The following is a 60,948-nucleotide window of genomic DNA, read 5'->3' as shown; positions in this document are numbered from 1 at the left end:
GAGTGACTGCCCTTGACATCAAGGCAGCATTTGACCAAGTATGGCATCAAGGAGCCCTAGCAAAACTGGAGTCAATGGGAATCAGGGGGAAAACTCTCTGCTGGTTGGAGTCATACCTAACACAAAGGAAGATGGTTATGGTTGTTGAAGGTCAATCATCTCAGCTCCAGGACATCACCGCAGGAGTTCCTCAGGGTAGTGTCCTAGGCCCAACCATCTGCAGCTGCTTAATCAATGACCTTCCTTCAATCATAAGGTTAGAAGTTGGGATGTGCGCTGATGATTGCACAATGTTCAGCACCATTCGAGACTCCTCAAATACTGAAGTAGTCTGTGTAGAAATGCAGCAAGACCTGGACAATATCCAGGCTGGGGCTGATAAGAAGCAAGTAACACTCGCGCCACACAGGTGCCAGGCAATGACTATCTCCAACAAGAGTGAATCTAACCATCTCCCCTTGACATTCAATGGCATTATGTTCGCTGAAACCCCACTGTCAACATCCTAGGCGTTACCATTGACCAGAAACTGAACTGGAGTAGCCATATAAATACCGTGGCTACAAGAGCAGGTCAGAGGCTAGGAATCCTGCAGAGAGTAACTCACCTCCTGACTCCCCAAAACCTGTCCACCATCTACAAGGCAGAAGTCGGGAGTGTGATGGAATACTCTCCACTTGCCTGGATGTGTGCAGCTCCAATAACACTCAAGAAGCTCGACGCCATCCAAGACAAAGCAGCCCGCTTGATTGGCATCCCATCCACAAACATTCACTCCCTCTACCACCGACGCACAGTGGCAGTAATGTGTACCATCTACAAGATGCACTGCACAATGCACCAAGGCTCCTTAGACAGCACCATGCAAACCCGTGACCTCTACCACCTAGAAGGACAAGGGCAACAAATGAATGGGAGCACCACCACCTGCAAGTTCCCATCCAAGTCACACACCATCCTGACATGGAACTATATCGCCATTCCTTCACAGTTGCTGGGTCAAAATCCTGGAACTCCCTTCCTAACAGCACTGTGGGTGTACCTACCTCACATGGACTGCAGCGGTTCAAGAAGGCATCTCACCACCACCTTCTCAAGGGCAATTAGGGATGGGCAATAAATGCTGGCCTAGCCAGCGATGCCCACATCCCATGATGGAATAAATTTTTTAAAAATTATGTTTTTAGGATTTCACCAAAAATCTCTTTTATGAAGTGTCTTGCCTTGTTCAGCATTAGCGCTCTTGTCTCTGCCCTAGAGACTCTCCCGACTTCTGCCTTGTAGATGGTGGACAGATGGTGGACAGACCCCTGGAGTCAGTTCCCTGGGGCATCAGCCAAATATGGAGACCTCCAAGTAAAAAAGGTATTTGTTTGAATGGAATTGGGGGTGTGTGAAGAGGCTTTGAATCTTCTTAGTACTCAGGGCCCAAAAGATTTTCAATCCACCTCTGGTTGGAGCTGCCACCTGGTGCATGTACAGCAAGCAATTAGGCAAATGTTGGCCTTTATTGCAAGGAGGATTGGAGTACAGGAATAAGAAAATATTGCTACAATGGTACAGGGTTTTGGTGAGACCACATCTGGAGTACTGTGTGCAGTTTTGGTCGCCACATTTAAGAAAGGATATACTTGTATTGTTGCACTGCAGCGAAGGTTCACTAGATTGGTCCCTGGGATGAGGGGGTTGTCCTATGATGAGAGGATAAATAAATTGAGTCTGTACTCTCTGGAGTTTAGAAGAATGAGAGGTGATCTCATTGAAACATACAAGATTCTGAAGGGACTGGATATGGTAGACACTGAGAGATTATTTCCGCCGGTCGGAGAATCTAAAACATGGGGGCACAGTCTCAGGATAAGGGGTTGACCATTTAGTACTGAGATGAGGAGAAATTACTTCCCTCAAAGGGTTGTGAATCTTTGGAATTCTCTACCCCAGAGGGTTGTAGATGCTCCATCATTGAATGCATTTAAGGCTGGGATAGATAGATTTTTGGTCTCTCAGGGAATCAAGGGATATGGCGAGTGGGCGGGTAAGTGAAGTTGAATCCTAAGATCAGCCATGATTGTTTTGAGTGGCGGATCTGGCTGGAGGGGCCGTATGGTCTACTCCTGCTCCTATTTCTTGTGCCCTTGTGTCCTTGAAATGTTAAACTGAAGCCCCTCCTGTTCTCTCAGGTGGAGGTAAAATATCCCATGGCATTTTCTGAAGAAAAGCAAGTTCTCGTGGTGTCCTAACCAATATTTACCTCTCAACAAGCAACACAAAAATAGATTAACCAGTCATTTATTTTAGTGCTGTTTGTGGAACCTCACTGTGTGCAAATTGACTCTGTGTTTGTCTACAAAACAAGTGACTGCACTTCAAAAGTATTTCATTGGCATAAAGCAGATTGTGATGTCTTGAAAATGTGAAGAGTGCTATATAAATGGAGTTCTTTTTCTTATGGTCAGCGTAGAGGCTTATCTCCATAAGCAAGTGCATCCTACAAACCATAGCATGACCTTATACACACAACACATGGTAATGTAGCATTTCCCAAGGGTCAGACAGATAACCTTGTCACTATAATTATCTCAGCCAGAGTACCATATACAGTTTTGGTCTCCATAACCTAAGGAAGGTTATACTTTCCTTCAAGGCGACACAACAAAGGTTCAGTCAATTGGTTCCTGGAATGAGAGGTTGTCCTATAATGACAGACTGAGTAAATTGGGTCTTGAATGAATGAAAGGTGATCTGATGGAAACGTACAAGATTCAGAAGGGGCTTGACAGGGTAGACACTGAGAGGTTGTTTCCCCAGGCTGGGGAATCTAAAACACGGAGGCATAGTCTCAGGATAAAAGGTTGATCATTTAGGACTGAGATAAGGAGAAATTTCTTCACAGAAGTTTGTGCATCTTCAGAATTGTCTACCCCAGAGGATTGTGGATATTCTATCGTTGAGTATATTCAAGATTGAGATAGACAGATCTTTGATCTCTCAGGGAATAAAGGGAAATAATAGGGAGCAAGCAGGAAAGTGGAGTTGAGGCAGATCAGCCATGATCATATTGAATGACAGAGCAGGCACGAGGGGCCGAATGGTCTACTCCTGTTCCTATTTCTTAATGTTTTTATGTTCTCACTGGAATTGAAAAAGCCCTCCAGTGTTCTCCCCACTTCAATATAACAGGAGAATAAACATTCTATTAGACCATGTGACTCAGGCTATAAAATATAAAACATTTGTATTGAAGCAAAAATCAATAGCAGAAAGCCAGTCAAGCAGATTTCACTTATTACAAAACAGTTAACTGAGTACAAAAATAACAAAAGGCTGTGATACTTCACTGACTTTCCTAATAATATCGAACACTTGTATATGAAGCTCCATTCCACCATGAAATTTCCACATGTCTATCTCTACAAGTCAGGAAACACAAAGAGTGGTAGCACATTTGGGTGAGCCATACCTTAGTGGTCTCGATTGTCATGCTAGACCCCCACCTGCCAAGAACGAGGCATACTAAATTTGCCATATGGACATTAAATTTCAAACTGTTGCTGAAGTGAAGAAAGGACTTATTTTTAAAAATCGCCAGAAACTTGGCTGGTAAAACATTTTTTGCATACTAAAGCCAGTGCTTGAAAGGGCAAAGGGGCTATTCCCTGCTCCAATTTAACCCACGATGGACTTTGAGCACCAGGCATTGTGTGTAAGAAGAGACATTCCAGACTAAGACCAGAGAATCCACAAACAGATGTAGTCAGACCAGCTAGTCACATGACTAACCTGTTTGGCAACCTGGGTTTTTCTGAATTGTACAAACAGTTTGAACTCTGAGACTGCAGTATGCTCCTGGACTGAAGAAGATCTCTCCTGTCTGGCTCTCCCTGTCTTTCTCACGGAACTTCAAATCCACTGAAGACACATGAACCCCAAGAGAGACAAGTCTCCTACATCAAACAAGGTTTAAGAAGAATACTGGGCCCCAACGAAAAGCAAGATCTACCTACAATCAAGAACTCTGCAGTGAACTCGAGGAACAGTAACAAAAAAACCATCTTAAGAGATTGGATCAAACTTTTCCACTTTATTTTGCTCCTCTTTTCTGTCTCTATCTGCATGTATGTATCACGTATGCATGCTAGTCTGGGTGCGTCATGTATTTGTAGGCGTTAACCGAATTAGAGTTTAAGTTTAATAAATTTCAACCTTTCTTCTTTAAACCTAGGAAAACCTGTTTGTGTTGGTTTCTTTTCCTTATAATTGGAAAGCAGTGAACAAGGATTCACCAAGGGGGAGCTAAAAACAGTGTGTTTAAAATTAAAATCCTGTTACAGTAAGACCAGGTGAAGGCTAAGAGGGAACCCTAGACCCCTTTCTCACCTGGTCGTAACACGATGTACAAACTGAGACAGAGGAAGTACATATGTCTCGCAATTGAATAAAATTATCTCTCATCCATAGGATCTAACACTCAGAGGTGGGCAAGAGATATGGGGATAGTGCAGTAAAATGGCGTTGAGGTAGAAGATGAGCCATGATCTAGTTGAATGGCGGAGCAGGCTCAAGAGGCTGAAAGGCCCACTCCTGCTCTTGTTTCCTATGTTACTGCCATGGAATTGCCTCCTGCCCTTCATGGGCCAACAGTTTCACTTGGTTCCAACACCCCATTGACTCGGTTGACTTTCCAGTGAATAAAGTAGGCAGTTGTGTCAAGTGATTACTTTATTGAATTTTATCGCATATTAGCAAGTTTGCAATTGCAACGTAGTCATGTAAAAAGAATGAAACGTTTCTGAATATTTTCCTAATAATGGCAATTTTCTAGCCCTGCAAAAGGAACTCTGTCACACTTAACCTTTCCACAAAATTCAACATCGCTTTCATTATCTATCATCTGGTTGTCACTTTATTAAGATGGAGTCTATCCACATGCCTTCTAATCTCAATTCCAGGAGAAGATAGTGAGAGAAGCAGGAAATATACCCATTTTTACTCGGTTATAAGTGTGTATACTGTGATACCCTATCTCTTACGTCAACACTCATCAGCATTTGCATCTAGACTTTCACCCTAGTACAAAGGTAAGTCCACAGTTGCACGTTTAAAAAAATCTGCATGTGCATAAATACCTGTTTTTGAAAAGGAAATTGCATAGACACACAGCAAGATGAAGACTTTCAGCTTTCTAGTGAATGCTGTAATACTAACTACATTGGTGTGTGGATCCAGTGCTGTTATCCCAGGTAAAAACATAAAGTAACCTTGATGCAGTTTAGTGTATTAATTTCTTCTCAAAAAATATATTTATTTTCATTGCTTCCATTGTATTTCTGTAATTTTTTTTTTACTTTTTAACCTGTTGGAATCTGTCTGTTGTAAAATTATAAACGCAGTTAGTTAATGACAGAGAGGGTGGCTTTGCAGTCATTTATTTCAGAAGTTCCAGTGCTGCCTTACACTAATTCACGAGCATTTTCAAAGTTCTCTGTCGAATATTTAGATGTGACTTCTTAAGCCAGTGAAGATTTTGGTTTTGGCTGGGGTGAGGGGTAGGCAGCACTGAATAGAGTTGCCATTTGTCTGTAAGTGCATTTATATTTCAACTTTAATTGTCACTGCAAAATTATTTGCATTTTGCATGTGACACTGAAGCTGTGCTACAAATCCAGAATCTGTCCCTATCCTAAGTGTAACTTCAATTCATTGTTAAATGTTCGGTGAATTCCCTCCTGTCCACTTGGAGTTGATTTAAATGATTAGAGAGTGCAAATACTTCCAATTTCTAAACGTATACGTTTTAAATGCTGGGAGAAGAATTTTGCCCCATGCTGAGACAAGTAGCTGCAGTATAAAAATAATATAGCTCATTCTACAAGAACTGCATATGTAGGAGGTTGAGCAAAATCAGCATTGGTGTGGAAGTCATGCAATGGCCCAGTTTTCTCCTCTTCAACTAATTTTTAATTTCTTTTTTCTCATGTCAGCTTCAAACTCATCTCTGACACCTTACAGAATTCTCGGAATATTGAAGGTCTTGTCAGCATGCCGCATCGAAAATATCATTTGTAGTTGGAGTCATAATGGTTCAATACCTTGCTGTTTTATTTTTTTATTTAGAGATACAGCACTGAAACAGGCCCTTCGGCCCACTGAGTCTGTGCCGACCAAGAACCACCCATTTATACTAACCCTACAGTAATCCCATATTCCCTACCACCTACCTACACTAGGGGCAATTTACAATGGCCAATTTACCTATCACCTGCAAGTCTTTGGCGGTGGGAGGAAACCGGAGCACCCGGCGAAAACCCACGTGGTCACAGGGAGAACTTGCAAACTCCGCACAGACAGTACCCAGAATTGAACCTGGGTCCCTGGAGCTGTGAGGCTGCGGTGCTAACCACTGTGTCACTGTGCCACTATGAAAATAGTACAATATCTACAAGTTAAATTTTACATGAAAAATTAATATGACCTTTGTGAATTAGAGACTATAGAGTTAAGCTACTTGAGACCCCTTGTGATAAAAAAATAAGTATTTTATTCATAGTTTATTTTTTCCCTTCTTTCCTTCATGGTATTTCAGTGTAAAATGGGTTATTTTAAAATAAATTCAGTCTGAATAACTTCCAGTCTTGCAGGAGCCACAATTTCCTCCAGCTAAACCTCAGGAAGACTGAAGGCATTATCATTCGATCCCATCACAAAATCTCCCCATTGATCCCTCACCATTGTTTCCACTCTTCATCTCACACCCACCCCGCAGTGTAAATGTATTTGCCTTTACTAAGCCTTAATCAAATTCTAGCAGCTTTTGATTAAAATGATTAGTCTTTCACTAACTGAAAATCAGGAAATGACACAAACTTGTGCTACCAGCATTTGTGAAGCAAAACTGATCTTAGTGTTCAATCAAATGCAATCATTCCTTATTGAAAACCAGGTAAACTGCCTGTTTAGTTTATTGCTCTTTAAAATAAGACCGATAAAATGGAAAATTTCCTTTGCTAACATTAGTATCTGACAGGGAAATGAGTTTGAAAAGCATAAATCCAGTTCCTAATGAGCACTAAACTCATCTCAAATTACCCAAAAATGACAATGTCACTCAGAGAAGTTAATGGATGGTTGAAACATGTTATAATGATGCAGTGAGACACTGCTTTTGAGGATGATCACTGTACCACATTGATATGTAAAGTAGAGGAAGCTTTCATGTGCATCTGTATGTAACCATCTTATCGCTGACCTTGGAAATGCTTAAATCTGAGACTTGGGGCTGAATTTTATGAGTGCGCTATAGTTCGTGGTGGTGCACTCTGCTGGCGATGTGCATCCCGTGCAGATGCGCTGTCCCTGAGCCCACGCAAAAATACGCACGGGGGCTCATTTAAATAGAGGGGGTGGAGCCGCCACCCTGATGACATAGAGGGGGTGGCCACCGTGTCCCCAGCAACAGCGCCACTGCACAGGCACCGGCGCTATTTTTAAAGGGCTTTAAGCCCTTAACACAGATTTAAATTTATAAAGGAACATTAGTGCCAATTTTTATTAAATAAACACTTATGTTATGAGGCCCATCCCCAACCCCTGCAATGGTCTTTTAATTGGCCCTGATTGACAAAAAATACTTTATTCCCTACCTGAACTTCCCCCCCCTCAACCTTCAATCATTTGCCCTTCAAACCCTTCCCACAATTCACACAACCAATAAAAATTGATTTCCCCGCTCCCCGACCCCTCCCACCCTGAGAATTTCCCACCACCCCGCCCGGTTCTTGCCTTGGAACTCTGTATGGATTTCCGAAGGTGCGCAAGGGATGAACGGCCGCTGTAAAATTGGCATGGGATGGCTGCCGCCTGCAGGTAAGTTTATTAGCATCTCATTTAGGTTCATTTGAATATGCAGATGAAGGGCCCGCCACCAGACGGTAATATGCGGCAGGCCCTTCTCGACGTCGCGGGTCAAGGCGGGCCTCTCCCCGCAGAATTTTACCGGCCCCCACGCCGCGACCCGCAGCATCGAGGGGCCGGTAAAATTCAGCCCTTGGTATCTAACATGTTTGTTTACCTGCGTACTTTAATGAACACAAAATTACCAAATTAGGTTTTAGGTGCATCATAACATTAAGGAAAAATATTAGAATGCAAAATCCAGGCTACACTCATGTACTTCTAACCACCCCCATCTCCACCCTCACCCTCCACTCTACACCTTTCCCCTTCCCCTCACAAGCAACTCCAGAAAGAATTCATAAAGGGCCAGTATTAGGAGATTGAGAGAGGAGAAAGTATAAAATTAATTGCAAAAAGACAGCACTAAACTACAGTGTTATAGAGTTCAAGTTCAAACACTACCCTGTGGAGTTTCTGATATTAGTTGTCAGATGCTGAGTGGAAAATCAGATGGGGAGCCATCTCAGGGCTGGTTAGCACATTAGTATTGTGAAAGCCTGTGAAAAGTTTGTCCATCTGTTCATTTTCTTGATTGCAGTCAGTGCTTGCCTCTATGAGGCCAGGAGGACTGGGAAAGGATTTATACCCAAAGAAAAACTTTTTGAAAAGTGTGAGCCATTTTACCTATTCCATTTGTGAATCTTATCTGGTTCACTTTGCATTAAAAACCCTTCAAGATCTGAGCCAGTTGTCAGATGATCTCTGCAGTGTCAATCCAGAAATGCAGTTCAGTTTAATCCTGTTAGTAAATATTCCTAGTTCTCTACCTACAGACTTTGCTGCTTAATTACAAAAGTTGCAAATTGCAAGAACGCCATTTGCTGACAGATAAACTGTACTATACAAACACACATACCCAGTCTGACATACCATCAGCAACAGATGGTAACAATTTGGAAAGGTTTGTGCTGCTTTTGGCTGATATGAGAGAACTTCAGCATACTGGGAATATTATTAAATTAGGACGCAGTTGGAGCAGAAAATAAACATTTTACCAGAACCAAGTGCACAGATCATTTCTGTATATTTGCTAGTGCAATCAGTAATTGACTTGGGACAATGACCATTTGAGACATGGAAACTTGTTAAAAGGAGAACTATTCACTTTCTATATATATTTTATATAGTCTTTAACACAGGAAATAAAATGATACAAGTAAGTTATTTTTAATGAAATGATTAACAAAAATAATAAAATAAGCTATTGTCCTGCTGCAGAAAGTTTTTTAGTAAAACTTTAAAAGAACAAAATAGATGCGGAGAGATGTAGCCTCTTATGCTTTTCAAAGTTGAAATCTTTTTGAAAATCAAAGATATATGTTCAATTTGGTTTCCCAAAGGGAGAATTCCTGTAAATTTCTCCTTTTTGGAAAGGGGCAGACTTCTTGAAGGGCACCAATTGCCTCCAGTACCTTGCCCAAGCCATTCTTCATTTCCGAGCTTCGACAGCCAGCTCTGAGGGGCATCACAACTTAACCTTCACTGAACCTCCTCACGTGTGGAACCATTAGGAGCCACTGGATAGCAGGAATGAACCCTGGCTGATTTTCTAAGCACACACGCACACATATGTGCAATCACACACACACCTTTTCCCTCCCCTCTAACCTAAGCCTTGGGTGTTGATTCAGCACAGACTGGGGATTCAACCTCGGACCTTCCAGGTTTGCATAGCTCAGTTCCACCGAGAAACTAAACCATTGGACAACTTTATAGCTAAAATACCTTGAGCTGTTTGTGCAAAGCTTTGATAATCAGATCTGCTTCACATAGCCATGCAAGGTGTGAGAGGGAATTGGCAGGTAAGCCACTACAGGTTCCTGTGGTGCACCTTCCAGCAGCCAGTATGTTTTGGTGAGGCTGTAGTACAGACACTCAGAAGAGAAAGAAAATAGGTAAGTGGGTTGGGTGGCTTGGAGTGGTTAATAGTAAATATAAGGAAATAGTTGGTATGACATTACAAGGTTGTTTGTGCTCTTTAACAGAACACTTAAGTGATGTTCCCAACTATTACTGATTCAATGGGTGTCTCTCAGTATAACAGCTCTCTCTACAGGTCTTGAAGCTTCCTGCACTATTTTTGGTTCAAGCAGCTATTACAATGCAGGAGACAGATTTCAATATACAGCAGTTTTGTATCTTTTATATCACTGCTACCGAGATATCTGATGCCTGATATTTTTCTCCTGGGTTGAATTATGTTTCAAATTGTGAATATTTACAATTCGCTTGTACTTGGTAAATAGAGCAGAAAGTCACTATTTGATTTTCATTTTATTTTTACAAATGATCTTGAGGACCCAGCAAAGTTAGAAATGTAGTAAAAAGATATTTTCAAAACAAATTATTAATTTCTTTACAAATTAAACACTTATTTTTCATAGTTTAATTATAATGCAAATCAAAATTGAAATTTCAAAGCAAATATTTTTAAATATTGTAGCAGAAGAAGAGGACCCAATGTTCTGGAATACGAAGGCTCAAGAAACATTGAAAAATTCTTTGGAAATCCAACCGTTAAAACATAGAGCAAAAAATGTTATATTGTTTCTTGGCGATGGTGAGTATTTCTTCTTTCCCCTCATTATCATGTCTTTTTTCTTATTTTATATTTGCTCCATCACAGCATCGTGCCTCCACCGATCCTTTAAGCTGGTTGAACACCTAAGTTTTCCGATACTTGCACTGTTATTATTAAACCAGCACATACTGCACAATCTTGATAGTAAGAAGATTCATATTCTAATGGTGGACAAGTTGACAATTAATAAATCTTTCACATTGTTAGATTTGAGTTTACAAATTATAATTGCACAGTACCAAAAAGGTTTTACCAAGAAATTGTCAGTAAAGCTGAGGAAGGGCCATGGAGGAGTGATAAAAATGATAACTCCATTGACAGGTGGAATTAATTACAGTGTGGTAAGTTTACATTTCCAGAAAATTATAACAGAAAAAGTTGACAGGAAATACAAGCAAACGTATGATTTTAAATATATTGTCCATAATTAATCAATATTAAATTAAAATAAGAACACAATGTAATTTTAAAATAGGGACTGAATGATGTATGTGTGCTCTGGTCAAAATATCCTTTGCCCTTTAACCTCACTTCTACAGGAGACTACACTTGATCTTGAATCCACATGTGGAACACCATTGGAGATTGACTAGTAATATGGTGTTAACAATGTTATGTATGTGTGCATTTTATGTCAACTTACTATTATAAATTGGAAGATCCACATTTAAACTGGATCAGTCTATTCAAACTTATCACATTGTAATTACACTCTCTGACCCTGGTAGGAGGGTGAGACAAGTTTACACAAGCAGTTTGCACCTTAAATATGGACGTAGAAATTTATAATGCAAATGTAAACATAAGGACAAAATGTATTACCTTAAAATGGGGAATAAATTCTGACGGCGCCACTCCAGTTCAATTGTTCCCTGCCCTCTATTCCCAATGCACCTGAAGAGTACACTTGGTCTTGACTCCCATGTACAATGCCATAGGGATCATCCACAGTGTGTATTTATATATATGGGTATCTAATCATATGTGACCAATTCTATTATCTTAACTTTAATCTCAAAACTTTGGGGGTGCAATTTCCACATGGGTTCTTGTGTTGCTTCACTGTAACTTTGACAGAAGGACCACAGAAATCCTGTAAAAACAGCAAGAATGATGTTTCAAACTTTTCTCACCTTGCTGCGCAGATGAGCGGGAAAGCCACCATGACATTTTACCCTGCTTTTGTTGCTAGCAGAGAAAATTGAAGATGGTCGCAGAATCATTAACATATAACCATATCCATAATTTGTTTTAGGAATGGGAGTGCCCACAGTGACTGCTACTCGAATATTGAAAGGACAACTTCAAGGAGCAACTGGAGAAGAAACTGTCCTAACAATGGAGTCTTTCCCACATCTTGGTCTCTCCAAGGTCAGGCATAAAAGATATAATATTCTAACATTCTGTGAAATTATAACTCCTTTTATGTTTTCAATGATGGTTAGAAAAAATGTTTTGAACAAATATATACATCCAAGCATCCCATGATTAAGCATTTTCATAATATTCTCCCAGCCAAGAATTTTCAGCAGCTGGCTCTTGACACTAAAGTGACAATTATTAATGTTGTTGCATTTGTCGACAATGAACAAGAAGGGTGTATTTATTTTGCATTTCAGTGCACTGCCTGCTGTTTAGATGCAAGGTTTAAATGTGTCCTGCTATGCTGAAGTGGAGAGGAACACACATCTTTGATTTCAGCATTGCTGTCACATTAAGGGTAGTTTTGTATATTTTTCCTATTTTCATATGCTGCCTGTGCTTATTGTGACTTGATAGCAACAGCTGTGACCCCTATATGGTAATAATTTTACTTTGCAGTGTGATCTGAAAATGCAGAAATTCTTTGAACTTAAATTCTCAACTATCCTAAATATTGGGCAGTTTGGTGCAATAAAAAAATAAAGAAAAGTCAAAAAGCAGAAAAGATTATTCAGTCCCTCAAAGTTGCTCCCTGTAGCACTCTGACTTTCCCAATCACTTTGAAGAGCTTTAATGTTTTTACTACACAGTCAAGCAGATTGTTCCCAACCTGTATCAGTCTGAGTGAAGGAACTTTTTCCTATTATCTTCTGTGCTACATTTACTTTTTACTAATTCATGGTTTAATTTTTCTGGCTTAATTCAAAGTAATATTTTGGTTTACCTTACCCAGTAAATTTGATATTTGAATGAAATCAGATCCTCTAGTAATTATTTTCTTTCCAGACTGTAGAGTTTGAAACTCCAAAGCTTGAACCTTTTACATTAAGTGTGATTCTGTTTTTGACTTTGTACATTCAGTGACTGGCTCTATTTCAGTAACAATTGTAGTAACACATTTTGTAGTCTAACAAATCCCTGCACCAAAAAGTTCCTTCTAGCCTGTCTCTTTATAATATAATTATGAGTGGATGTCTTGTGGTTGGAAATAGGCAATGTTGAACTTCCACAGGTCTCAGAGAAGCATTCTGAGTCCTGGGATACACGAAGATAGACAGCCCAGGGAAATAGGGGAGAGAATGGGCTGAATTTTTGTTCCAGGGTCAGGACCCCAAGGTCAGGTGAATTTCAACAACCCAACCCCTTGCTGTGTTGGTGTCAGATGCCTGACGCGATCTTTAAAAGGATGGCCGATTAGTGGCCAGGTACACGCTCATTGTTAAGGATGGCTGGTGTGTTCCCGAGGCTGGAAGGCCATAGAAGGCCCTCCAGCGCTGATACATCTTTCACCCCACCATCAGAAGTGGTGTTGTTGGTAGGTGAAAGTGATGGAGGGACCCTCTGAAGACTTTTAAAAAACTTTAAGAGGCCACAGCTGCTAGGCCATTATAGTGGAGGGGCTCCCCCTCCACAGGCCACCTGTGGCTGCAGCTATGACCATTTCAAATTGTGGCATGGTGGGGAAATGGGGTTAAAACTAGTTAATAGAGCCCCCTGGTGTGGCGCTGGGAGGCCGCCTCCATTCACTGGCTGGGATTTGGCCTCAGCAGGGGATGGGGGAGTGGGGGTGGGCTCGCATGCTGACTGGAAAATTCCAGTCGGCATCTGCACAGTGGCTTTAATAGGCCCATTAAGGGGTTGAATTGTCTACCCGGCCCTTGCCATCCTCCACCTCAACCAATCTCTTCGAAAATGACGCTGAGGCAGGACCATGCCAGCAAACTGACATGCCAGCTGGTGGCAGGTATTTGTGGGCCCATCCACCTCTGGTCTTATCTCCGTGGCTATATGGTGATAATTACTAAAGACCAAATCAAGCACCTGGTTATCCCTAGATGCATTTAACATACAGTATCAGAAAACAGTTATTTATGAGGTCTACAAATCTTTCAGCTGACCAGCCCTCAATTCTAAATGGCTCACTATTGGATTGTTGAATGCTTGGGAAGTTAAAATCCACCATTATGCAATAGTTACTCAACTCAGATGCTTTAGTAAATTTGTGTCCAAAGTGTCTCATTAGATAATCACAAAAGAAATTAAAGGTATGTTTAGAAAATATTTTTTTACACAGAGGGTGGTTAGAGTATGCAATCTGTTGTACAAACCACTAGTGCAGAAATACTTTTACAAGGAAATTAGTTGCTTGAACAGTGGAATAATATACGAAATGGAGAGTAAGTAGGAGAATGTGATTGAGCAAGATGGCTCATCTGGAGAAAGAGTTGGCCGGGTCTTTGTGCGCCAAATGGCTTGTTTCTTTGTTGCCCTGCTCTGTGATTCTTTAGGAGTATAGTGGAAACTGCTTGAAAGTATTGCCAAGGGATGTCAGCTGTAAGACTGAAAAAATTACAAAAAAATTGCAAAGTGATGCAAGCAGATGGAATATGTCACATCAGTTGGTGTTTAATGATAATAATGGTCCAGAGTTTGTGGTAGGAAGAATAGTGAGGCTAACAGTACTCAGCAATATTAAGCAGCAAAACAGACAACAACGTCCGGCATCCGCAGATGCACAGTTAATAGTGGAAATCAGGAAATTGCTGTCTGATTTGCACTGCTCCTTCACAAGCTTGCTACATAAGTATCTCACCAAGGGACTCAGCATTCAAATACTTGAAGGGTATAAAGTTGCAGTATTTACCCACTAGATACCTACTAAACACACCAGAAAAGGTTAGGGCTTGTCCATTCAAATGTAATTGAATTTTTAACAGGATGATAAGTCTTAATTACTTCCAAACAACCTCTGTGGCACTGAAAATTTATTTTTACAAGTTTGGAGTCTCATCCTTTCAGGTTTCAATTATTGGTGTTGATGTTTCAAAAGTTAAAAATTAAAATTTAAAAAAATTTGCATTTTCTTTCAGTCCCTTGTATCTCTCTCTCAATCCCATCCTGCTTTCCCTCTCTTTATTTTGCTTTCAGTACATGATTTTATATTGAATTAAATATTCTAATTTACACTTTGTTTAGACTCTGCATGCCTCAGTAAGGATTCTTCAATCTGATTGGTTGACGAGACATGCTGTTGCTTACCCTGTTCACACAGAACCCAGATTCTCTGCAGAGGGCACCGCACTGTTTCAGACACCGTTTGCTGTTAACACTTAAACGCTCTCAAATGTCTGAGGGGAGCTGTAAATGTAATGAAAGGCAAGCTCCGCTGACTGCAAATTCTAGGCCAATACCAAAACAATAGTTTAGATGAAGTTGTAAACTAAGGGGATAAAGTTATTTGACTCTGAGTTTTGGAACAAGCCATCTAATCCAGCTGTTCATTTTCTCATCCAGGTCCTTTTTGATCCACATTGTCAAATTTCAGCACTCTGTCTTGGATCTTCTGCTAGGCACTATTGTGACTTAAACACTCAGAATGGGAACAGGAATATAATTTGAATTATTCAGTATTTTATCAGGATATTAACATTTCTTAAAGCCGATGTTAAGTTTAAAGTTGCTTGTACAGCGCAATCCTTTCATCCATAGGAACATAGGAAGATAGGAGCAGGAGTAGGACATTCAGCCCCTCGAGCCTGTCCCGCCATTCAATGAGATCACGGCTGATCTGCGCCTAACTCCATAGACCTACCTTTGGCCCACGTCCCTTAATATCTTTGCTTAACAAAAATCTATCTATCTCAGATTTAAAATTAACAACTGTTTTAGCTTCAACTGCTGTTTGTGGGAGAGAGTTCCAAACCTCTACCACCCTTTGCGTGAAGAAGTGCTTCCTAACATCTCTCCTGAACGGTCTGGTCCTAATTTTTAGACTATGCCCCCTAGTTTTAGCATCTCCAACCAGTGGAAATAGTTTATCTTTATCTAGCCTGTCTATTCCTGTTAATATTTTGAAGACTTCGATCAGATCACCCCTTAACCTTCTAAATTCTAGTGAAAATAGGCCTAATTTGTGTAATCTCTCCTCGTAACTTAACCCCTGAAGTCCAGGTACCATTCTTGTAAACCTACGTTGCATTCCCTCCAAGGCCAATATATCCTTCCTAAGGTGTAGTGCCCAGAACTGCTCACAGTATTCCAAGTGGGGTCTAACCAGGGTTTTGTACAGCTGCAGCATAACCTCTGTGTCTTTATACTCCAATCCTCGAGATATAAAGGCTAGCATTCCATTAGCCCTTTTTAAAATTATTTTCTGCACTTGCACGTGGCATTTTAAAGATCTATGCACCTGAACCCCAAGTCTCTTTGGACATCCACTGTACTTAACCTCTTCCCATTTAGAAAGTACCCTGCTCTATCCTTTTTTGGTCCAAAATGGATAATCTCACACTTGCCTGCATTGAAATCCATCTGCCACAGTTTTGCCCATTCACCTAGTCTGTCAATATCTCTTTGCAATTTTATGCTATCATCTAGACTGTCAACAATGCCGCCTAACTTTGTATCATCAGCAAATTTGGATATATGACTTACTATACCATCATCCAAGTTGTTAATGAATAATGTGAATAATTGAAGCCCCAACGCAGATCCCTGCAGGACATCACTAGTCACATCCTGCCAATCGGAGTACTTACCCATTATCCCCACTATCTGTCGCTTACCACTCAACCAACTTCCTAACCATGTCAATAATTTTCCCTCAACTCCATGGGCTTCTACCTTAGTTAACAGTCTGTTATGTGGGACTTTATCAAATGCCTTCTGGAAGTCCATATAAATAACATCCATAGACATTCCTCTGTCCAATACCTTAGTCACCTCTTCAAAAAGTTCAATGAGATTTGTCAGGCATGACCTTCCCGTCATGAATCCATGCTGGCTGTCCCTGATTACTTAAAATTTTTCTAGGTGTTCAGTCACCCTATCTTTGATTATAGACTCCAACAACTTGCCCACCACAGATGTCAAGCTAACTGGTCTGTAATTTCCTTGGTTCCCCCTTTCATCCTTCTTAAAAAGTGGAGTGACATGTGCAACTTTCCAATCCAGAGAGACCACTCCTGAATCTAGGGAACTCTGAAAGACTATAGTTAGGGCATCTACAATGTGCTCCCCTACTTCCTTTAACACCCTCAGATGGAAACCGTCAGGTCCTGGGGATTTCTCACTGTTTAGTTACATTAATTTCCTTGTTACTGATGTTTTACTTACGTTAATTGTATTAAGTCCCTGTCCCCTATCGGGTATTATTTTTTTTCGGGACTTCCGGCATGTTATCCTCCTTTTCAACTGTAAATACTGAGGCTAAATAATTGTTCAACATGTCTGCCATTTCCCCCATTATCAATGACAATATCTCCAGTTTCAGCTTTTAGTGGGCCTACATTGCTCTTGACCACCCGCTTTCCCTTTATGTAACTATAAAATTTCTTCTTATTGATATTGATGTCCCTTGCAAGCTTCCTTTCATAATCTCTTTTAGTAGCTCTTATAAGCTGCTTTGTGACCCTTTGTTCGTCTTTGTATCGATCCCATTCGGCCGGATCTGTGCTGCATTTTGCATTTTTGTAAGCCCATTCTTTTTGTTTTATGCTATTTCTAATCTCTTTAGTTGTCCATGACTGTTTTTATTGTGAAGTGGAGCTTTTTCCTCTCTGTATTTCGTTAAATGTTTCTTTAAATATTCTCCACTGTTCTTCAATCGTTTGACCCATTAACAGATCTACCCAGTTTACTGTGGACAATCTCTGTCTCATCCCGATAAAGTCAGCCTTACCCAAGTCTAAAATTCTAGTAGCTGATTCATGCTTTTCAATTTCAAATGCTACCTTGAATTCGATCATGTTGTGATCACTATTTAATAAATGTTCATGCGCAGTTAGGCTACTAATTAAATTTGGCTCATTACTCATAACTAAATCTAATATTGCCTGTCCTCTTGTTACATCTAGGACATATTGCTGTAGGAAACTATCCCGGACACATTCCAGAAATTCACTACCTTTCTGACAGGTGCTAGTCTGCCTCTCCCAATCTATGTGTAAGTTAAAATCCCCCATTAATACAACACTGTCTTTGTTACACACTTGCCTAATTTGTGCATTTATACAATCTAACACCTCAGAACTGCTACCAGGGGGTCTATACACTACACCCAGTACAGTTTTAGATCCTTTTCTGTTCCTCAATTCCACCCATAAGGTCTCAACTGGATGCTTTCCCCTCATTATCTCCTCCCTCACCAATGAGGTGACATTATTTCTAATCAGTAAGGCTACTCCAACCCCTCTGCCATTTTCCCTGTCCCTCCTGTAAACTTTATAACCAGGTATATTTAGTTCCCAGTCCCGACCATCCTGCAGCCACGTCTCCGCAATGGCCACCACTATGGTGATACCCCAGATAGTGGGCAGAACATGGTCATCCTACATTTACTTTAGAGCTCTATTACATCAAAAACAGTCACATGGACACTAAGAACTGAATGGAAGTAATTATTATAAAATTCTTCAATTTTTCATGTCATTGTATTCCTGTAGTACTTTAAAACGAACTGGGGAACACTGCAATACCAGCATTTGACCCAGTATACAAGATAGCCATTGGTTATAAAATCAGTAATTAATCCCAGTGAGCTGAAATTTAATTTGTGACCTGAGCAGATGTCAGGTTCTTGGGGGGCATTCTCAAAGTCAATACCTCTGAGCTTTCCTCACATATTCTTCTAATAGTTGTGAAGAAAAGGTTGCTCTTTTCACACTAAGATCAAATCCGCTTGCAGAGATCCACAAATAGTATCAGTGACATCTTCTTTCCAGGGTACACATGTCTGGATGTAATAAGACTACTTGGGGCCTGTGGACATCCAAAGAAATCTTGAGTATGTAAAAAAAAAATTGTTGCACAGAAATACCAATTCACTAAAACTCTGAAAAGAATGATTTTTTTTTTTGCTTTAGACATACAATGTTGATCATCAATCCGCTGATAGTGCTGGGACAGCCACTGCTTACCTTTGTGGAGTAAAAGCAAACTTTGGAACCATTGGACTGAATGCAGCTGCCAGACGCGGACAATGTCGTACAACTTTTGGCAATGAGGTCACGTCAGTACTTAAGAGGGCAAAAGATGCAGGTGTGGTACATTTTATATATACAAATCGACCTTCAATATTCATCTTATCCTCAGCAACTAAAACTTTGGGGGAAAAGATCCAAAAATCGTTGACACTGTAAAGGTAACCATCGTGATTTTCAAATTGTTGTACTTTCAATGCAGTGGCGGGAGAACTGCACTGGTGGCCCATGTATATAACTTTATAAATAGATTCAAAAACTGTTGCTACACATGGTAACCAGAACGTTCTTCTCCAAAATGATTGACCAGTCATAAAAGCCTAACCATATTTGTTTTGTAACCTTCAAGTTGTTTGACGTCCCTGTGCAACCTACTACTGCCTATGTTTACAATGAATTTTACAGCAATATAATTTACAGGGATACTTAGCACTAACAGATGGTCTACCTTTGAGGAAGAAAAACATTTTGGGAGTAATTCTGGTGAAAGGATAGAAACATCAAATGAGTTTACTGTGCTAATAAGACTGATTTTCAAAGTCTAATTTTACTACACAATTTTCATCCTAATTGCTGATCATCATAATTTGAACTTGCCTGGAGATGCTGAAGTAGATACACCTGCAGGTTTAGCACCTCATTAGACAGTATTCTCATGGAGCAGTATATGTGGGCTCTGTCCATCCACTTCCACTGGTTGCTGACTGACTGGCACATAGCAGCATATTTCAGGATGGCTCAGGGACCTAGCAAGAGGGCATACAGATTCTTGCATGCAGCACTGGAGGTCCTGGCTGGGAGGATGGGGAGGGATGTCCTGTACCCGCAGGGGAAGGAAACAGTCCACCTCAACTCCCCTGTCCTCTCCTGAAGCAGCTGCTACTGCTGCTCTGCCTGGCCTCTTGTCCTCCTCGCATTCCTTTTGTAGACCAAGGGGGGCCCTAGCAAGATGCTGATGGCCAGGCCTTCCTTTTTTCCTGGTGACTCCAATAAGTTGTTTAGTATGGTAGAGTAGTACATATTCTTTTTAGAGGAAGTCCTCAGAGAATTTCCAGAATAAATGTTGATTGAGTATTGGTGAAGTCTTGACAAAGTGTCACAAAAAGTCTCCCCATGTATCCTAAAAATCCTGTTCAAACCTCCAGAAGCAAGTGAACAGTAAAAGGTGATCTACCTCTAATATGTGCTCAAAATCCTCTGAAATGACCTGTTTACTCCGAATCAGCTGGTTGCTGTTAGGACAGGATGTTAGTTCAAGTGCTAGCCTCCAAAATATTGTTCAGCCTGCTTTTTTTTTCCAAAAATATACTTTATTCATAAAATTTGTAAAAGTACATACATAACAGTTCAAATTTGACATTACATTAAGAGCAATACAGATCAGTTTCTTTCAGTACAGTGCATGAAGAGCCTCACGACACTTGCCATTACAGGTTATACTTACAAAGTGCATTTACATTTCATGTCAAACATTCACTGATGCAGATAGCCATAGGGGTTTTACACAAGTTCCAGACCCTCGGTGTGCTATGGCAGGAGGACCTTACACAGTGGCATTCCCCATTGAGTACTTGTGGTGGCTGCTCCAAGCTTCAGTGCGTCCTCCAGCATGTAGTCCTGGACCCTGGAATGTGCCAATCTGCAACACTCGGTCATTGACAGCTCTTTGCACTGGAAGTCCAGCATGTTTCAGGCAGACTGAAGTGTGTTTCACTGAGTTGATGGTCCTCCAGCAGCAGTTGATGTTTATCTCGGTGTGCGTCCCTGGGAACAGCCTGTAGAGCACAGACTCCTGTGTTACAGAGCTGCTTGGGATGAACCTCGACAAAAACCACTGCATCTCTTTCCACATCTGCTTTGTGAAGACACATTCCAGAAGGAGGTAGACGACAGTCTCTTCCTCACCACAGCCACCTCAAGGGCAACGTGCAGAGGCGGTGCAACTGAGGTCAGGCAGGAAGGATCTGACGGGGAGGGCCCTTCTCACCACCAGCCAAATTACGTCTTGGTGCTTGTTTGAAAGTTCTGGTGATGAGGCATTGTGCCAAATGAGGTTTGAAAGTCTGCTTAGGAAACTATCCAACAGGATCCACTATCTCCTTTTCCTCCAGGGACTCGAGGACCTTACGTGCAGACCACTGCCTGATGGACTTGTGGTCAAATGTGTTTTCCTGTGCCAACTTTTCCATGAGGCACAGGTGGTACAGCATGGTCCAGTTGAGTGGATTGTTCCACAGTAATGTAGCCAGATCCATCCTTCACAACTGTAGTGTTTGCGTACCGAGTTCAACTCCTTTACCAAAATGGCATCTTGTGCTAAACATGGGCTAAACTGGCGTTGCAGCGTAAGACTTCATTTTTGGCCACCTCAGAGACTCTTTCGTGCCTAAAATATCCAGGGAAAATCGCCCCCTTGCATTTAACATTCTGTACAAAGCAGTATTGCCAAAATGTTCAACTGGGTCAGTTTCCCAAACAGAGTAGACCTTGTGAATGTAAAATCTTTGAAGGGAGAGGGACAAATAAGATTTCAAATAATTTGTGTTTTTTCTCAATTATTTGTCCAAATTAAATGGTAAAATTTAAACTCTCTTTGGATATTTACTTTTTGTGAGTTATGAAGCTGGAACAGATATAGAAAGATTTTTTAAAACATTAGGGCCAATTCTAAATGCCAAGTCTCATTTGAACAGTGCTGATCAGCCACAAGCTAATTTCCAGTAGAAAATGGCAGCTGGCCTATGGGGAGGGAAGGGTTGCGGGGGAGACAAAGATTGTCCGGCCTTGTTGCCCATTGCCAGCACCAAGAGAAAGCTATTGGCAGCAAGACAATCCTGGGGTGGGGAGCAGGTTTCAAGGATATCTCAGCTGGGGAACAGTGAGCCCCAGGCAGCTGAGGCCCAGATATTTCCTGTGTAACCCAGAGTATCACTTCTGCTCCTCCCAGTGCCACTAAGGAAAGGGCCTTGATGATTTCCAAACAGCTTTACCTGGTGGGGTGGCCATGGAGAGTGCCCCGTACAGGAGCAGCTAAAAATGCCATAAGGCTTCCATGTACATCATGAGACTTGCATTTATGAATGAAGCTCCCACAGGACTTCAACAGTAGCCTCATCCACCACCAAAACCAGCAGTTAAAATGTGGAAAGGCCAAAAATGCAGCTATTCATTTTTAAGTTCTTCCCTACCCCTTTCCTGCTGTTTGGGGAGAGTTAGAATTCACACTATTGTACTTAAGGACATTACTGAGCAATGCCTCCTCCAGTCCTTTGCTCTGCTGCCTTCTCAACTCAGCCCTCTCAGTTCCCTTACTTTGCTGTTTCTCTTCTCACCCACATCTAATGAATTTCCTCCCTGCTGCTCACTCCCTGTTCCCTTAATCTTCTTCTGACTCAGCTTCTTGGACCAACACTGTTTAACTTTCCCTAACCACTTGCACCATTTCCTTTTAAAACTGCAATCATTCCTCCCCCTTCTAAAAGAAACATAGCCCACCTTCCCTTTCTCTCCAAGATCTTTGAATGCGTCACTGTTATTTTGTTTTCAAATTCCTCCACCAATCTTATTTGAGTGATCTTCTCTGTATATCCCAGTCTGAAGCCTCTACTTTTCTGACTCTGGGGGCTGCATTTTACAAGTTCATCGCTGATGTTGGCAGCGAGCGTCAAAGGTGGCGGCCCACATGCGTGGACTTTACTCCGCGGAGCCGCCGCAATAATAAACGTGGAGGCTCATTTACATGGTCAGGGCGGACCACATCCCCCCTGCCCCTCAATGACATGCCATTTTTAAAGGGCTTCGAACCCTTCAATTTAATTTACATATTTAAAGTTTTAGACCTTTTACATTTTATTAAAAATATTACCGGAATGTTTCACGCCCCTCTCCCACGCAACCCCCCCCATGACCATACAGTTCATTCTTTTCTCTACCGCCACCGCACCACCCCCCCCAACAAATACCTACCTTCCGTGCCTGATCTTCTTCCCCCCCACCCCCACAAAGTTCATGAACTTTTCCTTCAACCCCTTCCCACCATCCTCGAGACCAATCGCTTTTTCCGCTCCCCCTGCCACCGCACTGAAATACTTACCTGCTTCCTGCTCCCCACCAGTTTCCCACATCAGACCTCAGGATGGAGATCCAAAGGTGCAAGAGTGCCGGCCAATGGCACAAATATTGCAGTGGGACAAATGGCGGGAGTGGGTAAGTATTTAATTTAATACTTTAAATAAATTAATATATTTAAATTTTGAGTCCACCACCTAGCCGTGGGAGGGGCGGGGGCATGACGAGGCCTTGCTGCCTCCACCGCCAATATGGAGCCGGGCCTTCCTGGCTTCGAGGCCCATGGCGGGCCTCTCCTGGAGGCATTTTCCTGTCCCCCTGCCATGACCCCCAACGTCAGGGGGTCTGTAAAATTTGCCCCTGGATTTCTGCTCCACCATTATTGGCCAATATTTCAGTCACTATACCTTCCACTTTGAAATTCCTAAAACCTCTCATTTTTCTCTTTTCCTTCAAAATCCTCTCAAAAAAGTCTCTCTTCAAAATGTCCTTGTGCTTTAGGTTCTCCACATTAACCCTTTAATATTTCCATCCCATGTAACCTTTTTTCCCCTTTCCAGTGACATCACTGCACCTCCTTCTGCATATTTAAAGAGGACCCTGCTGGATTTGGGTGAGCCACCTATCCAGAAGTACAGATAAAAATTGGCAACAGGGATCCTGACGGGACATTGGTGGGTTAATCATCCGATGGATTTTAACTGCTTTCTCACCTACTTACTGCCAGGTAGATAAGGTTATAATCTCCTCCCCAGCTCTTTCCTTTCATTCTCGGGTTCTGAAATACTGGGTTTGCCCTGGCTTTTTCATTTTTTATAGCTTCTCTTTTTTCGTTTGTTGTTTATTGTTTCCCCCTTGACTCAGCTCCTTGTTTCTCAACTGGTCTCATGCTCTATATCTAGGGCTATTGGTTAAAGTTCAACCATAAAACACTGTATTCAAAATGTTGACAGGCCTAACCCAAATTGCTTAATGTAGTTGTTACACCTGCTATAAAAATTGATAAGATTTGGAACATCAAATACTTAGAGCTGTTTCTTGGTCTTATGATCGAACTGTAGCAGACTGGAATTCTCTGACTTGAGCAACATGTCTGTCGTATTCGGTGCTTGCTCAATCATTTAGCTCATGATTCACATTCACTTTCTCAATCTCTTTGCCCTTTTTTAAATTAGAATTAGAACATTACAGCACAGTACAGGCCCTTCGGCCCTCGATGTTGCGCCGACCATCTGACCTACACTATTCCAGTTTCATCCATATGTCTATCCAATGACCACTTAAATGCCCTTAAAGTTGGCGAGTCTACTACTGTTGCAGGCAGGGCGTTCCACGCCCCTACTACTCTCTGAGTAAAGAAACTACCTCTGACATCTGTCCTATATCTATCACCCCTCAACTTAAAGCTATGTCCCCTCGTGTTTGCCATCATCATCCGAGGAAAAAGACTCTCACTATCCACCCTATCTAACCCTCTGATTATCTTGTATGTCTCTATTAAGTCACCTCTCCTCCTCCTTCTCTCTAACGAAAACAACCCCAAGTCCCTCAGCCTTTCCTCGTAAGACCTTCCTTCCATACCAGGCAACATCCTAGTAAATCTCCTCTGCACCCTTTCCAAAGCTTCCACATCCTTCCTATAATGCGGTGACCAGAACTGCACGCAATACTCAAGGTGCGGCCTCACCGGAGTTTTGTACAGCTGCATCATGACCTCGTGGCTCCGAAACTCGATCCCCCTACTAATAAAAGCTAACACACCATATGCCTTCTTAACAGCCCTATTAACCTGGGTAGCAACTTTCAGGGATTTATGTACCTGGACACCAAGATCTCTCTGCTCATCTACACTACCAAGAATCTTCCCATTAGCCCAGTACTCTGCATTGCTGTTACTAGTGCATTGCTGCATTGCTGTTACTTTCATCTTAACTAACTCAGAGTCTACAAACAGGTGTGTTTTAATATCTGTGAAGAGATATTCAATTTTTATTGAAGCAACAAAATGTTTGCTGAGGCTATCAGATATGGTAGATCAACTGGACAGCAAAGAAAACAAGACATTTATACCTATACCGCTGCATAGAGTTTTGCCCAGTTAGTTACTGAACAAAACTAATGAATATGTTTGTCCAGAGCAATATTTATTTATTGATAAAGACAGACGTTTTTTATTCTTGATAAGCTACATGACACAAACAGATTATGTACATTGTTGAAAAGCAGCTTGCTCCATCTTATTACAAATGCTGAAAGTTCCTTTTTATAAAGCTTTTGTGAAGTTTATGCTCATCAAGGTAAAGGATGTCCTGAAAGTCTAATGATTCTTCACAACTAAATGGCTTATATTACCTAGAATGTACTATATATGTATATATACACACATACACACTTTATATAGAATGCAGAATAGAAACAGGCCATTCAGCCCAACTGGTCTGTGCTGGTGTTAATATTCCAGACGAGTCTCCTACCATCCCCACCACCTGCCCCCCCGCAAATATTCCATCTATCTCAGCTCAGCCTTTCATATCTTTTTACTCCCTTTTCTCTCATGTACTCATCTAGTTTTATTTTGAAAGCATCTAAATTATTTTCTTCAAACACTTCCTCTGGTAGTGACTTTCATATTCGAGTACAGGAGCAAGGATGTCTTTCTGCAATTATACAGGGCCTTGGTGAAGCCACACCTGGAATATTGTGTGCTGTTTTGGTCTCCTTCTTTGAGGAAGGATGTTCTTGCTGTAGTGGGAGTGCAGCGAAGGTTTACCAGACTGATTCCTGGGATGGTGGGACTGACGTATGAGGAGAGATTGAGTCGGTTAGGATTATATTTGCTGGAGTTCAGAAGAGTGAGGGGGGATCTCATAGAAACCAATAAAATTCTAACAGGACTTGGCACGGTAGATGCAGGAAGGATGTTCCCGATAGTGGGGGAGTCCAGAACCAGGGATCATAGTCTAAGGATACGGGATAAACCTTTCAGGACTGAGATGAGGAGAAATTTCTTCACCCAGAGAGTGGTGAGCCTGTGGAATTTGCTACCGCAGAAAGCAGTTGAGGCCAAAACATTGTATGTTTTCAAGAAGGAGTTAGATATATCTCTTGGGTCTAAAGGGATCAAAGAGTATGGGGCGAAAGCGGGAACAGGCTACTGAGTTGGATGATCAGCCATGATCATAATGAATGGCAGAGCAGGCTCGAAGGGCTGAATGGTCTACTCCTGCTCCTATTTTCTATGTTTTCTATGTTTCTATTCTAACCACTCTGAGTAAAGAACCTTCTCCTTATTTCCCTATTGTATTTATTAGTAACTATCTTGTATTTATGGCTCCATGTTTTGATTTATGGCAAAATTTACTGTGACTTTTTCTGTACACTACTTTTCACCTATTTTAGCTGATATTTAAATTTGTTCTTTTGCACAGGAAAATCAGTTGGCATTGTGACAACCACTCGGGTTCAACATGCTTCTCCAGCTGCTACTTACGCCCATGTTGCAGAGAGAAATTGGTACAGTGATGCCAATTTGCCATCTGATGCAATTAAGAATGGTTGCAAAGACATTGCTTTTCAGCTAATAAATAACGTGGATATTGATGTAAGTTTAATGGATTTTTATAAGGTTCTGAGGTTAGTCAAATCTCAATGCTTTTTTATAATAGTCCTTCATTTTAATTAAGGATTAGTTAATTAATTTGTTCATCTAAGCATAAAATCATAGAATTATAGAATGGTTACAGCACAGAAGAAGGCCATTTAGCCCATCATGTCCAAGCTAACTCTCTGTAAGAGTAACTCAGCTAGTCCCACACCCCTGCCCTTCCCCTGCAGCCCTGCCAAATTTTCCCTCAGGTGCTTATCCAATTCCCTTTTGAAAGCCATGATTGATTCTGTCTCCACTACCCTTACAGGCATTGCATTCCAGATTGTAACCACTCGCAGCATAAAAAAGCTTTAATAATCATACATTTAAAATAGATAAGTAGTTAATTTTTTACAGTTACTTTCCATACTTGTTTCTAATGCAATTTTAACCATTTTCAGCCTTTTGATGATGGTTAACTTCACTCCAGTATATGCCCAAACAGTGACCAGGCCATTTAAGAGAAATTTTCCAATATTGATTCATGTTCTATTCCTCCATTGTCCAACTTCACAGGACTGTCCTCACATGACTCCATTCCTACTTATCTGAATGAAGCCAGTACATCAACAACAATTTTTTTTTACCCTCTCTGCACCCTCTTATCTAAGAATCCCACAGATATCTAGGTTAGACATCCTCATCTTCCTATCTGTGTACTGTTTCTCAGTGACAATCTCTGCAGGTACAGGGTTAGCTTTCACATGTAAGCTGATGATGCCCAGCAATAACACTTCTATTGACCGTCTCTGTGCTCTCAGACTGCTTGTCCAATACAAAGTCTTAGATAAGCCACAAATGTGTCCACTTTACTAACAGAAAAACTAAATCCATCATCTTTAGTCCCATTACCATTCTATCACCCTCCCCAGCTATTCTCTCGAGCTGGACTTTTGGAAAACTTCGCACCCTGTTCAACCATAAGTTGAAATATGAACTTTACATTGTATTCCACATATTTCCATCTCAGCAACATTTTCCACTTCTGTCTCCAGCTCAGTCCCTCTGCCTCTGACATAGATTTATCACATCCAGTTGCAACTACTGTATCACTCTCCATGCTGGATTCCCATCCTCCACCCTCTGTAGATTCTAACTTACCCTGTTCCACATTGTCCCACTTGACAAACACTGCTGTCCTCACTGATCTGCAATAAGACAAATACCCAGCATAAAACATCAAATAAATTCGGATGCGAGTGGGTTATACAAATAATTATGCAAAGCTCCAATTTCCTTCATCTATTAGACCCATCTATTGATCCCCGCGTTCAAACATATCTTGGCTCCACTCCATGTTCAACAACAACTATAACAACTGATATTTATATAGCTTTACTGTAATAACACATCCCAAGGCATTTCCCAATAGGATTATAAAAGAAAATATGACACCAAGACACATCACATAGAAACACAGAAAATAGGAGCAGGAGTAGGCCATTCGGCCCTTTGAGCCTGCTCCGCCATTCATTATGATCATGGCTGATCATCCAACTCAGCAACCTGTTCCCACTTTCCCCTCATATTCTTTGATCCCTTTTGCCCCAAGAGCTATATCTAATTCCTTCTTGAAAACATACAAAATTTTGGCCTCAATTGCTTTCTGTGGTAGCAAATTCCACAGGCTCACCACTCTCTGGGTGAAGTAATTTCTCCTTATCTCAGTCCTGAAAGGTTTGCCCCATATCCTTAGACTATGACCCCTGGTTCTGGACTCCCCCACGATCGGGAACATCCTTCCTGCATCTACCCTGCCAAGTCCTGTTAGAATTTTATAGGTTTCTATGAGATCCCCCCTCACTCTTCTGAACTGCAGCAAATATAATCCTAACCGACTCAATCTCTCCTCATACGTCAGTCCCGCCATCCCAGGAATCAGTCTGGTAAACCGTTGCTGCACTCCCTCTATAGCAAGAACATCTTTCCTCAGATAAGTAGAACAAAACGGCACACAATATTCCAGGTGTGGCCTCACCAAGGCCCTGTATAATTGCAGCAAGACATCCCTGCTCCTGTACTCAAATCCTATCGCTATGAAGGCCAACATACCATTTGCCTTTTTTACCACCTGTTGCACCTGCATGCTTACCTTCAGCGACTTGTGCACAAGAACACCCAAGTCTTGTTGCATATTCCCCTCTCAGCTTATAGCCGTTCAGATAATAATCTGCCTTCCTGTTTTTGATACCAAAGTCCAAATAAACCACATCCACTGGCTCCCCCTCATCAACTCTACTAGTTACATCCTCGAAGAATTCTGATAGATTTGTCAATGTGATACCTTACATTTATCCACATTATACTGCATCTGCCATGCATTTGCCCACTCACTCAACTTGTCCAAATAACCCTGAAGCTTCTCTGCTTTCACCTCACAACTCACCCTCCCACCCAGTTTTGTGTCATCTGCAAATTTGGAGATATTACATTTAGTTCCCTCATCTAAATTATTAATATATATTGTGAATAGCTGGGGTGCTAGCACCGATCCCTGCGGTACCCCACTAGTCCCTGCCTGCCATTCGGAAAAAGACCTGTTTATTCCTATTCTATGTTTCCTATCTGCCAACCAATTTTCTATCCATCGCAATACACTACCCCCAATCCCATGCGCTTTAATTTTACACGCTAATCTCTTATGTGGGACTTTGTTGAAAGCCTTCTGAAAGTCCAAATAAACCACATCCACTGGCTCCCCCTCATCAACTCTACTAGTTACATCCTCGAAGAATTCTGATAGATTTGTCAAGCATGATTTCCCTTACGTAAATCCATGCTGACTCTGTCCAATTCTACCACTGTTCTCCAAGTGCTCTGCTATAAAATCTTTGGTAATGGACTCTAGAATTTTCCCCACTACCGACGTCAGGCTGACTGGTCTATAATTCCCTGTTTTCTCTCTACCTCCTTCTTTAAATAGTGGGGTTACATTAGCTACCCTCCAATCTGTAGGAACTGTTCCAGAGTCTATAGAATCTTGGAAGATGACCACCAATGTATCCACTATTTCTAGGGCCACTTCCTTAAGTGCTCTGGGATGTAGATTATCCCCAGGCCCTGGGGATTTATCGGCCTTCAATCCCATCAATTTCCCCAACACCATTTTTCTACTAATACTGATTTCCTTCAGTTCCTCCCTCTCACTAAACCCTGTGTTCCCCAACATTTCTGGTATGATATGTGTATCCTCCTTTGTGAAGACAGAACCAAAGTATGCATTTAGTTGCTCAGCCATTTCTTTGTTCCACATAATAAATTCCCCTGTTTCTCACTGTAAGAGCCCTACATTTGCCTTCACCAATCTTTTTCTCTTCACATACCTATAGAAACTTTTACAGTTAGGTTTTATGTTCCCTGCAAGCTTGCTCTTGTACTCTATTTTCCCCTTCTTAATCGATCCCTTGGATCTCCAAGGAGATATTAGGTAAGATGACCAAAAGCCTGTTCAAAGAGGTAGGTTTTAAGGAATGTTTTAAAGGAGGAAAGTGAAGTAGAAAAGCGTGACAACCAATGATGGAGTGATTAAAATCAAGGATGCTCAAGAGGCCAGGAATAGAGGAATGCAGATATCTCGGAGGGTCGTGGTGCTGGAGGAGGTTACAGAGATAAGGAAGGATGAGGCCATGGAAGGATTTGAAACCAAGGATGAGAATTTTAAAATCAAGTCATTGCTTGACTAGGAGACAGTGTAGGTCAGGAAGCACAGGGGTGATAGGCAAATAGGACTTGGTGTGAGTGAAGATATGGGTAGCAGTGTTTTGGATGACTTCAAGCTTACGGAGAGCAGAATGTGAGTGACAAGCCAGGAATGTGTTGGAATAGCCACATCTAGAAGTAATGAAGGCATAAATGAGAGTTTCAGCAGCAGATGAGCTGAGATAGGAGCAAAGTCGGGACAATGTTCTGGAGGTGGAAATAGGCAGTCTTAGTGATAGCATGAATATGAGGTCGGAAGCTCACCTCAGAGTCAAACGTGACACCAAGGTTGCAAACAGTGCAGTTTAATCACAGATTGTTGCCAAGGAGAGGGATGGAGTGTTTTTACAGATTTTTATGAATAAAGTATATTTTGGAAATTTAAAAAAATGGAGTCGGTAGCTAGGAAATGAGCCGTACACACAAATTCCCTGCAATTATGTTCCCTGCAAAATGCGTGTAAAATCAAGCTCAGAATTTTAGGCACTGTGGGAAACTAAGTCATTTTTCTAACGTTCTATTTTGATCCTTTGGGTGATTTTAGTTATCTTCACTGAGACCTGTACTGTATTTTCTGTTTCTTTGAAATCATTCTTAAACATGCTGTGGTGGAGTTTCCGTTTGGTCATACTGCTTTCCTCAGTGCAATTTGTCCAAAATCGGTGTAACTGACACAAAAAAATCACAGAATTTTAAGTGCAAATTACATTCAGCACAGCTCTAGTTTCGTGATCTTTTGTGCTAGTTTTAAAAACATCACACCAGAAGGCAATGGAGACATGAGGGAAAACTTTTTCACCAGCAAGTGGTCAGGACCTGGGATCCACTGCCTGAGGATGCGGTGGAGGAAGGTTCAGTCAACGTATTCAAGAGGGAATTGAATTATTATCTGAAAGGGCAGGGGAGTGGCACTAAGTGAATTGCTTCTTTGGAGAGCCAGTACAGGCACGACAGGCTGAATGGCTGCCTTCTGTGCTATTACTATTCTGTGATTCTGTGAAACCGACTGTGCCCTCAAAACTGGCCGTGCCCACAGGATGAATTAATCACCATAGGGAGTTCCTGCTAATTCTGCCTGTTTGCAGGCTTTCAAGGAGGCTCCAAAAATTAAGCAGTTTTTTTTGGGCACAAGGACACCAATGGGCATAATTTAAAAGCTTCTGAATGTACTAAGAAATTGACAATGTTACCCCAATGCATCTAGCAAATAGTCCCGTATATTTTTAAAAAGTCATTTTCAGTCATTTAAAATCTGGTAACTGAAAGGTGGTGGATTGACGAAGTTATTAAAATTACTTATCATTTATGATAAACTCATTTGCAGCAGTATTAAATTGCAACAAGTTATCGCTCTTAAATATATCGAGGAATATTTTTTAAACCGTTTTATAAATGTATGTTTGAAAAAGCTGCCCAATTTTGCTGCTTCGTCACAAAATTTGTGCTCAGCGATATGTAAATAAGTGTGAGTGGAAACTAGAGAAAAAAAATTCCTCAAAATAGGCGCAATTTGCTCCCATTTTGCCGATTGTGCCAATACAGATATTCTACCAGAGTTTCAGTTGTAAAGTATTGACTAATACAGGTAGATTAAACTAGAAGTTGGCAAACATTGTGCTAGTATCTAATATACTGATTGATATTGGGGAACAGCAAGTTTAAAATTCCACAAAACAAATTAACAAGAACATTATAATCTCATCTCACCTACAATAGAAACTGATTATCCTCTGATCAATGTTCTTTGGGAGCATAGTTTACATGCAAATGCAATCCATTGTGATTGTTGGACTCTCAACTAGGAGAAAAAGTTCAACATTGGAAAAATTCCAGTCTTTACTGCCATTCACACCCAATTCCTTGAGGCTTGCGAGTTCTAGAATCTAATGATTCTGACAAAAGTTTACATAAAATTACATAGATATTTGAACACGGAAACAGACCATTTTTCCCAACAGGTTCCTATTGGTGTTTATCCTCTACGTGAGCAGGAGCCCTAATCCCATGTGCCCACTTGGTTCCCACACCCCTTTAACTTCAGCCATCTATTTAAGCACTGTTGGCACCAGCCAAAAGTAAGTTCGCAGGGGAGGTGGAGCTATAGAGTGGGGCACAGAGGTTGCTCGGGATACTGTGGAGGCCATGGAGCACTCCTGCTCCTTCTGGCTCCACAGGACTGTTTTAAAACATTTTTAAAGAAAAATATGCTTTTGGTGGTGCCTGCTGTTCAAGCCACAGAGGTTGCTGAAGAATCTTGAGTGGAGCAGGAGAGCTCCTCCCAGTTCCATGTTGAAACTGTAGGCCTCTGCCAGCCAAGGATTGGCTGCACCTCTCCCAGACTCACCTTCAGTTCCAATCTTGCCATCCCTACCATCATGGACAAGCTGCCTTCAAGGCTGTGACTGATGCGCACAGCTCACGGGTACTATAATAATGGCCAATTTGCCATGGCTGTGCCTGTGGCTATATTAGATGCAACAAAACAAAAAGTGCTGGAAATACTCAGCAGGTCTGGCAGCATCTGTGGAGACAGAAGCAAAGTTAACCTTTCAGGTCTGTGACCTTTCATCAGAACTGGCAAAGGTTAGAAAAGAATTAGGTTTTACGCAAGTGAAGGGGGGAAGAGAACAGCGCCTCTGATATGTCTTCCTTTTTCCTCAACCAAGGATTCCACACCTCCCCCCCTCTGCAATGTGGTTGACAGGGCCTTGAACTGTATCCGGCCCATTTCCTGAACTTCTGCCCTCACACCTGCCCCTCCCGCCCAGAACCGTGACAGGGTTCCGCTTGTCCTCACTTTCCACCCCACCAGCCTCCACATCCTCTGCCATTTCCGCCACCTCCAGCCTGATGCCACCACCAAATGCATCTTCCCTTTCCCTCCGCTGTCAGCATTCCGAAGGGATCGTTCCCTCCGCGGTACCCTGGTCCACTCCTCCATTACTCCCGACAGCTCGCCCCCTTCCCACAGCACCTTCCCCTGCAATCACAGGAGGTGTAATACCTGCCCTTTTACCTCCTCTCTCCTCACTATCCAAGGCCCCAAACACTCCTTTCAGGTGAAGCAGAGATTTACTTGTATTTCTTTCAATTTAGTATACAGTATTTGCTGCTCACAATGTGGTCTCCTTTACATTGGGGAAACCAAACGCAGATTGGGTAACCGCTTTGTGGAAGACCTCCGCTCAGTCCGAAACCATTACCCCAATTTTCCTCTTGCTTGCCATTTCAACACCCACCTCCCCCACCCCCCCCCCCCCCCCCCCCCGCTACCATGCCAACATTTCTGTCTTTGGCCTGCTCCAGTGTTCCAGTGATCATCAACGCAAGCTCGAGGAGCAGCACCTGATCTTTCAATTAGGCACTCTACAGCCTTGTGGACTGAACACTGAGTTCAATAACTTCAGAGCGTGATTGGCCTTTTTTAATATTTTATTTTTTAATCATGTGCCTGTTTTTTATGCAGTCACAGCTGCTCATTATTCCACTATTAACAGTCCCTCTGGACTAATGCTTTGTCTTTCACCACAAGTATTAAGACACACTTTGCCTTTGTCCCAGGACAGCTTTGTTATTTAATCTCCCTCTGCCTATCAAACAACTTCCCCTTTGTTCTCTCCCCCACCCCCCTCCCCTTCACTTCTTAAAACCCAATTCTTTTCTAACCTTTGCCAGTTCTGATGAAGGGTCACTGTCCTGAAACGTTAACTCTGCTTCTCTCTCCACAGATGCTGCCAGACCTGCTGAGTATTTCCAGCACTTTTTGTTTTGTTTCAGATTTCCAGCATCTGCAGTATTTTGCTTTTGCCATATTAGATATGGTATGTGCCTAATGCGGATCATGCCATGATTCAGGTTAGATTGAATTTCTAGGCTCATGTTTTGAAACAATTTGTATTTTATGTAAACGTGCCTGGTAATTTATCCACAATTGAGAAGAATTCTCAATAAATAATCTGAAAGAACTATTTACATTTATATAGCTCCTTATCACATCCTCAAGACTTGTCAAAGTGCTTCATAATCAATGAATAACTTCTTAAGTGCAATTATTGTTAATACATGTGGACATGGGAGCCAATTGCAAAAGGAAGGACCTACAAACAAAATGATTGTCCAGTTCATCTGTTTTGGTGATGTTGGTTGAGGAAGGAATGTTGGCCAGGACCAGACAGAATTCCTACTCCTCTTTGAATTGTGTCCTTGAGATGTTTTATACTCACTAGTGCAGGCAAATGGGGCCTCGAGGTCCCTGCAGGTGTTGGGACACAGTACAGTTGCCTGGAGGCGGTCTCCCGGTGGCAGACCACGGGGTGGGGGGTGGCCAGGACTCCAGACTAAGACGCCCTCCCTGCCTCCTTGGGTTAAGCAACAACCACATGCCACCCTGTGGAGGGGCTCCCTCCACAGTTGTGGCCTGGTTGCAAAGGCCTCTTTTACTCTAATTTTGAAAAAAATATAGAGAGGGCGCCTCTATTTTGGCATGCCCTCTCCCTTGCTTAGCTGACATGACATTCTGCTGCTGCTTTCAAGCTTGATGGCCTCCTATTAACCCTCCAGCTTTGTGAGCCAACCCAGCGTCCTTCATTGGACGGTGAGCCCACCCAGAGTCCTTCATTGGACGGTGAGCACACCCAGAGTCCTTCATTGGACGGTGAGCCCACCCAGAGTCCTTCATTGGATGGTGAGCCCATCCAGAGTCCTTCATTGGACGGCGAGCCCATCCAGAGTCCTTCATTGGACGGTGAGCCCATCCAGAGTCCTTCATTGGACAGTGAGCCCATCCTAGCTCTGGCCACTATGGCAAATTCAGGGACAGGTACAGGTCAGTGACTGTTTGTTTGCCACAAAATGTGGGCTTCTGACACCCCATTTGAGCCTGACATTGGGGTTCAGAAGCCTGTAGGAAAATCCTGCCCTTAGTTGTTGACAGTTTTTCTATTGAAATTTCTTGTGAGAAAGAGTAACTGTATGTTTATCTTTTGAGGTCATACTTGGAGGAGGAAGAATTTACATGACTCCTGAAGGAACTCCTGACCCCGAATATCCAGAAATCTCCAAACAAAATGGCATTCGAAAAGATAAACAAAATCTGATTGACAAATGGCTTAGTGGCAGAAAAGTACTTATTGATATTTTTCACAGCCAGATATTCCATTAAAAGATTTATCCAATAATTATGTAGCAATTTCTAAAGTATTGCATTTGAACATTTTCCAGGATGCAGTGTATGTGTGGAATAAAAAAGATTTTGATGCTGTCGATGTGAAGAAAACCAAGTATTTGATGGGTAAGTCTACCAGAAGTTACTCTTTGTAGCACCATTTTAGAAAGAGTTTTACCTTCTGTAGGAAGGCCTACATGGGCTCGCATTGTGGGGTCTATTCTGGATTGAAAATTGTACTTTATCATTCTTTCTTATCATTAACTTATAAGTCCCACATTCTACCCTCTGTAAACTTGAGCTCATCCAAAATTTTGCTGGCGTTGTCCTATCTCGCACCAAGTCCCGTTCACCTATCACCCCTGTGCTCGCTGACCTACACTGGCTCACAGTTAAGCGGTGCTACTTTAAAAAAAAAATTCTCATCCTTGTTTTCAAATCTCTCCATGGCTTCGCCCCTCATTATCTCTGTAATCTCCAACAGCCATATACCCTTTGAGATCTTTATGCTCCTCTAATTCCAGGCTCTTGAGCTACCCTAATTTTAATCATTCCACCATTGGTGGCCATGCCTTTACCTGCCTAAGCTCTGGAATTCCTTCCTTAAATCTTTCCAACTTATTTTCATCCTTTTAAGACACTCCTTAAAACCTACCTGTTTGACCAAGCTTTTGGTAATTTGCCCTAATATTTTCCTACTTGGCTCGGAGTCCGATTTTGTTTTATAATGCCTCTGTGAAGTGTATTGGGATGTTTTATTATGTTAAAGACACTGCATAAATACAAGTTGTTGATGTAAATAATTTAAAAAACATTTAGAGAACAGTAACAGACAAAGAGATGCTAATTTATTTCTGAAGAAGTTATATTAATACACATCAATTTAAGAATTGCTTTTAACAGTAACTTGGGCCTCAAATTTAACTCCTCACAGTTTTTGGCAGGTGGCGTTAGTGAGAAACTTGCCCACTGCAGCAAAAAATAGGCCCTGAGCATCATTATAATCTGACGGGCAGGTTTCCCACCCATTTGGCTGATACAACAGGTAACACTTTGGGGCTGCAATTTCTGGTAGGTCAGCCAAAGGCCAAATTAGAGTGGGAATGAACCTCTTAGGCAAGGTTGCATTCTCTTTTGGCTGATTTTGCTGTTGAAATAGTGGAAAATGGTGCAAAAAATCCTGCTACAATCTCTCAGGTAGGGAATTTCAAAGGTTACATTCCATCTCTGCCTCGAGGTAGTTTTAAAATGGTATTTGGGCAGGATCTTCTTTGCTGGAATAGATCTCTCTCAGCCTCCTGGCTTCTGGCTTTCTGTCTTTCTGGCTCAGCAACGTGTCTCATTAAAATTTCCTGAGCAGAGACTTGATTTCTGTCAGGTGACCAAGGTTTCTCTCTCATTGTCTTTTCATAAATGGCTTGATGGTGTGGCCATTGTTAGACAATGGATTTGCATGTTGCTCATGTCTATGCCATCTTGATATAGTGGTGCTTTTCAACACCTATTGAGTTTGAGTCTGGAGATTCTACCTTTGTAAAGTCATTGTTAGTCCAACAGGTTGAAAAAGATAGCCATTAACATTGAATGGGCCATTATCATTTCTAATGCTTTCTTCAACACTTGACCAGATATGACAGTTTGTTCAGAGTTCCTGCAGTTACCATGTGTATTTGCAGTGCAGGAGAGGTCACCTGACCTCTTACTCTATTTTGTCTTGTTGCAAAAGTGTCTATTTTGGTGTTCAATTTCTCAGTTCATTTTATATTTCATAATTGCTTCTTGCGTGAGCGTGACACATTACCACCCCCTTTTGCCTTGCACCATCATCCCTTTTGTCATTTATTTATTTATTTAGAGATACAGCACTGAAACAGGCCCTTCGACCCACCGAGTCTGTGCCAACCAACAACCACCCATTTATACTAACCCTACAGTAATCTCATATTCTCTACCACCTACCTACACTAGGGGCAATTTACAATGGCCAATTTACCTATCAACCTGCAAGTCTTTGGCTGTGGGAGGAAACCGGAGCACCTGGCGAAAACCCACGCGGTCACAGGGTGAACTTGCAAACTCCGCACAGGCAGTACCCAGAATCAAACCCAGGTCCCTGGAGCTGTGAGGCTGTGGTGCTAACCACTGTGCTGCCCCTACATTTGTCACTCCTGCCTTCTACTTTCTCACAGACCTGGTCTTTTGTTCTTCCTTTCCTTCCAAATTCCCCTGCCTCTGTTCTTACTTAGAAACTATTACAGCTCTAGTTTCCAGTTATCCCCAATTTCTCTTTCCATAGCAGCTGCCTGACTTGCTGAGTGTGGGACTCATTCAGACTCCCCATGACAGTCATCACTGAGGCTGCTGCTGTCCTAAGGGAGGGATCTGTGGTTTGTTCCATAGCCCTCCACAGCACCAGAGGGAAGCGAGATTTCACAGGGGAGCCGGAGGTCAGGCACCCGGGGCAGGGCAACACCTTGCTTCATCGATGCCAACCTGGATCTAATGCTGGAAACCATGAGGGAGAGGAGGAAAGTCCGCTTCCTGGATGGTGCAGCAGGAGCACCTCTTTGTTCAGCGTCATCTCCCTCTTCTCTCAACTCCTGCTTCTCCCCCAATGAGCTGTCTCCATCTCGGGCCTCATTATCCTCCGGGTCCACATCTTTCTGGAGGGCCATGTCATGGAGAGTGCAGCAGGCCACACCAATGACTGTGACCCTTGCAGGAGAGTATTGGAGGGCACCATCTGACTGGTCCAGGCACCGGAATCGCATCTTCACAAGACCGATGGCCTGCTTGATCGTTGTCCTGCTGAGCAGGTGGCATTGATTGTATTGCCTTTGTGCCTCTGTCTGGGGCTCCTGTGGAGGGGTCATTAGCCACGTCCTCAAGGGATATCCTTTGTCCTCTCAGATCCATCCACATACTTTGGGGGTTGGAGTGAAGATCTGAGGCCCCCTGGACTGGTGGAGGATGAAGGAATTGTGGCAGCTGCCAGGAAAGTGAGTGCAAATGTGAAGGAAGCTCTTGTTGTGGTCACAGTCCAGCTGAACATTGAGGAATTGGAAGCCCTTCCTGTTGATGAATCTTACTGGCCGGTCACTGGGTGCCTTGATCGTGTTATGACCAAGGTGGGAGGAGTGCACAGTTAATTTACTCCCACTTCTCCACAGGTCACAGCATATCAATAAATTTTCCCACTTACTGTAACAACCAATTAAATACTCTGTCCCCAGAATAAGGCACACCAACCAGGTTTCTTTAATCAACAACAAAATTAACCATTTATTATAAAACCAAGTCTTAATGAATTAAATCTATATTCAAATTGAGATATAAAGCCCCTTACTTTCCCTAGCCCTCATGCATATGCACATACATCCAAAAACCGGTTAACCGGGAAAAAAGGGATTTTGGTTTACAGCTGTTTCAAAGGAATAAAAACAATAATAAAAAACTTAAAGGTCATAATCTGGAAGGAAGTTCTTCGCTTTGGTGAAGTGTCCCAAAGTCAAATAGTTGGAAGCTGCTCAAAGTCTTTTCAGGTGAGGTTAATGAACAGTCTGTGATGGGTAGGCATTTAAAGAACTTCAACGGTAGAAGGCTTCCCATAGGTCTTCCATCAGGGCTGTAGCAACAGGTTCTCACATTTGATGCAAAAGTCCTTTTGCTAAAGATGCAAGATTTCTGCAAACTCAGCGTTTCTTCAAAAATGCAGGAGGCAACAGTACCACTTCATACAAGCTTTTGCTTTTCAAGAGCAAGAATTCTTTACCAAGAGGTAATACTTTTCTGGTTCTTCTTCTGATCTGCAGGCAGGTCAAAATCAAATTTCAATTGCCTGCTTTAGACTAAACCCACTGGCTTTTAAAGTTAAAAAATGAAACCAAAGCTTCTAGCAACAAGTCACATGGTAAGTCATAAATTCTCTCTTGTCACAACAGAGGGTAGCTCTGAGGTCAAACCCCTTGCTGGTTTCCTTGACGTTGCCTGCTTTCCAGTCCTTGTTTACCAGTTCAACTTTTGTTGAACTTTCTTTCAAAACATCCATACAATTCAGCTATCTCCAGATGTCTCAATGTCCACTGAAATCCTTTTCAGTTTTTAAAAATGTGGAATCTCAAGTTTTAATACAATAAAAATGGAAATTCTTGTAACAATGGGCACATGGGTGCAATCAATGATACCTTGCACCTGGGGGAAATCCAGCAATGGCGACGAAGCACAATGCTCCTGTGAGGCTGTGTTGTCATGAAGTGAAAGTACGGTCCAGCGCTGGCAAAGAGGGCATCAGCAACTGAGAGATGCAGTGGGCTGCTGCCGCTTGCGAGATACTACTAAGGTCCGCAGCAGGTCCTTGGAAGGAGCCAGAAGCGAAGAAATTCAAGGCCACAGTGACTTTGATGGCTACTGGCAGGGCATGGTGACCAGTGCTGTGAGGTGCAAGGTCTTCAGCGACAAGATTACAGATGTCTGTGACTATCTGTCTGGAGAGTCACAGACTCCTGCGGCACTGGGTCTCAGTCATCTCCAGGTAGATCTGTCTTCGGTGGTCAATCTTATGCTGAGGGTATGGTCTCTGTGTCCTTCCTGCCCCTCTTTCCTCTCCTGTGCCTTCCTGCTGGTTGGAGTTCTGCCTTTCTTGTGGAGGGTGCTGCCCCTCATCATCACTGGCCCAGAATTTGAGAGTTGTGCTCCCATTGCCAACTGCAGCCTTCCTTCTGGGCAGTTGGCTACCCAACTGTCCTTGACAGCCTTACCTCCTGCTCTTTTACCCCTGCAGTGCCAGGGGGTGCCGATACTGTTTAATGCCTGAATGCTGAGTGCCCATTCTCACTGCCATCTCCACGGTGCCAAGGCCACCCCCTTACCAAGAGTTGAATCCCTCTTTGCCCCACTGACCCTTTGATGGGGCCGGTGTGATGCACTGGAGCAGCCATGACTGGCTCCCCACTCTGTACCTGCCTTCCTTCAGCTGATGTTTCTAAAGGTGAATGTAACCCATGCACCCCTTTAGAAAATTCATGTTCAAACCCTGACAAGCTCTTAATTTGCTCATTGATGTCGTCATCTTCCCAGAACGTTGACTGCCATGGATTTCCACCTCTGTCTGTCCTGTGCTGTCCTTACACATTCTGTATACGTCAACTGCATCTAGTCCATTTTATGTCATCCATTTTCTTCTCTGCTTCCCTCTACTACATTTTCCATCGATCTTTCATTCCAATAATTGTCTCTGTCTACCTTCTGCTGTAATGATGTGACCGAAGTATTGTATCTTTCGCTCTTTGATGTTTTGCACTAATTTCCTCTTTTCTCCAGCCATTTCCAGCACTTTCTTATTTGTCTCTCTCTGTGTAAGATATGCAGAACATCCTCTGAAATGTTCACATCTCGAATGCATTCAACTTATCAATAGTCTCTTTATTTGTTGTCCATGTCTCCAAGGCATATAACATAGATGAAAAAATGTAGCACCTCAGCATTCTTTTCCTAAGATCCAGGGTTAGTTTCTTTGATGTTAACAAGTCCTTCATTCTGATAAAGCTGATCTTGGCTATCTCAATTCTCCTTTGGATCTCACAGTCAGATCTCCTGTCATCTATGATAAGCTGCCCAAGGTATGTAAACCTTTTCACTTGTTCCAGGACTTGTCCATTTACTTCAATTTTCACTTCTGGGGTTAGGTCTCTGCTTATCACCATTGTCTTGGTTTTCTTCACATTCATTCTTAATCCATTTTCCACACTCCTTGCATTCACTTTGTTCACGATTTCCTGTAGTGCCTCTTCAGACTCTGCAATCAGTTCATTGTCATCTGCGTATCTCAAGTTGTTACTGTTCAACCCATCAATATTGCAACCCAGTAGATGTTCTATGTCTCTGAAGATAGTTTCAGTGTACAGGTTGAAGAGTTTTGGGGACATAACACATCCCTGACGCACTCCAATTTTGATTGAGAAACTGTCTGACAAGCCGCTATCAAGCTTCATCACTGTTGATTCCAATACAGATTCTGAATTATCCTTTTATCATTTCTGTCAATTTCTAGTTTGTTTAAGCACTTCATTATTTTTTATGGTAGATTCTATCAAATGCCTTCTCATAGTCTATAAAGCACGAATACACAGGTTTTTGTACTTCCAGATATCTTTTGATCACTACTCTCAATTTAAAGATGCTCTCTCTTGTTCCTTTTTATGGTCTGAATCCTGAATGACTGTCATCTATCTCTGCTTCTGTAGATTGGTCATTTCTTTCCAAAATGATTCTTAAAATCATTTTCATCGCGTGGCTCATGAAGCTTATTGTCCTGTGCTCTGAACACTCTAGGGCTTTTGGTTTCTTTGGGAGCTTAATGAACACTGACTGCATAAGATCGAATGAGCTTTTAAACAGTTTTAATTGGCCTCAATTAGGAGAGAGTGGGATTCCTGTTCCGCCCTCCTTCCACTCTGGTGATTATTGCCACCATCGGGATTGGTGCCTTGAAATTGACACATCACCCAATGTCAGTATTTTTGGGGTTCACCCCCACCTCCGTTCCTAACTTTCATTCAATACCTCGCCATTCTGATTGAATCTTATTTCTTCTCCCTCTCAGCATCTGCACAACAAGCAGAAGCCTCACACATCTGCACACTCCTTTGTGCCAGATGCTCAGTAATTCTTGCCTTCTCTGTTTGTGCAAGACAAGACAGCACACAGCACAAGGGAGAGGCGTAAGACCGGGGCGGATCTACAACCTCATGGTGCTGTCAGTGCTGGAGCAGCAAGCACTGGAAATTAATGACACCTATAGAACCGTCTGAATAGATACTTTGGGGTTGGGGGCCTATTTGAACAGGCTCTCGAACTAGTGTTTACACCCTGTCATGAAATTTAGAAAAACACACATTTAGGTGGCTTGACTTAGAGAGATACAGCACTGAAACAGGCCCTTCAGCCCACCGAGTCTGTGCCGACCAACAACCACCCATTTATACTAATCCTACATTAATCCCATATTCCCTTACATCCTCATCTTCCCTCAAGTCTCCTACCATCTACCTACACTAGGGGTAATTTACAATAGCCAATTTTTACCTATCAACCTGCAAGTCTTTGGCTCTGGGAGGAAACCAGAGCACCCAGCGGAAACCCACACGGTCACAGGGAGAACTTGCAAACTCCACACAGACAGTACCCAGAATTGAACCCGGGTCGCTGGAGCTGTGAGGCTGCTGTGCTAACCACTGCGCCACTGTGCCGCAGGATTGTGCTGTCCTGTAATCCTTGACCATCTGATTTCTTTCCTTCACTGTAGCTAGCCTTATCATTCTTGCCCTCACCTTACTACAAATAATCACACCAACACCAAATACAGAAAAGGAATACACAATAACTCTTCCATATTTGAATAATACTTAACAGGAAAATTAACAATAATCTTTGGGCAACACCTTACTGTCTGTCTTATGCTTGATTATGTACCCTAGTACTCTTGCAAAGTGTAATGGTGAAGATTTAAAGAAATATTTCATAATTCTCAATGAATCTGCATTCTATAGAGAAGTAAAAGGGCCACAGGAAAGGTGATCCGTCCCTGGCTATCTCAAAGATTAAGGATACTATTAGGTTAAAAGAAGAGGCTTATAATATTGCCTTTTTCTCTTTCTGAGTTTAAGTGTCTTCAATGGTTTCAGTTCCCTGAGAGATTAACACGCAGCAGACAAGAGACAGGAGATGTTCTCAGTCCCAGGAGAGCTCTTTACTCCATGAGCACACAGATGTTCTACTTGGCAATTCCTTTGTTGGGAGTTTAAAATTCAAAAGGCTCCCAGGGTGCTCAGCAGGTTAGTCATGTGACTAGCACCTTATATGGAACAGTCTCTTCAACATCCAGTTGGAATTTCAAGTCCCAAAAGCTCCAGCCAAAACTGGATTGACCACTTCTGTGGATTGGAAAAGCAACTGCTGGATTCCCATTGTTTCAACATTATCTGTTACCATGGAAATGTCTTTCCGGTCAGGGCTTGCAATTTTAAGTTTTAATGTTCATGTGGCAAAATTAATGCATGCCTCAGTCTTGGCAGGTGGGGTTTGCCTGACAACGGGTTGTGATTTTCCAAAATTCCCTGGATTCTGGAATGGTTCCAGTGGATTGGAAGATAGTAAATGTAACACTGCTATTCAAGAAAAGAGGGAGAGAGAAAACAGAGAACTACAGGCCAGGGAGCCTCACATCAGTTGTTGGGAAAATGCTGGAACCATCATGAAGGAAATGGTAACAGAGTACTTAAAAGATCATATGATTAGGCAGAGTAAATATGGTTTTATGAAAGGGAAATCATGTTTGACAAATTATTTGAGTTTTTTGAGGATGCAACTGGCAGAGGAGATAAAGGGGAACCAGGGAATGTAGTATATTTGGATTTTCAAAAGGCATTTAATAAGGTGCAAATTAGGAACATACGAACTAGGAACAGGAGTAGGCCATTTGGCCCCTTGAGCCTGTTCCTTCATTCTATAAGATCATGGCTGATCTGTTTGTGGACTCAACTCCACTTTCCTGCCTATCCCCCCTGCCCCCCCAGATATCCTTTGAGTCTTTTGTTTGTTCAAGAATCTGTCTATCTCTGCCTTCAAAACATTCAATGACCCTGCCTCCACCGCTCTCAGGGGACGAGAGTTCCACAGACTCACGAACCTCTCAGAGAAAAAAATTTCTCCTCATCTCTGTCTTAAATGTGATTCCCCTTATTTTTAAACTGTGCCCCCTAGTTTTAGTCTCTCCCACAAGGGGAAACATCCTTTCAATATCCAGCCTGTTAAATCTCCTCAGGATCTTATATGTTTCAACAAGATCACCTCTCGTCCTTCTAAAGTCCAATGAATACAAACCCAACCTGTCCAACTTTTCCTCATAAGATAACCCTCTCATCCCAGGAACCAGTCGAGTGAACCTTCTCTGAACTGCTTCTAATGCAATTATATCCTTTCTTAAGTAAGGAGACAAAAATTGTACACAATACTCTAGATGTCATCTCACCAATGCCCTGTACAACTGTAGCAAAATATCTCTACTTTTATATTCCATTTCCCTAGCAATAAATGACAACATTACATTTGCCTTCCTAGTTACTTGCTGTACCTGCCTACTAACTTATTGTGTTTTATGTACTAGGACACCCAGATCCTTCTGCATCTGAGTTCTGCAATCTTTCTCTACTTAAATAATATGTTGCTTTTCTACTCTTCCAGCCAAAGTGGACAAATTCATGCTTTCCCACTTTATATTCCATCTGCCTGAAAGGTTTTTGCTCAAGATAAGGGCTCATGGAGTTGGGGTAATATATTAATATATAGAGGATTGACTAAAGGACAGAAAACAGAGTAGAAATAAATGGGTCATTTTCAAGTTGGCAAGCTGTTACTAGTGGGGTGGTGCAAGAATTAGTTCTTGGGCCTCAGCTATTTGCAATCTATATTAATGACTTAGATGAGGAGACTGAGTGTAGTATTTCCAAGCTTGACAATACAAAATTAGGTGGGACAGTAAGCGGTAGGGAGGACACAGAGGGCTGAATTTTCCTCACTTATGTTTCTTTTCAGACATCAGGATAATTTTCAGGTCGCAAACCCGATCGCTGGTGTAGCGGGCATTCTGGTTGCTCTTTGCCAGGGCAAACCAATTATGAATCTGCCTCCAGGCTTCCTGACTAGACAAACTGAGCTGACATTTATTTTCTAAATTTTCCCGGTACTCCTGTCTCCAAACCCACCTACAATGGCCTGGGAAAATTCCCACCAAAGAGTTTGTAAAGGAATAATGAATGGGCAAGAATGTAGCAGATGGAGTATAATGTGGAGAAATGTGAGGTTATTCATTTTGGTAGGAAGAATAGAAAAACAGAATATTTTTGAAAAGGTGACAAACTATTAAATGTTGGTGTTCATGGAGATTTGTCTGTACAAGAAGCACAGAACGTTAGCATGTAGGTACAGCAGGCAATTAGGAAGGCAGATAGTATGTTGGTCTTTATTGCAAGGTGGTTGGAGTACAAGAGTAAGGAAGTCTTGTTGCAATTGAACAGGACTTTAGTGAGACCGTACCTGGAGTACTGTATAGAGTTTTGGTCTCCATATTGAAGGAAGATAGAGCAGGTGCAACAAAGTTTTCCTAAATTGATTCCTGGGATGAGATGGTTATCTCTGAGGAAATATTGATTAGAATTGGCTTATACTGTCTGGAGTTGAGAAGAATGAAAGGTAATCTTATTGAGGAATAATGGAGTCTGAGAGGCTGTTTTTTCCCCTGGCTGGAGAGGTTAGAACTAGACAGACATTTTGAACTGAGATGAGAAATTCCTTCACTCAGAATGTTGTGAATGTTTGGAATTATCTACCCCAGAGGGCTGGATATGCTGAGTTGTTGAGTATATTCAAAGCTGAAATTGATAGATTTTTGGATTCTATGGGAATCAAGGGGTTTTGGGATTGGGCAGGCAAGTGGAGTTGAGGTCAAGGATCAGCTACGATCTTATTAAATGGTAGAGTAGGCTTGAGGGGCCACATGGCCTGCTCCTGCTCCTATTTCTTATATAACTCCAGTGACTACAGCTTGGGAGATGGAAGGCTGCTGAACTTCCATTGAGGACATTTCAAATGGCCATGGTGGGCCACTTCTGGGTAAATAATGGATAAATATCCAAAAGAAGCAATCTCCCAGTTCAGCCTTAAAAATCCATTAATCACACTAGCAAACAGATCCTAATGATTTAAATTATTCTTATTTGTTTGGTGAAGTATGGATTAAGTATGCTCAATTGTCTAGACAGGGTAGATAGAGAATAACTGTTCCCAATGGCAGAAGGATCAAGAACCAGAGGACAGGTTGAGAAGCAGAGGACACAAATTTAAAGTAATTGGCAAAAGAGCTAAAGGAAGCATGAGGAAAATCTTTTTTATGCAGCGAGTAGTTATAATCTGGAATGCACTGCCTGAATAAATCTGCCTCTACCATTCTATCATGGCTTTCGAAAGGGAATTGGATAAGTACCTGAAGGGAAAGAATTTGCCAAGAGGGCCAGGGAATTGGACTAGCTAAATTGTTCTTGCAGAGAGCTGGCATGGACTCGAAGGGTCGAATAGCCACCTTCTGTGCTGTAACCATTCTATGATTCTATGTGTTAAGACCTTAACAGTGCACGTTCTTTTTCGCCTTTTACAGACAAACCTTTCTCCACAAATATTCAGAATGACAAAATAATGAATAAATGACATAATATCTTGTTTAATTTTTAGGTTTGTTTGAACCCAAAGATATGAAATATGAGTTAAATCGAAATAAGACATTGGATCCTTCTATTATTGAAATGACTGAAAAAGCCATTAGAATTCTTCAGAACAATCCCAATGGATTTTTTCTGTTTGTTGAAGATAAGTAGTTTAAACCTTTGTTATATTTGATTTTTAAAAATGTGGCTTTATAGTTTTCCAAAATAATTATCTCCAAAGTATTTTTTCTCTTCACGTTATTGCAGTTGAACTAATTCTTGGAGGATGGAACATTGTTCACTGTCAGTCTGGTAGTTAATACTCATAGATTAGTATGAGTTGTTGATAATGATGATGATACAAGACAAATTGGCATCATTACTGACTGTGATGGAAATTGTTATCATGGTTTCACATTTAAGTGCCAGTGCCTGATTATGGTTGCACTTATCAGCCAGTTTGATACAATGAATTAAATCATACAATCAGCATTGAGGGCCTGAAATTGAATCTAGTCCAACAAAATGGGATGAAAATCTATTCTTTCTGATGACTATATGTTACTGGGCATGAATTCACACCACGAATATTGCACTAAATTGGCAATGTCACCCCCAAGAACTGACCAGGGCTGGCAAGGTGTGGCAACATGTAGTTTTCAGCAAGCCACAGTAAATAGCAGGAACTCTGAATAATTTTTCTCCCCCCGGCGCAGGGCACAGTGGCCATTTATCACCACAACCCTTCCCCCCACTGCCACCGCCAATGCTGCCTTAGCTGAGATCAGACAATTCAACATAGTTCAGGGATTGAAGGTGGAACCTTCCTTTTTAAAGTCCTGAATAACATCACCAGAACTGAGAGGATATACCTATCAGGAAAGATTGAACAGGGTGGGACTCTTATCTCTGGAAAAGAGAAGGCTGAGGGGTGATCTAAAGGAGGTCTTTAAGATTATGAAAGGTTTCAACAGGGTAGATAAAATGTTTCTACTTGTGGGACAGTCCAAAACTGGGGGCCATAAATACAATATGGTCATTAATAAATCAAATAGGGAGTTCAGGAGGAACATCTTTACCCAGAGAGTGGTTAGAATGTGGAACTTGCTACCAAATGAAGCAATTGAGGTGAATAGTATAGATATATTTAAGGCAAAGCTAGATAAACACATGGAGAGAAATGAATAGAAGGTTATGCTGATAGGGTAAGATGAAGATGGATAGAAGGAGGCTTGTGTGGAACATAAACACAGGCATGGACCAATAGGGCCGAATGCCCTCTTTCTCTGCTGTAAATTCTATGTAATTTCATGTAAGATCACAATCATGGGGTTGTGATTAAGGCACACTTTTGAGGAAGGAACTTTACTCTTCATCTTAACCATATGCCGTATCTGTATTTTTATGTTTCTTTATTTTAAGTGGAAGAATTGATCACGGACATCATGAGGGAAGGGCAATGAAAGCTTTAACTGAAGCAGTTACATTTGATAATGCTATTGAAAGAGCCAGTCTCTTGACAAGTGATGTTGACACCCTCAGTATAGTAACTGCAGATCATTCACATATGTTCGCCTTTGGTGGATACGCTGTTCGTGGCAATTCAATATTTGGTGAGTGTCAGTACATTTCCTACATTGGTAAAAGAAAGGCCTAATTGTACTTTGAATTTTGTTTGATAACTGTCCTGTGAAGTACCTTGGGATGTTCTACGATGTTTCTCAAAATGGAGACGTGTGACCAGTGGTGTTCCACAGGGATCCGTGCTGGGACCACTGTTTGTGATATACATAAATGATTTGGAGGAAAGTATAGGTGGTCTGATTAGCAAGTTTGCAGACGACACTAAGATTGGTGGAGTAGCAGATAGTGAAGGGGACTGTCAGAGAATACAGCAGAATATAGATAGATTGGAGAGTTGGGCAGAGAAATGGCAGATGGAGTTCAATCAGGGTAAATGCGAGGTGATGCATTTTGGAAGATCCAATTCAAGAGTGAACTATACAGTAAATGGAAAAGTCCTGGGGAAAATTGATGTACAGAGAGATTTGGGTGTTCAGGTCCATTGTTCCCTGAAGGTGGCAACGCAGGTAAATAGAGTGGTCAAGAAGGCATATGGCATGCTTTCCTTCATCGGACGGGGTATTGAGTACAAGAGTTGGCAGGTCATGTTACAGTTGTATAGGACTTTGGTTCAGCCACATTTGGAATACTGCGTGCAGTTCTGGTCGCCACATTACCAAAAGGATGTGGATGCTTTGGAGAGGGTGCAGAGGAGGTTCACCAGGATGTTGCCTGGTATGGAGGGCGCTAGCTATGAAGAGAGGTTGAGTAGATTAGGATTATTTTCATTAGAAAGGCGGAGGTTGAGGGGGGACCTGATTGAGGTGTACAAAATCATGAGAGGTATAGACAGGGTGGATAGCAAGAAGCTTTTTCCCAGAGTGGGGGATTCAAATACTAGGGGTCACGAGTTCAAAGTGAGAGGGGAAAAGTTTAGGGGGGATATGCGTGGAAAGTTCTTTACGCAGAGGGTGGTGGGTGCCTGGAACGCTTTGCCAGCGGAGGTGGTAGATGCGAACACGATAGCGTCTTTTAAGATGTATCTAGACAGATACATGAATGGGCAGGAAGCAAAGAGATACAGACCCTTAGAAAATAGGCGACATGTTTAGGTAGAGGATCTGGATCGGCGCAGGCTTGGAGGGCCGAAGGGCCTGTTCCTGTGCTGTAATTTTCTTTGTTCTTTGTTATAAGTGCTGGAAAAACGGATTTGAAAATTCAGTTGTCAAAAAACTTCAAAAAATGTTGAAATACTACAAAAATATCTAAAGACCAAAATTTCTCGAGTGTAAAGTTTGGTTTAATTTTACAGGAAATATTAGTGAAATCTATCATGAAATTGCTACAAGATTTTGATCAGCGATATTTATTTGAAATCATGTTAGTATAGAATATTGGCATCTGAGTTCATTTAAAATAAATTAACAAATGATTTTGATAACTCAAACTGTGAAAACTGATTATTGGCACAATTTTAACTTCAATCTCCTATCCAATATTGAGGGATGATATTCTCAGTGTACTAAGTATAACAATCGCAAATATATAAATGGGTTTTACTATTTTGATGCATATTCATGCACAGAGGAAATTTCCCACCTATCTTTTTGACTATTATCCCATATCCATTGTTGATTTTGTTCTTAAAAATTGTAGATTGATTGAATTTCAACTAGATGTTGAATTTGAATATTTGTTTATGATTCCGCCATATTGGTGAGTATTCTTGTTTTCTTATGTCTTGATTGGTCCTCAATGATTGCAATATATATAAGCAACCTTGTGAATCTGTCTTCAGGCCAATTAATGTTGACCTACTTGATAAATAACTTTTAAGTAGGTTTTATTTAAAAATTAAACCTTAATGGTATAAGATGATGCTCTTCTATGCTCAGAAGATCAGCGAGTCTCCTCAGGAGCTAGCCGGCAGTGGCATGCATGGTTAGGCAAAAGAGCAGTTGAGTAACAGTATTGTCAGCAGCAGTTCTGGGTCACCACATGGCCCAATTCATAGAACTGTTTACCAACACTGTGCATTTTTAGGGGAAGAAGGAAAATAGTGTTCCTCAAAGTAGTGGATCAGCAGGTGTGTGTGTTCGAGGTAAGTCCACGGTGGAATGATCATGTATTAACTCTGGATGGAGGAGCTTTGACGGACGAAAAGGCCTTTTCAAACTGTGGATTTTCTTATGTTGCCTTCAAAAAAGCTTAACAGTCTTTACAAGCAATTTTTGGTTAATTTTCATTTGCATATTTTAGAATAGGAACAAGACTCAAAGCAGAGAGAAAAGTCCGTTAAAACCTTTTTCTAGTCTTGATCCTCTGTTTACCCACATTTATTTTTTTCTTTAAACTTAATACCCACAGAAATAAATGGGGCAAAGCTGTTCAATCGGCTAAAGGTTTCTGCTTCAGCTTCACATGGTATTTGATTTTACACATGATGTATTTGATGAAAAGAACAATTGATGTAATCAGAACTGAGACTGGAATGTAGTCTGTAATTTATGTAGTGTTACGTCTGAGTTTTAGAGCTGATCACGTGACATTAACTGAAGTTGTTAGAATCAAATAGCACCAAGATTAACATCTGGTTTAGAAGCTAAAATTTTACTTAGCAAATTTAGCTAATTATGCATCATTATTATCCTTACAATTGTTTGTTTTTGATATACAAAATGGTTCATTACTCTGATTATATTTAGGTTTGTGTTAAAAGTATACTTTAAGTTGTTTTACTCTGCATTTAGATGTTACATTTAGGTTATAATTCTGCCCATTAATGATCACTGGCTGGAAAATCTACCCATAATGCATGTACCATTGTGGAGAAAAGTGATAAGTACAAAATTGGTCTTGTAACACTCAGTTAAATTTAAGAAAGAATTTTAAATTGGTTTAAAAAGTTCTATGGGTATTAAGTATAAAGAAAAAATAAATGTGGGTAAACAAAGGATCAAGACTAGCAAAAAGTTTTTTAAAACTTTTCTCTCTGCTTTGAGTCTTGCTCCTATTCTAAAATATGCAAATAAAAGTTAGCCAAAAATTGCTTGTAAAGACTGTTAAGCCTTTTTGAAGGCAACATAAGAAAATCTACAGTTTGAAAAGGCCTTTTCGTCCGTCAAAGCTCCTCCATCCAGAGTTAATACATGATCATTCCATCTTGGACTTTCCTCGAACACACACACCTGCTGATCCACTACTTTGAGGAACACTATTTTCCTTCTTCCCCTAAAAATGCACAGTGTTGGTAAATAGCTCTATGAATTGGGTCATGTGGTGTCCCAGAACTGCTGCTGACAATATGCAATTGTACATGAAATATAATTTTGTTGACTATTTACCAGACAGAAATTTAAAAGCTGACCATGAAATATAACTTGAAGTTGAAATTACAAATCTTCAGTGGAAGGGCAGTGTGAAAGATTTAGTTCTTTGCTTGTCCTCAATCAATTTCATGCTTTGTTTCTTTGGGCTATTCTTACAAAATTCAAACTAAATGGGTAACAAATGAGCTTAGAAGTTAAAATGAGTTCATTCAACAGTACACTATATTTTTGATACTAACACTGTTAAGTTGAACCAAAATACAGAGTTTGCTGATTGTGGCAACTTTTCTTGTGGTCCATACACAGGAAGGAAATAGAATTCATTTTGCTGACACGTTGCTATGGCTAGTATCAATTACTGACGGTTTGCATTGGTTAGGTAGCTGTGAATCAATGAATAATAAACAATATTTTCAAATTTATTAATCTAGGACTGACACCTAATTTGGCTGCAGATAAAAAGGCATTTACGGCTATCTTATATGGAAATGGTCCTGGTTATGCAATTACAAATGACACAAGACCAAACGTAACCTCAACTGACTATGGTAAGAAAATCTGAGTTTTATATTTGTCGCGCGTTATAGATTAAGATGAGTATTATAGTATTTAAAAGCTACATTGACTATGCTGCACTAATTCTACCAAACTGACAGTATTCATTAAGACATATTAAAGCATGTTTACATTGCTACTACACATTTACATTCGTACTAATTTTGAGACACAGCTGAAGGAGTTAGTTCAGGTTGAATAGTTTGAAAGTGAGTTAATTTTAGAATAAAAACTTCCCTCACTTCCAGAGGATTTTGTTTGGTGCTGCTCTGCTGTACTACTATAGCAGCTAATGTGAATTTCTATATACTCATGGATTTCTTTGGCTTTGCCCTCAGAAACCTAGAAGAAAGCAAATTTCTCAGAGTGCATTGGTGATGTTCAGGGTATAGATATGGAAATTTGCAACTTCTAGAGCTTATGTAGTTCCATCTAGTGGTAGATATATGTATCTTCAGCCATGTCTGCTCGTCAGAATCGTGATGCACATTATGGGCTGAATTTTATTGGGGCGCCGCCGTCCATGGGGGCTCATTAGCATCACTGCGCCGAGCCTCCCCCCGCCCCGATATTACGTGGGGAGAGGCGGGACATTTGGCGCAGTGAGGAACCCTTTGACAGCTGTGCAGCAGGTGCTGGGGCCCTATTTTAAGCGTTTCCTGACAGCTGTCAAAGAAATACTTACCTGACTACTGAAGAGTGGGGCTGCTGTCAATCTGGCAGCAAAGCAGAAAGTGCTGCAGAAATCCAGCAGGTCAGGCAGCATCTGTGGAGAGAGAAGCTGAGTTAACTTGTCCAAGTTCACAGACCTGAAAGTTAACTCTGCTTCTTGCTCCATAGATGCTGCCTGCCCTGCTGAGTTACCCCAGCTTTGCTGCCACATACTTACCCTGCTGTGTCCCAGTGTCCTGTGAAGTTGCGATCCTCTTCTTCCACTCAAGTGTAACATTCCTTCTTGTAGGCGTGCCGCACCTGGGTGAATAATCTTAAATTTGCACATGAGACTTAACATGAGATGTGAGACTTAAATAGACCATAAAAGGTATTACAGAGGTTTACAGAGAACACACGGACACAAATGGGAATGCACGGGTGTCACAGCAATGTAAATACGTTTTTCACTAAATGTTCCTCACCAACATGTGTCCTTTTCTCTGTGTGAATGATGTGTGCCAGCATGTAGCGCCAATGTCACATCCCTTTGCACCGTTGGCCCTTCAGAAGCCATGCCACCATTACTCATGAGCGTCTGCACGGGCGCAGTGACATGGACATTGGTTCAGTCAGCTGCTGCCTCTAATGGTTTACACAGGGATGCTGCAGATGTGGACTGGTGCACAGCAGGTGAGCGAGGGTGATGTGTGGCTTGCAGAGCTCATGTCGGTTCCTATGGAGCAGAGAGCCTTTGTCTGATAAGCCACTGCCGTACATCCCTAGCTCACTGATAGCCCTGCATACACAGCCTGAGTGCCATCTGCCCTCCCATGCATCTTTCATATTGTAGGTCATCAGCGTCTTCATAGTCAGAGGAGGGATCCTGCTGACGTCTCTCCTCATCATGCCAGGCCTATTGGGTGTGTAGTTGTGCAGAGCAGCAAAGAAAGGAGCTGGCCCGTAGTACAGAGCATCACCCTATCTATCCAGGCATTGGAGGTGCTCTTTCAGCATGCCGATCTCCTGCTCAATTGTGGCTCATGTAGCTCCGTGGCTGGCATTGTATCTCTCCTCTGCAGCAGTGATGGAGTCTCTCACCGGTGTCGGGAACCATGTCTGCAAAGGATAGCCCTTATCTCCAAGAAGCCACCCCTTTATCTGAGCTAGTTCAGTGAACAGCTGTGGCAGCCAGGACTGGTACAAGACCCAGGTGTCATGGCAGCTGCCTGAGAAGTGGTCACAGATTCGCTGCAAGCATCTGCTGTGTTCACATATCAGCTTCACCTAGATTGAGAGGGCACCTTTAATGGTGATGTCTGCAGGTGGTAGCCTGGCAGTAGGCCTGATGGCCACATGAGTGCAGTCTATGAACATTACAATCTATGGTTCTCCGGCAATGGTGCCAGAACCAATGGCCCTCTGGACCTGGCTGTGAGAGTCCGTCCTGAAGTGAACATCCTCACTAGTCCTCCAGTGCAGGGCATTGGTGACCTCCCTGATGCAGCAGTGCACTGCTGACTGTGTGACCCCACAAAGGTCTCTGGTTGGGCCCCTAAAAGGCTGCAGAGGTGTCAGGCTTGAGAACCGCTGCCATTATGAGGAACAAAGGCATGGGATATCCATCGGAGCCCATGGGCTGCAGGACAGGGCACAGAGACGTGTCACCACCCTCTCGATATGCGCAATCTCCTCTGACATCTACCAGCTGAATCGATTGCCCCCACCATCCATAAAACCTTAATGCTCCTGCCCTTTCTGTCACCCTCCCCACACACAGGGTGCCTAGTGCCATTGCCCCCTCACAAACACAGAGCGTACACTGTTAACGGAGGGATGGGACATGGTACCTCCCTTCATCCAGCACAGCTTTTCCTCCAGTAATCCCAGACTCCCTCCCTTTAAGTATGCAGAGTTAGACACCTGCATATCCCCCCTCCCTCCTCCCTTTAAGAATGCAAAGTTAGACCCCTGTGTATCCCCCTCCCTTTAAGAATGCAGAGTTAGACCCCTATGTATCCCCCTTCCCTCCTCCCTCTTTCCTTCCAGAATGCAGAGTTAGATCCCTGTGTATCCCCCCTCCCTTCTGTAATGCAAAGTGAGGACCCACCGGCTTTTCAGATCATGAACGGGACAGCACGTGACGGTCACCCATTCAACGACAAATCCAGTGTCGGTGGAGAGGTGGTGGGCTGCATAATCAGCAAAGGTAAGTAAGTATTACCATATGCTAATTGTGGTGCTGCCGCCATGCGGCGGGGGGGGGGGGGGGGGTGGCCACACTGAGGTTCCGCCACTGCCAGTAAAATGCGGCGGACCCGTCTTGACATCGCGGGTCAAGGCAGGCCTCTCCCCGGAGCATTTTACTGGCCCCCGCGCTGCGACCCTTGGCAGCGAGGGGCCGGTAAAATTCAGCCCTATAATTAGCTGATCCCTGTGTATTGAACATGAAGTGTGGGCGGTAATTTGATCAAGGCGGAAAGAGCCAAGGACAAGGAAGAGGATGTGCAGAAAAGGAGGGAGAGGAGCTGTGGGAGGAAAGGTAGATAGTTCAGGGAGAATGTGCAGTGGGTAAAGGAAGGCTGGGAAAGGGATGTCAATGGGGGAGGGAAAAATGGGAGGGAGGAGAAGAATGTGGGATGCTGAGCAGGCCAGACCTAGGAAAGGGGGAGGAGCTTCAGGCTGGCATATGCACTACATACCTAGGAGAGGAGCTTTGGATTGACACATGCATTAAGCTGATATGGGTGCTTCTGCTAGGGTGTTGGGCGGAATTAACAGTTCTTGAATCAAGTAGTATACAATACTCATTGAAGCAAGGGGAGATGTCGCCAAAGACGATGGTGGAAGGATTACTGTTGCGTTGACAGGCACAAGACCTTGTTACATCTGCATAGGTTTGGCAAGTTGCAAACTGACTTGAATGGTGACACGAATAACATTTTGTGGCCAGTCCAGCCATGGCAAGGTGACCGGTAAAGAGGATTACCAGAAAATATTACCAGCAGTGGATGGTGGTTGAGCTGGGTTTTAGTGACAGAGTGCGGCAGGGATGCAAACGCTTTCAGCAGCTCAGTACGGATTTTGCAACAAAAGCAACATTTAGATTTAATTACTGGCTAATCATAGTTGCCAGTTTTTTTTGGTCCAGTTAAATGTAAAGAATTTGTCTTGACGGTCAAGCAGATTAGTACTGTAGAATGTGCATTTGGACAGAAAGCAAGTGGGATGGCAATGGAACAGTCTGGAGTTGCAGAACAGTTCACTAAAAGCATTTTACTATTTGAGCTTAGCCCTAACTTTCAAAGGTATATTACCTTTGTTACTCGTATTTATATTACTTGTATTTGCATAGTAGGGTGACATAGTGCAGAACAATTTTTTAATTTTATTCTATCCACTGAAAACTATGAAATGAGACCATTTAGAAACCAAGGAAACTATCTAATATTGTATGTGCCATTGTTTTAAGCGGTTACATGCTGAGCTTGACTGTGACACTAACCAAGCAGTACAATCATTTTTAATGAAACTGATGACACCTTGCTCTGTCAGTGACTGACAATTAATTCAATGTTCCTTCGACAGTCATTAACTAAAAACTGGCCAGTAATACTAGCAATATTCTTGTACTTTCATCTCTGAGACCTGAGCTTGAATGTTGCCCAGACTAGTAGAAGGAAATTCTCCTTCCTCCTACAGCTAAGGCAGTCAGAAGTAAAATGTTTTGTGGTCACATTCCTTGCAGTAGGTATGATTCTATAGCACAAAACTCATTATAATTCATCACTAATCTGTTACTTTCATTCAATGAGGCCAAAAGATTGGCTCATGGAGCAAATAATAATTCACTTTCTTCTAAGCTAGGCTTGAGGCATGTGTTTCAAGTGGTGAGTAGATGATCATATTTTAATATAAACTCTAATACGAGATATGATTGTTTGGCAAAATGGTGTAGGTGCAACAAATTTAATTTATATAATGCCTTTAACATAATAAAATGTTCCATAGTGCTTTACAGAAATGCTGATAACTGGTGCCAAACATGGTAATTGAAGGATTAGAACTGGTAACCAAAATTTTTGGTGAGGTTTTTGAAGAAGGGGAGAGAGATCAAGGTAGAGGCGTTTATGGAGAGGATTCTGGAGACCAGGGCTGAAATAGCTGAAGATAATGCAACTATAAGTAGGGTGGAGCAAAGCAGGGATTTAAGGAGGCCATCGTGAAGAGCGGAGGGCATATGCAAACACATGAGGTTGAAGAAGGTTACACGGATTGACGATGGAGGCATTTCATGAGATTTTCTGTCATTTGCAGAGAACCCGGATTATAAGCAACAAGCTGCTGTTCCACTGGATTCAGAAACTCATGGAGCAGAAGATGTGCCAATTTTTTCTAAAGGTCCCATGGCTTATCTGTTCCACAAAACTCATGAGGAGAATTACATTGCTCATGTGATTGCATATGCTGCTTGTATTGAGCCATACACAGAGTGCCCACCAAATCACATATCCAACAGTGGATCTTCAGTCCAGCTTACGAACCTTCTCAGTATTTTACTAGTGATACTGTATTTACTCAAATATTAAATAATCTTTAACTTGCTTGTACAATTAAAAATATTATACAAGGATAAGTGAGAAGTAATCAATGCTTGATCATAACTCCTATTTTGATTTCTCTTGTTGCCCATTTAACTAAGGAAACAAATACTTTCTTTAATGTTTACTATCCTTGAAATGTTGCATTTTTTTTTATTTGTTCATGGGGTGTGGGGGTTACTGGCAAGGCCAGCATTTATTGCCCATCCCTAATTGCTCGAGAAGGTGGTGGTGAGATGCCTTCTTGAAAGGCTGCAGTCTGTGTGGTGTAGGTACACCTACAACGCTTCAGTAGGGAATTCCAGGATTTTCACTCAGTGACGATATAGGAACGGCGATATATTTCCAAGTCAGGAACAGGTATAGGCACCAACATATTGCACCATGGATATTTGACAAAATTACTGACTCAGCCACGGACATGGGGGCAATTAATCTGTACATAAAGTATATAGCCAACCTAATGCCATCAAAACACAGTCTGATTTAAAACGCATTTCTCCCTATTTAGTGAGATACCTGACATAGACTACCTGTACAAGCAAAAACAATGTTTGCCCACACACTTGATGTAGCGATGCAGAGAATTTGGATAGACATTCATCTGTCATGAGTAATGGTGATCTCTCTCTTCTCCCCCCACCTCACCCCACCGTGTTCATCCTCCCATCCGCACACCGTGTCCACCCCTCTGTTTGTGTCCATCGCCCTCTTCCCCTCCCACTCCCCAACTTTGCTCTCTGGGGCAGTGCTTGTTTAAAGGGCTGCCTCTGACTCTGTGTGCTCCCTCAGCTCCAAGCTGTGCACTGACCCACTACCAGCTCTCCTCTCACCTCTCTTCCCCCCTCCCCCACAGCAGCTCACTCCCTGAACCGTGTACAAACAGCAGGGGTGGCCAATTCCAGTGTGCTTGCACCATGAACTGCCAATCAGCACTCATCCTGCCCAGGCAGCCCGCTGTCAATCACAGACAGTGACCAATCACAGACAAGCATCCGCCGTCCATCAGATGCAGGTCCCACTTCTGCCTGACATACACTTTAATAGAAGAGCTGTCAATTAAAGCTGAGCCACAGGCAGCCCACTGTCAGTCACAGAAGATTGGCGGGCGGGATGGAAACCACAGACCTCAAAATGTTTTATCACTGACACAGGCATCCATGTTTGAATATGTTGCCGACCCTGATCAGGAAGCTGTGTGGCTTGGAGGGGAACTTGCAGGTAATGGCGTTCCCATGCATCTGCAGCCCAAGTCGCAGTTTTGGAAGATGCTGTCAAAATAATGATTCGTTAATAATAACTGTATAATTGTAATTGTGGAATAATGCAATAATTCAGTATGTTTTGCAAATGAAATAATTAAAATATATTCTCTTTGGCTTTTTCTTTAAAAGAGATTTACTATATTCTGATTCTCCTGGAATTACATTCAAATTCACAGTTGGTTATTGTTGAATCTGAACTAGGTGTTGGAAGTCGAGTGCTGAGGCTGCCAATCCAATTCAAACACATTGCTTAGGTGAGGCCACTGATGAGCTGACTCTTTCACTGACCAATCGCAGAACAACATCCAAAATACTTAATTAAAAAATCAGTGAAGTTGGTCAAATCATATATTCTTCTGAACTCATGTCTGCTGTTTACTCAATTACTGTCTTACACACTGTCTTCAAATTTACTCCTGATAATCTGTTACATTTTAGGTAATATTGAAGTAGAGCAGGCATGCACTCGATGGGCTGAATGGCCTCCTCCTGTGCCAAAAATGACTCTAATAGCGAAAGATTTGTAGTTACCTGTGTCTACTTTGCTGCCCTTTTTGTAAATGGGTACAACCTGTTTCCATTCTGCCAGCCCATCCCAGGTCTTCATTGAGTCCCTTCTTTCTTGATTCTTAGTGTTGACTTGCTCCTGGTATCTGGTTCCTGTACGTATGTTGCTTTGCATTGAAATTTCCTCCACCATCTCACCTTGCTCAAGGATATTAGTGAACCAATTAAATGTTTATGAAAATCTGACAACTTTTATACTAATTTCTGGTGCCACAAATTACCAGATTTATTGAATTCAATTACATAAACTGGAATGGTGGGATTCAAACTCTCAATCTCTGGATTACTAGTCCACTATAACAACTACTTGGGGACCCAAAGTGTGGTTGGAAGGCGAGACAGAAATCTGCTTTACTGTGTTCATACCTGACTATTTACTATCTTCCACTCTATAATTTGACTTGTTGGGGATCAACTTTCCTCCCTGCCATCCTCTCCATATTTAAATTATTCTTAATAGCTGTCTCAATGTTCATTGTAAGTCTTGTGGCTTCTGCTTTGCTTAGTTGCAGCTCATCTCTCTTTCACTGGTCCATTCTGTGCTATAGTTATTCCAGTTACTTATGAAAGTAACGTGATTATTTTCACAGGTTGTTTCTGGAAGTACTTAAAATTGATTTTATTTCTAAAGCTTATTACGTTTATGTATTTTGATGCTGTACTCATACTTAAACTTTCAATTGCAATAAAAATCTTGACATTTCATAAAGAGCACACAGGAATGTTAAGAATTCATTGTCCTTTGGGCAGCTTGTTGATGCACAACACCACACAGTGGTAAGATAAGGATTTTACACTTGGGATTTTCTTTATTTGAATGGTGGATGTTTTGGTTTTGCTTTCTGCATTTTTCCCAATTTCCCTTCTTCGTCTGTTTGGTTTAATGCATCTGTAGCTGAAAACGTGGGTGCATAGTGTACCATACATGCCTCTGTCAAAAGCCCCTGCAGCCTGGAACTGCTCAGATTTTTCTTGACTCTAACTAGGACATGCTACAGGGACTTCACCACTAACCATGATTCAGATTGGGAACTGTGCAGAATGCAGTAAGTGTGCATACATCTCCAATCTCTGGCAAAGAGCGGTAATGTCAGAATCACTAACTTACTATGGCGTAATGATTATGTTACTGGACTAGTAATCCAGAGGTCTGGACTATTGATCTGGAGACAGAGCCCCAATCCCATTAAGGCAGCTGGAGAATTTAAATTCAGTTAATTAAATAAATCTGGAATAAAAAGCTAGTATCAGTAATGGTGACCATGAAACTACTGGATTGTCATAAAAAGCCATCTGGTTCACTATTGTCTTTTAGGGAACTCAAGACTGTGACTCCAGACCCACAGCAATGTGGTTGACTTCTAGTACCCTCTGAAATGTCCTAGCAAGCCAATACTTGTATTCAAGAAGGAGCTCACTACCACCTTCTCAACAGTAATTAGGGATGGGCAATAAATGCTGGCCTTATCAATGATGCCCACATCCTGCGAATGAACAAAGAAAAAAATGAAAGGCCCTACAGTTTAAATAGAAGAGTAGGCAAGGAGGAAAGTGACAAAGCAGAGATGCTGAGGGAGAGATTTCCAGATTGTGAGACCACATGGTTGAAGGATCAGCCAACAAAAGAAACTTGCATTTATAAAGCACTT

At 41.9% G+C, this 60,948-nt stretch overlaps 1 protein-coding gene across 1 annotated transcript; it reads left to right on the top strand.

The window, feature by feature from the left end:
* The first annotated feature begins 5,164 nt into the window (after positions 1-5,164).
* LOC137374906 (intestinal-type alkaline phosphatase-like) lies at positions 5,165-58,762 on the top strand. Its single transcript, XM_068041487.1, has 11 exons — positions 5,165-5,240; positions 10,397-10,513; positions 11,790-11,905; positions 18,820-18,994; positions 26,433-26,605; positions 35,337-35,471; positions 35,570-35,639; positions 46,797-46,935; positions 48,191-48,381; positions 52,092-52,208; positions 57,184-58,762. Exons 1-11 carry the CDS (start codon positions 5,165-5,167, stop codon positions 57,453-57,455), a joined length of 1,581 nt encoding a protein of 526 aa, XP_067897588.1. The 3' UTR covers positions 57,456-58,762.
* Positions 58,763-60,948: the final 2,186 nt, after the last annotated feature.

Source organism: Heterodontus francisci, chromosome 11 (genome assembly GCF_036365525.1).
Source record: "Heterodontus francisci isolate sHetFra1 chromosome 11, sHetFra1.hap1, whole genome shotgun sequence".
NCBI classification, from domain to species: domain Eukaryota; kingdom Metazoa; phylum Chordata; class Chondrichthyes; order Heterodontiformes; family Heterodontidae; genus Heterodontus; species Heterodontus francisci.
This window is presented reverse-complemented; position numbering and strand designations above follow the sequence as displayed.

What these genes read in the sequence shown, in the direction of transcription:
- LOC137374906 (XM_068041487.1), top strand. Translation starts at nt 5,165, where the DNA reads ATGAAGACTTTCAGCTTTCTAGTGAATGCTGTAATACTAACTACATTG. An exon ending in CACATCTTGGTCTCTCCAAG is followed by an intron (nt 11,906 to 18,819) that starts GTCAGGCATAAA and finishes TTTTTGCTTTAG; the next exon opens with ACATACAATGTTGATCATCA. An exon ending in TTTCTGTTTGTTGAAGATAA is followed by an intron (nt 46,936 to 48,190) that starts GTAGTTTAAACC and finishes CTTTATTTTAAG; the next exon opens with TGGAAGAATTGATCACGGAC.